The following is a 60,948-nucleotide window of genomic DNA, read 5'->3' on the forward strand; positions in this document are numbered from 1 at the left end:
GCGCAAGATGAGTAATAATTATACTTTATTAAACAAGTAATTCACAAGTAGTCAAGACAACTGTAATTTGATTCCTTAAAAATCCATAACATTATACTTTGGAACGTAAATATATATTATCTTGAACAAAAAAATTAGGTTAACTTTTTTTCCCAATAAACTTATTTTCGTCCGATTAATAGAGTTAGAATTGAGTTAAGGAACCCCAAAATGTCAAAATAACCCTAAGTAAATTTTGTCATAAGAATGTGGACTTTTTTTTTTTTTGGCTAAAACGTAAGAATGTGGACTTGATATGTACGATGGGACAAACTACAGTAATTTGCTCTGATCCGAGACATAAACAAAGACGAGAATAATCAGTGCTGGGGAGGAAGCTCAAGAAAGTCCCGTGTCGACTCGGCGAACCATTAGAGACCCGTCTTCTGTTATACGTAAATTTGGATTTTGCATTTCCTGAATCTCGCCATTCCGATGATCGGGTTCGATTTATGCTCTCAGTTTCTCTATCATGTTGAAGGGGGCTCAGCCTTCTTATCTTAATCTGTAGGTGGTTTGGTATTTGACCCACTAAGGGAATCGCTGATAGAGTACGCTTCATACCTTTTTTCGGCACTCGAATAATTCTCATATTGGTAAAAAACTGTTATGGATCTTTATTAGGTCTGCTGCCGGTGTCGGAAATAGTTTACACATCCACCGTTGAATGGTTGACACGCGGAAGAATTTAGAAACGAAAATATCGACCGCTGTTCTTTACTCGGCTGAGGTTTTCACACGGGTCTTTGGCTGAATGCTCAGCGAGGATAAGATTTTCGTGACCTCAATTCTCTCTTGCTGAATGCAAGTTTTGCTGCAACATACAGGTCGGCTCTCGCTTGTCGATTCGCTCAGCACTATGTTTCGCTGTATTTCAGTAAAACGCTCAGGATCAAGTAGTCAAGCAACTGGTGATAATCATCACCCCTCGATCAGTTACTTTGCTTTTGCATATAGAGAGTAAATGATTGCACTATCAGGAGCATCATATAGCAACGGTTTCGGCAGCAATTCTCTTGCCATACCGGGCGAGATCACAGAAGCCCCTTGATGTCATTCGCGACGCTTTGGGCGTCGAGAGCAGCTCCCAAGAACCCTCTTCTCGACAGTCCCACGCAGTATAAGCCGTTCTTTCCTTTCCACTTGTTTGGACAACTCGGCTTCACGATTCCATCGTCATTCAACAGGCAATCCTCTTCCTGTTATTGGAAAGGGAAATAAAGTGAGAACTGCATGATCTGCTCTATAACTTCTATGTGAACAGTCATAGTCGATCATAGTCTCGGACAATCATTTATATAGTATCGGCACATCTACCGTCCGTCCACTGTACTTAAATCAGCTATATGTGCCAACTACAAGAAAGTTTTAATACTGTTTTGGAAGCCATTGAATTAACATTGAGTACAACCATATCTCTTAACCGAAAATTGGAAAGGAACAAAGAAGGTAAAGCTATCTTCTCGCGTCATGAAGTGAGAAAGAGACGGAACGACAAATTCGAGAGATAGCCGGGTACCTTGACCTTGAGCCACTGTTTCGTCGACCGCTTAAAGCCGGTGGCGAACACAATGGCATCGAACGAATGCGAGTGTCCATTCTCGAACACCACTTCATTGCCTTTTATGCTTTTGACTGCTGGCAAAACCTGCAGAAGAATGTAACATGTCGTCCGAGTTCAAGTAAATCTCGAGCCCCTTAATGACAGATTCACCTTATGTCAATCTTGCAATCAGTGAAACTGTTCAGACGGCTACTGTATTAACTTCAAGACTCATGCACCAGCTTAAAACTTCTCATATCTCCTTGCAAAATCCTTAATGATAAAAATTAAAAGACACGAGTACCTGAATCTCTCCGCATCTGATCTTCTTGCAAGTGCCAACATCGACAAGAGGGTACTTGCCATACTTCATTTTCATGGTGAAAGGGCCCTCCTCGGGTTTCGGGATGCCGAACTTGCTCATGTCCCCGAACCACAGGCGGCTCGTGATCATCGTCAATCTCTCGGCCCAATTGAAAGACAAGTACTTCACCATCACCACCGCCCAGTTCAACATCTCCCTTGTTACAAAATTGACCTGCAAAGTCACGCAAATCGCCCCAAAAACATAAAATAGAGAAGAACAAAAGCCACGAAACCCCTCGATACAAAGAGATTTGATCCACATATGCACCATAAGTACATTAACCTCCTATCTTATCAAGCAAATCCAACGGTAATTTCATGTTCCAACCTCAATATTTCGCCCGAAAGTGTTCCAATATTTTCTATCAAACTCGTTTCCTAAACTAGATTAAATCGCACTCCTTACAGCAAGCGTAAAACTCATTTCTGAGCTTGGAAAGATCTCTCTCTCGCACTCGCACACGCATGTGTGCGCTTGTGTGGTTGCGACCACAACCTCAGTGATCACCATGAACAACCTTATGTGTGGTATATTTCCTCGAACCCATCTTATTTCTCGGTACCAAACGTAGCCTATAAGAAAAAGCTAGAGCGCAATCAATGGAATTATGTTTTTCACTCTCATGAGCTTCATATCGTCTAGACGCATTCTGTTATAAATCAATCATCCCCGTATTAAAAGTATGCGAAAACTCACGCTCAATCTCACAAAAAATGGCGATTTTCCATATAAATCATGCACCATGATCGGTTGCGTATCCGTTGTACACGGAGAACATGTCTATAAAATGTGTTTCTAAACTCCAAATGAGGAAAATCACATAACGTGGGTATTAGTGTATAGCACGGTGTACGTATGCATGCGTGCGTGCTCCGTATATGGAGAAAAGCCGGTAATTAATCACCGGACTCCGGACGACGATGGAGGTGATGGCACCATGGTCGGCTAGATCCAGCGCGATCTCCATGCCCGAATTGCCGGACCCGACCACCAGCACTTTCTTCTTTGCAAACTCCTTTCCGTTCTTGTACTCCGTCGAGTGCATCGCCTTCCCGCCAAAACTCCCCAGCCCCTCCACCTCCGGCACGAACGCGTCGCACCTCTCGCCGGTCGCCACCACCAGGAACCTCGCGCTGTACTCCTCCACCGCCCCCTCACCGCTGGCCGACACGTCCCTGGCCGCCACGCGCCACCGCCCCGAGGCGTCGTCGTAGCGGGCGGACTCAACGGACCGGTTGTAGACTGGGCTGATGTGGAAGTGGGCGACGTAGTGCTGGAGGTACTGGACGAAGAGGGACTTGGGAGGGTACTTGGGCCAGTCGGCGGGGATCGGCACGTGCGGGAGCTGGCAGGTGTGCTTGGGGAGGTGGATGTGGAGGCGGTCGTAGGCGTGGCGCTGCCACAGCGGGGCGAAGCAGTCGGCCCGCTCGAGGAGGAGGAAGGGGATGGAGAGGGAGGAGAGGGCCCCCGCGGCGGCGATGCCAGAGGGGCCGCCACCGACTATGATCACTTCCGCTTCTTCGTTCATGTTTTAGTGGTCGAGAGAGAGAGAGCAGTGAAGAAGAGGATTACGATTGTTAATGGTGAATGTGAGGATGGAGGAGTGCGTCTGGACCCTACTGCTACTTAGGGGTGAGAATGGTCAAGCGGGCGGACCCTGACATGGAATCGGGAACCATCAACTAAGGACCGATTTCGCAAAGTTGAAATTAGGAATCGCTTGTTGTTCCATGGACCCACCAAGTTTTACGCAAATGAAGATGACCGAGAGTGAGAGAGGAAGGCGAAGAACGGTTAGAGGTGTGGCCAAGAGTTGATGGAAGTTGAAAGTCGAGCTTCGGATTAGGGATTTAATGGTTTTCATTTGTCTAAAAATGTTTCATTTCCGTAACAAAAGGGGTTGTATCTCGTATAGAGGTTTGGCATTCACATTCAAATGTATTATTTTCTGATAAGTAATGAACATTGCTTCTATTCTTCGATGACCCGTATGACAAATGTTCACTAAATGTTTTATCGTCTGCCTTTTGCTGTGCAAAACTAGTTTGCTGGGGAGTCTTGTACCTCTATAAATATCTTCTTGTCCTTTGTTTGTTGACATGCGTGACAATGGAATGATTCACGGTCATTTTACAAAAGGGCTAGATCGTGTACGATTGCATGTCTAAATGGTCTGAGAGTGAACATGTTGTCTGTTGGGCCCATAGTGTTACGATGTTGATCAATTTGAAGAGTTTGATTACAAGTTTACTCTAGCTAATCTCTTGGATATTGCATGTAGCACTCCAAACTAACTGCTGTATCTGACATGGTCTGCTCATGCTATAACATTGAAGCCTTTTTGTTATTGAGTTTGTCTGTGAAGTCCATATCTTAAGATTGAAGTACATGTCATCAGGTAACATCTTACGCTCATGGATCATCTGATTTGCTGGGAATACAAATTGATGCAGCAATTAATCCTGGTTGGTGGATCTTTTTCCATTGTGAATGTCTTCATGCATTCTCTAAAGGACAGTTATCCTAATAATAAAACCTTTATTTTACCATAAATCTTGGAACTCATTTTTTGTACCGGCCTCTGCTCATATTTGTGAGAGTGTAGGTAATAGTGGTGGACCTGCATTCAATGATCGAGGAGAGTGCATCGGGGTAGCATTCCAGGTAAATCTATGGCTTCTGGAAAAATTAGCTTAAGAGCTGTGGTGCTCTTATCTTGGCTAAGTCAATATGGAGCTCTTCTTGGATAAACGTTCTTACAAAGCTTTTCTTTTAGGTTTACAGATCCGAAGAGGCTGAAAATATTGGTTATGTGATTCCAACAACAGTCGTGTCTCACTTTTTGAATGACTACGAGCGAAATGGGAAATATACTGGTGAGGATTAAGTGGTCATGAGTGCGTGTTTCATGTTCTGTTGTCTTCTGTTCTTAACCTCGTCTTCATCTGAATAAAATACATAAGCAACCTAAAGGTACCGTAAACATGAAGTTGTAGCTGTATGACTGGGCGAATGGTTTTCAAGCCTGACATAATCAGCAGTGGAAATTTTGGAGCTTAAATCAGCTTGAAAGCTTGTAACATATAATGCACAGTTTGCCACTTTGCTTACTTGTCCAATGATTATCACTAGAAGTTTCTTCCCCTGCAAAGCTTTTAGAAGCTGGTTAAATTTATTGTTGGTAGTACTTAGGCTTCTGTGGCAGCTCTTTGGTAGTATATTAAAGCTCCTTACCTAGAGCTCTATTTTTGATGTAACATAAGTGGAAGTTCTGCCTTCTGATTATTGGGCATAGCTTGTTACTCCTTTCTTGCATGTCTTAAAAACCTTCTTGTTTTGGTGTCATTTTCTCCTCACTATTTTTGTAGCAATTTGAATTTGTCAAATGGCCTGAACCTGTTAAATCGATGGAACAATTTTCTTATTCATGAAGGTTTTCCTTGTCTTGGAGTCTTGCTGCAAAAGTTGGAAAATCCAGCTCTACGTGAATGCTTAAAAGTACAGTCCAACGAGGTACATCTCTCATTTATTTGCAGGAAGGCCTTCTTGGATCAAGTTGTGCAATTATTGATGGATATTGGCATATCTATAGTTGCTGTTAGTTCGTTCATGTATGGTGCAGTGGTCAGATTATATCAGTCAGCATCTTTCATATTTTAGCCAAATCCATCAGAGTGCATGCCCTGCCCCAAAATATGTAGTTACTGGCAATTTAACGTGTCCAATCATCTGTCGCATGAAACACGGATAATTCAGGACCCACCTTGCTTCTTGGCTGATATCACTATGCAATGGAGTGACATGTCCATCATTTTGGGATAAATTCAGCACGATAAAATTTCTTATCCGCCCTGATTATTGATGTTTAAGATGTTAGATTTGTAGCACATGACATTTTGCCCATCTTCTGCTCAATAGTTATTAATTGAATGGTAGCTTTATTTGGATAGATTATGCCTGTAACTTGAAAGCAACCTATATCTGAAGTGAAAGCTAGCTTTGTTTTATAACCCTATTACTTGTAGGCCAATGATGTCCTTATCTGTTTAAATATCGTGCTTTAATTAATTGGCATTTTGTAAATGTTTCTGTAGTTTTATATTGATTTTCATACTAAAATCAGTGGAAATTTATGTGTATAAACTGAAAGACATATTTTTACACATACGGCCTCCCTGTCATGTTTTAATTTTCTGAAACCCATCATCTGGCTCCATCGATATTGTAGCTGTCATTTGTCTTTCATGCCTGTTTTCATAATTTATATATCTTCAAGGGCGTCTGAGACTATAGAAAATATCAGAGTTCTGATTCGCTCTGCCTTTTATTAGCAAATTGCTGCATGTCATGAATAAGAGTAAATGCAGCCTCCTTAGTGCTACTTTCCCCTTCTTTTGTGTTCATGAGGGTTCAAGAGCTTGCATCTGCTGTTAGTGTTGTTACACACCATCCTCATAAGAATCGCACATGTGCAGGGGGTGTTGGTACGAAGAGTGGAACCAACATCTGATGCAAATAATGTTTTAAAAGAGGTATCCTTCTGACTCATGGAGTACTTTTGACACAGTCAACAACTCTTTTATTTATACTATTGATTGCTTTTCTTAACCATCAAAAGTTGGAGCTCTAGGTAAGGAGCTTTACAGGAAATAAATTTTGTTTAGGCAACATAAATGAACCTTCAACTTGGTTTTGGTATCAATAGTTGTGCTTGTAATGTTTCATTCTGTCAATTGTTTCCCCCTTGTCATAAGCATGGATTGCCTAAATAGGTTCATTAAATTGCTATCAACTATGTTTTAAAGGGATAAAGGCTTGCAAATTCACACCATGAACTAGTATGCCAAAGTAAAGGTTAAAGGTGGGAAAATGGTCTTATGTGGCTGGAGTATTCTAAGTAACTCACGTGATCATGTATCTATGCTTTTCCAGGGGGATGTGATTACTAGCTTTGATGATGTTCATGTTGGGTGCGAAGGAACTGTGCCATTCCGATCATCTGAGCGCATTGCTTTCCGCTACCTAATAAGTCAGAAGTAAGGAGCTCATTCTTCTAAGCAGATGTCAAAGGGGAAAGATATTCCCATGAAACTTCATGTTAGTCTAGTACCTACGACAATCAAATGTTGGCTCAATCTTGTTCATTTTAGGGCTTTCCCATGCTTCCCAGCTCTTTGTTTTGTGGTGGAGTTTTGAGTCATCAAAAGACTAGTTATGTCCATCTCTTATGTCATTGAGATGTGAATGAGATGCATTACATAGTGGAGTCATTCACATATAAATCAGTTATAATTACGCAATTTGTGAGATTGCTGCCAATGATTTGTACTTGCTCTGCATAGGCCTTATTATCATAATGTGGTGTATAAGTGTCATCTTGGAATGACGAGACACTTTAGCGTGCATAATGGAAGGTCAAGGAAGCAGGTTTTATCACTGCCACTTGAAACTTTTGACAAAATATATATAGGGAGGAATTTATTTTTCCTTAATAGAAAGAGAAAAGGGTCATATTCTTATGTCCGTCCATTCTTAGTATGCATTTCTTGTAATGCATATATGCTCCTTTTAGGTTTTTCATTGCGTTCTGTCATCACAATCGAAACTATTGTCCTTCATAGAAGCTATAGCCCCAAGATGTCAAGACAGTTCAATACTCGTGCTTTTATTGACGACATGTGATGTTACGCAGATTTGCTGGTGATGTAGCACAGCTTGGCATTATTAGGGCAGGGGGGGTTCATGAAAGTTCCTGTAATTTTGAATCCACGAGTTCATTTGGTAAATTACTATAGACTTTTATCTCTACATAACGTTTTATAGTTTCTGAAACTCTCCTTTGTGACAATCCTGTATGGTTTATGTAGGTTCCCTATCATATCGAAGGGGGTCAGCCTTCTTATCTAATTACAGCCGGTCTGGTCTTTACCCCGCTATCAGAACCACTAATAGAGTATGGTCCAATTTTCCACCGGCCGGAAATTCTTCTAGATATAATGTTCACATTTTGAATTTAATATTATATTGTGATTATGTCTGACAAAATTCTTTTCTTACTGTTTGGACAGTGAAGAGTGTGAAGATTCTATAGGGGTAAGTCATAAGCATTTCTAGTAACACTTTTTACATGGTTGATGATATGACGAATAATATTATCATGTACTGTTCAGAATTATGATTTTTTTTCAGAGCAAAAGTACAGGATATTCTTGTAATTAACCATCTGAAATAAGTTTTACATGTGCTCTTTGTGGCAGCTAAAATTATTAGCAAAGGCTCGCTATTCTTTGGCAAGGTTTAAAGGTGAACAAATTGTGATCCTATCGCAGGTTAGTAGTATCTATATTTATATGATTTCCCTCGAGGCTTTATGAAATTCCAATCAAATCTACTCCGAAAATTAGACATCAACAAACAAAAGAAAAACAATCGTTTTGCTTTCCTTTCCTGTCTTATTCCATCTGGAGAACTATATCTTGCAGTCTCCCAGATCCTTCTCATTCAATCACGACTGTAATTCTTCATCCCTTTTCATATGTATAGGTGCTGGCAAACGAAGTAAACATAGGATATGAAGACATGAGCAATCAACAGGTAATATGGCACTGCACGTATGTTAGCTTTTTTATATTAGTATTTGTCATGTACTCAAGAGGAAGTATTATCAGGTCTTGAAGTTCAACGGCACTCGAATAAAAAACATTCATCACCTCGCCCACCTCATTGACTGTAAGTGATGACATTTGCTCCCTTTCCCTTCTTAATACGACCTTGGTTACTATGACACTCCTAATTTGTTCACTGGTTTTCTTAGCATGTAAAGACAAGTACCTAGTTTTTGAATTTGAAGACAACTATCTGGCTGTCCTGGAGAGAGAAGCAGCTGTGGCGGCCTCGTCCTGCATTCTCAAAGATTATGGGATTCCAGCCGAAAGATCTTCAGATCTTTTAGAACCTTATGTGGATTTGCTAACGGATAATGAAAAAGTAGAGCAAGATTTCGGCGATAGCCCAGTTTCAAGTTTGGAAATCGGGAATGATGGAATTTTGTGGGCATAGTTAACAGACAGTCGAAGTCGGCCTAATTTTTTTTCACCCTTATAGCATCTCTACTAGAGGCAGGGTTGCATCATCGATAAGGATGATATTATTTTTCGAGCCTGTGTGATTCTTGATCAATTTTTTCTTTTATCAGGTAGAGATCGAATTATGAGCGGTTCTACATGTAAATTATCGTAGTCTTTTTTTTTTATTTTAAATTTTGACAACCGAGTAATTCCATATCTCGGGTCGAACAGATCGTGAACAGATCGTAATGAATGAATTTTTTTAATAATACTTGAATTGTTATATGCATATCTTTTTCTGTTACCTTGCTATAGCACTTTTGAATTCACTTTCACCGGTGCGAGTTTATCTAGCCTTATCAAAGTTGACTGATCTTTGAAAGTGTTTACAGTTTGCTTCTTCGCTCCTAGTTTTATCCTTGGTTGATTATTCTCTTTTTGCCTTCAACATTGACAAGGTGAGTGTATGGAAGCAAGTTGGAAGAAGATCATCTACCCGCCATGGTATTTCCATCGATGTCTTAACTATTGATAAACATCGTTTTGATAAAGGAATGTGTGCTACATGTTATCGTAAAAGAAGGGAAAATGACACAAAGAATTTTTTAATTTTGGTTCAATGTGCAATATCGTCTCCCAACTTTTAATTTATTCAATGTATCAAATTGCAGTTGTCTTGCAACGGTTTCGGCAGCAATTCTCTTGCCATACCGGGCGACATCACAGAAGCCCCTTGATGTCGTTCGCAACGCTTTGGGCATCGAGAGCAGCTCCCAAGAACCCTCTTCTCGACAGTCCCACGCAGTATAAGCCATTCTTTCCTTTCCACTTGTTTGGACAACTCGGCTTCACGATTCCATCGTCGTTCAACAGGCAATCCTCTTCCTGTCATCAGGAAGGGAAACAAAGTGAGAACTGCATGATCTGCTCTATAACTTCTATGTGAACAGTCAGTCGATCATAGTCCCGGACAATCATTTACAAAGTATCGGCACATCTACCGTCCGTCCACTGTACTCAAATCAGCTATATGTGCCAACTACAAGAAATTTTTAATACTGTTTTGGAAGCCATCGAATTAACATTGAGTACAACCATATCTCTTAACCAAAAATTGGAAAGGAAGAAAGAAGGTAAAGCTATCTTTTTGCGTCATGAAGTGAACGACAAATTCGAGAGAGAGCCGGGTACCTTGACCTTGAGCCACTGTTTCGTCGGCCGCTTAAAGCCGGTGGCGAACACAATGGCATCGAACGAATGCGAGTGTCCATTCTCGAACACCACTTCGTTGCCTTTTATGCTTTTGACTGCTGGCAAAACCTGCAGAAGAATGTAACATGTCGTCCAAGTTCAAGCAAATCTCAAGCTCCTTAGGTCTTGTTTAGTAACGTTTCTATTCCCAAAATCAATTTCTATTCAAAAATAGCTTTTTCTATTTCTATTCCCTAGACAAGTTTCTAAACAAAAAACACGTTTAGTAACTGCAAAAAATATCTATTCCCGGAGTAGAAAAAGAACAGAAATACGTTTGATAGGACACTAAAAATTTCTACTCCCAATTTTTTTATTTAATTATAAAATTATCTGTGGAAACTTAACAATTCATGTTTGGATAAAATTGGACTAGAAATAGAATATGAATACGTTATGATATAGAATTGGATGACATTAATACAATCATAAAGAAAATTACTCACAAAGCAAATACTGGATGGTGATCGATGAAATTGCAGTTTAGGAGACTTAACAATTCATGTTTGGATAAAATTGGATTAGAAATAGAATAATATAATATATTATGATATAGAATTGAATGACCTTAATATAATTATAAAGAAAATTACTCATTATAGATAAAGCAAATATCGGGTGGTGGTTAAGGAAATTGCATTTTAGGATGTAGGATTTTAGGATTTGGGGTTAGGGGTTAGGGTTTTAGGATTTCGGGTTTGGGGTTTTGGGTTTAGTGTTTCAGGTTTCAGGTTTAAGGGTTTGGGGTTTAGTGGTTTAGGGATTCGGGTTTTAGGTTTTGGATTTAGGGTTTAAGATTTGGGTTTAGCTTTTAGAGTTTCGGGTTTGGGGTTTTGGATTTAGTGTTTCGGGTTTCGGGTTTAAGGATTTGGGGTTTAGTGGTTTAGGGTTTAGGGTTTTAGGGATTCGGGTTTTGGGTATTAGGGTTTAAAGTTTAGGGTTTGGGGTTTATGGTTTAGGGTTTGGGATTTTGCGGTTTAGCGTTTTAGGATTCAGAGTTTGAAATTACGATTTGAGGGTTTAGGTTTTAGGGTTTATGGTTTGGGATTTTAGGGTGTTTTTGGGTTTAGGATTTGGGCTTAGGGTTTCGAGTTTTTAATTTTAGTGTTATGGGTTTTAGGGTTTGGGTATTGAGGTTTAAGGTTTTGGGGTTTAGGGTTTAAAGGTTAAGGCTTAGGGTTTGAGGATTAAGGTTTAGGGTTTCAGGGTTTAGGGTTTAGTATGAGAAGCTGATCTTGTTTCTTTTTTTGTTCCAGAAACATAAAAGAATATGTTTTTTACTTTTTATTTCTGTTCCAAATCTATTTTCTGACCACTTTTATATTCCGGGAAATAAAAAAATTAACTGACGTTACTAAACGGATTTCTATTCTTTTTCTATTTCTGGGAACAAAAGAACATAAAAACAAAGAAACAGAAACGTTACTAAACAGGCCTTAATAACATATTCACCTTATATCAATCTTGCAATCAGTGAAACTGTTCAGACAATAGCTTAAAACTTCTCATATCTCCTTGCAAAATCCTTAATGATAATAATTAAAAGACACGAGTACCTGAATCTCTCCGCATCTGATCTTCTTGCAAGTGCCAACATCGACAAGAGGGTACTTGCCATACTTCATTTTCATGGTGAAAGGGCCCTCCTCGGGTTTCGGGATGCCGAACTTGCTCATGTCCCCGAACCACAGGCGGCTCGCGATCATCGTCAATCTCTCGGCCCAATTGAAGGACAAGTACTTCACCATCACCACCGCCCAGTTCAACATCTCCCTTGTTACAAAATTGACCTGCAAAGTCACGCAAATCGCCCAAAAAACATAAAACAGAGAAGAAGAAAAGCCACGAAACCCCTCCATACAAAGAGATTTGATCCACATATGCACCATAAGTACATTAACCTCTTATCTAATAAAGAAAAGGGAAAAAACCACCAAAAACCCCAAACTTTGCCATCTGTGACACATTTACCCCGAACTTTTTTTTGTGACACCAAAAACCCCGAACTTTGCTTTTTGTGACACATTTACCCCAATGTATTTAGTCAATGGGTATTTTCGTCTTTTTTGCTTTTTTTTTCTTTTTTTTTCCTTTCCGGCGAGGGCCATTCCCTAAAGAAAATCCAACGCCAATTTCATGTTCCAACCTCAATTTTTCGCCCGTAAGTGTTCCGATATTATCTATCAATCTCATTTCCTACACTAGATTAAATCGCACTCCTTACAGCAAGTGTAAAACTCATGTCTGAGCTTGGAAAGATCTCCCCCTCACACTCGCACGCGCATGTGTGCGCTTGTGCGGTTGCAACCACAACCGCAGTGATCACCATGAACAACCTTATGTGTAGTATATTTCCTCTAACCCATCTTATTTCTCGGTACCAAACGTAGCCTATCAGAAAAAGCTAGAGCGCAATCAATGGAATTATGTTTTTCATTCTCATGAGCTTCATATCATCTAGACTCCTTCTACTAGATCAATCGTCCCCGTATTAAAAGTATGCGAAAACTCACGCTCAATCTCACAAAAAATGGCGATTTTCCATATAAATCATGCACCATGATCGGTTGCGTATCCGTTGTACACGGAGAACATGTCTATAAAATGTGTTTCTAAACTCCAAATGAGGAAAATCACATAACGTGGGTATTAGTGTATAGCACGGTGTACGTATGCATGCGTGCGTGCTCCGTATATGGAGAAAAGCCGGTAATTAATCACCGGACTCCGGACGACGATGGAGGTGATGGCACCATGGTCGGCTAAATCCAGCGCGATCTCCATGCCCGAATTGCCCGACCCGACCACCAGCACTTTCTTCTTTGCAAACTCCTTCCCGTTCTTGTACTCCGTCGAGTGCATCGCCTTCCCGCCAAAACTCCCCAGCCCCTCCACCTCCGGCACGAACGCGTCGCAGCTCTCGCCGGTCGCCACCACCAGGAACCTCGCTCTGTACTCCTCCACCGCCCCCTCGCCGCCGGCCGACACGTCCCTGGCCGCCACGCGCCACCGGCCCGAGGCGTCGTCGTAGCGGGCGGACTCGACGGACCGGTTGTAGACCGGGCTGATGCGGAAGTGGGCGACGTAGTGCTGGAGGTACTGGACGAAGAGGGACTTGGGAGGGTACCTGGGCCAGTCGGCGGGGATCGGCACGTGCGGGAGCTGGCAGGTGTGCTTGGGGAGGTGGATGTGGAGGCGGTCGTAGGCGTGGCGCTGCCACAGCGGGGCGAAGCAGTCGGCCCGCTCGAGGAGGAGGAAGGGGATGGAGAGGGAGGAGAGGGCCCCCGCGGCGGCGATGCCGGAGGGGCCGCCACCGACTATGATCACTTCCGCTTCTTCGTTCATGTTTTAGTGGTCGAGAGAGAGAGAGAGCAGTAAAGAAGAGGATTACGATTGTTAATGGTGAATGTGAGGATGGAGGAGTGCGTCTGGACCCTACTGCTACTTAGGGGTGAGAATGGTCAAGCGGGCGGACCCTAACATGGAATCGGGAACCGTCAACTAAGGACCGATTTCGCAAAGTTGAAATTAGGAATCGCTTGTTGTTCCATGGACCCACCAAGTTTTATGCAAATGAAGATGACCGAGAGTGAGAGAGGGAGGCGAAGAACGGTTAGAGGTGTGGCCAAGAGTTGATGGAAGTTGAAAGTCGAGCTTCGGATTAGGGATTTAATGGTTTTCATTTGTCTAAAAATGTTTCTTTTTTTTTTGTTGAAATTTTATATATTACTGATCTAGTCCGGGCTAGAACCGGAAACCGGACCGGTACTCACCGGTTTTAGTAAATTAGAACCGGGAATCGGACCGATCCTCACGAGAACCGCCGGTTCCGAGCCGATCCGGTCCGGTTCCGAGTGATCCGAGCAGTTCTAGGTTCCTTTGCACACCCCTACTACTAATTGGAGTCTCCTCCCTTGTTTGCCTGGGCATGGGACTCATATCATTTTCAATGATTGAAGTTCCATTTCATATGATAATTTTTGGAAAATACATGCAATCCCTTTGGATCCCAAGTTTAATAAGATTTTATAGCTCCATATTAATAGTAAAGAACGTTTGTAGCGAGTTCCGGTTAGTGTAAACTTTGGGGTTGATTGCATCGATCTATGTCGCGAAATATTACTCCATACAGGAGGACCAGAGATTTGTGTGCATAGCCAGGATGGAATAGTCTAGCCAAAAGATTCGAATATCCCATGTTAAAAATGGAACTATATTGAGAAAAGTTTTGCTGTTTGAGTTGCAGTTGAGGCTACCCCATTCTTTCAAATAACCTTCGATCCTAAACAAACCTGCCTCTGCCTCCACCTCCACCACACCACCACCACCACCACCACCACCGCAACTCTGCCTCTCTATCTCCCTCTCCACGGAGCCAATCGACTCTGTCTCCATCGGCGACGGAGCTAAATCATCTTCGACGCAGCCAAATGTGCAGTAGAGAGCAAAATTAGCTGCGTCGACTCGGGCGTACCCGACTCTGGCTTCGCCATTGCCCAACTTTGAATCGAGAGGGAGAGAGAAGAGAGAGAGAGGGAGGGTGGGTGGCCGGACGGTGGTGACGAGAGGCTGAGCAACTCGCGGACTGAGGTCTTTACAACATGAAGATAGGGAAGAGGAGAGACATATCATTGTACGTCAAAAAGTAGCGTTAAAGGGGTAGTCATATGTGCCACGTGGTAGCCGCAGCATCCACGTTGCAGGTTTGCCACCATGAAATCTCTCTTTTGAGTCGTCTTTAGATATATTTGGGTGCATGCTCCGAATACAAAGCAAAGGTTTTATCAGCATCACAATTTTTAAATTAAAGTAAGAATAACACGTTGTGAGCCACAAATTATTAAAAAAATAAACTTAATAATAATTTATAATAGGTTGTGCGAGTATCACCGTCCTCCGTAGCATAATGCTAGCACAACGGTGTGACGGTCAAAGGATAGCCACAAAATTTTCTTGAAATTTCAAAGCAAAATATAGATCTCTATCTCACATTTAGACAAGCATTTTCAACCACTAAGATTTGCCTCAATGGCCATCCTTTCTATTTGGAAAGTGGGAGGTGGGGAGTTCGATTCCCTACCTTCTCAGGAGGCTAGAGATAGGGATGTGTAGTTTCATATGTGGGTTTCAACTCTCATGCCTTGCAAGAGGCTGGGCAAAAGTCTAAAAGTGAGTTGAGAGTTAGAGTAGTACAGACAAAAAAAAAAAGACAAGCATTTTCCATTTATAATTATTTGTTTTCTATTTTTTTGTGATCCAAAACATAATGTTAATTTCACGGTAGATTAAAGACTGTCACTTAATCATTTCTCCAAAGCAAATACCTTTTGAGAAAGAAGCCCAAGAGAGGATGAACTAAGGCTCCGATTGTTTCACGATTTTTCTCATTTTCCGAAGTTTGGATTGTTTAGGAAAATGAGTCAACGGAACATGTTTTCATAGTCAGCTGAAAATTTATACTTAAATTCAGGAAAATAATTTCCTCTTAAAAAATCGGAAATCATTTTCCAAAATATGATTAGATATCGGCACTTATACCATAAACTCTACGTTTGGGTTTGTTCCCGACTCTTGGCAATGGACCCGGGTCCATCAAGATTGGGTCCGGGACCCTGGCACTCGCATTCCAGTCCATTGAGGCCGGGCTCGAGACCCCGATGCCTGCACCCCTTTCCATCAAGGCTGGGCTTGGGTTTATTAAGGCTGGGCCCTGTGTTCCGGTCCCCAAGACCCCGGAGCCCGCGGTCCCCGGCGCCTGAGTCCATCGAGACCAAACCCAGGATTGATGCTTGTGCTCGTGCGTGGGAAGGGTCGGTGTCCATCGAGGCCGAACCCGAGGGCCCTTGCCCGTACGTGCCCAGATAAGGTATGTCTATTTAGGAAAATCAAATTAGGTTTTCCTAATCAAACGGCGGAAAATACTTTTCAGTTCATTTTCAAGTTTTAGCCAAACACCATAAAATATTGTTATTTTCCTGAAAAATATTTTTCGGAAATGTCACATTTTCCGAGAAACAAATAGAGTCAAAATGACGAATATAAAATCTATTAAGCTACAATGGGCTAGTGGTGGCCCCCACCCCCTTGTTGGTCCCAAAAAATTGCTTAAATTTAAGGGTTAATACCATGAAAAACCTCAAACTTGTGTATTTGTGATAAATTTACCAAAAACTAATTTTATAGTCACTAAAACCTCAAACTAGTACACTAGTAACATATTTACTCTTTGTTAGCTTCCGTCAAATTTTACCATGAAATTATTGAGTTAGTTCACATGTGACTGGCAAGTTCACTTGGAAATCCATATTAGTTTGGGGTAAATTTGTCACAAGTGTACCGATTTGAGATTTTTGGTGAAAAAATGAGTTTAGGGTAAATTTATCATAGGTGTACCAAATTAGGGTTTTTCGTTATATTAATCCTAAATTTAATCACAAGTAGGGCTAACTCCCTAAAAAGACCGTAATTATAGGTCCAATCTCAATTTTGCTCCAGAATTTTCCTTTTTATCTCGAAAAAATCCTCAACTTTCGCTCTAGTCTTAATCTGCTCACATGTCCAGAAATCGTCATCGGTCCCTTCAAGATTACAACATCAGGAGGCTGTTGTTGTTCCATATGAATGTGAGGGTATTGATGAAGATGTAGGTTCTGATAACGAATATCTAACTCGCCCGGTGTGGATAATTTTGAAGATCCTAGTGATGATTTTTGGACGTGTGGGAAGATTTAAGATTATAGCGAAAATTTGAGATTCTTTTTAGACAAAAAAAAAGTTCAGCATAGAATTAAAATTTGACCTAAAGTTGACATCATAGGTATAACCTTCGCCCCTCTTTCCCACCTTGATTTCTTGGGTTGCTGGTGGCGCATGGATTTTTTTTTTTTTATCTTAGCAATTGATTATGTGAGCCCTATATGTTCCATGTAGATTTACATGATCAACGACAGTAAAGACTCGATACGATATGCTTGAATTCAAGCAATCATTTCCGACGATGCAGGTGTAGCATATCAATCATTTTTTAAGGTAAGCTGCACCAAACCCTACAATCATTATTGGCCCCGTAGGATTACCATATCAATAGTACGCTCATGGGTGGACGAGAGCCATCCAGCATATGAATTTTCCCGTTCATGTTCATCAAGTAAAGCTCTACCTAGTCTCTACAAATCTTATGCAAACAAGGATCTTTTTAATAGGTGGCCAAAAAGAGATAGTAAATAGTACCACGGTATGTTTACTTACACACATTTTGAAAGTTGTAAATAACATACATTAAAAAAACGATCACATACTTCAGTGGATTTGTTTAAATTTTCAAAGTAAGTCGTGTTCTAAGCGCACCCTTTTTAAAGATTTTTCATTCAAATAACAGCTGCTAAGATAATTACGAAAACCTAATTGAAATCTGCATAGTCGAGACCGAGACGTGATAGACACATATGGCTGATCTTAGGAAAAGTCTAATGTGAAAATAGCATGTCTATCCGTCCAATACATCCGTCAAACTCACGGCGACCGCCAAAGGAGGACCACCCATGCTAAAATATCTTGTTCCGCCATGACCATTCCGACCCCATACAGCCACACATCTCATAGAGAGAGAGAGAGAGAGTACTCGAAAGGAATCGACCGATTATTTTGACCGCCGCCCGCCCGATATACCTGACATCACATTTGCCTTCGGAAATTTAGAACCGCTCGTATTTTATAAGCTTAGTACAACACGTGTCGCTGTCATGTGGTGTATTGCCATCATCGTATGAAATACCTTCTTCTTTACGGTGGCTCTAGTCACATGCAAGAACTTAATGATGAAGGCGCGGCTTGTATGTAGATTAGGCACATGACCCGTGTCAAGTAAAAATATTGTCTTTGCTTGGATCAACCACCGGTACTTTAGCTTGCGTCTTCCCTCATCTGTGAGATGAATGGCGGGATTTTTAAGAGCTTGGAATTTATTTATTGAAGATAGGTTTGTTTCGTCAAAAGAATGGATCGGGACTTGATTGCAACATGGGTCCAACGTTTAAGATTTCTTATGTAATATGAGAAAAGTTTGGAGTATTGTGAGAAAAAAAAAGGAAAAAAAAAAGGGAAAAGTATGAAAAAAGTCATAAACATATTATTGTATTGATATTAATTCAATCATAAACATTTTAATCAGACCAATATAATTCTAAACCTATTTATATTGATACCAATTGAGTTCATCTGGTCAATTTAGGTTAAAAATTATCGACGTGATATCGGTCATCCTATGTGACACGACTGGCACTGACAAGGACATTTTTTTGAAATTTTTAAATATTTTTTTGATTTTTTTCTTTTCGTTTTTTCCTTCTTTTTTTTCTTTCTTTCTTTTCTCTTTTTCTTTTTTCCTTATTTTCCTTCGCCAATTGCCAGCCTCCGTGATGACCGCCAGTGATTGCGAGGGCTGGGCGAAGGCCTCGTAGGTCTCACTTGATCTGGCAAAGAGTGGGGCATGGATTGGGCAAGTGTCCCATTGCCGAATTTGGCGAGGAACAGCCTCATCTAGCCCTCGCCCTTGCCGGCGGCTGTAGGAGCCTGGCGACTGGCGGAGTGAATAAAGAAAAAAAAAGAAGGAAAAGAAGAAAAAAAAAGAAAAATTAATAAAAATTCGAAAAGACAATGTCCATATCAAAGCCGGTCGTATCACGAAGGACGGCCGATGTTCGTGTTAGTAATTTTCAGCTAAATTGGAACCGATACGAAAAAAATTTATGACTAAATTAATTCAATTAAAAATTTAAAATTAAATTAGTATCAATGTAATAATTTTGGGGGTTTTTGTTACTTTTCTCCAAAAAAATGTGAACCGTGGCCCAGGTGTCTTGTCGTGTGCATCGAGGACGGAAAAAGTTCTCTCTTTCGTACTCGTGACATTATGATTGTTCTGTTCTCTTCTGCCCCAAAACAAGAGATAATTAAGAGGTGTTGACTTCACGCATCATCTTGGGAAAAACATTCGATGCGGGTCGTTTACGCAAGACATATTCTGGAATGTAGAGACCACATCCTGAACATGACACAAGCTCCGTTCAACCCACAAACACAAAAAAGCAACATGACAAACACAACTTCGATGAAAAACTGAAGCAGCTATTTCGCGCATCGCTGCGTCATTGTCCCCGTGGATGACAAATTTCAGCAGGCATCGCATGCACGCGATGCTAACACGCGCCGTTTGATCAGACGGTGGATACCCTTCGTCCGACGATATATGTGAGCTAGCTTGCATCCGAATCCGCCATTTGGTAAAACAATGGAAATAGCCATGTCTCTGGTCGTTTTGTATGATGCGTACAACTGCGCATGGCCAAAGGAGCTGAAGGTCCAAGTCATTCTAGAATCGACAAATTCAATAATGGAATCGGTTGCTTCCATTCGTGGCCCGAAAACCAAAAAAGTCAAGTTGTTTTCCTTCGTAAGGCACTAGTTGTAATGGGACAAGGACTGTGCTGTCGCCGATCGGGGGTATGCAGCCACCGGATCCTGGTCCCCAGAAAGGGAAGGAAAATCAGAACGAGAGCGGAGACCATCTGTACAATGGTGGTTGCTTTAAGATTGGTCTACAAAATCGATACACTAATTGACGTGCAAGACCGTAAGGCGTTTAAAATGAAATGGTTCACGCGACATATTCGACACAGAATATTAAGGAGCTGCTTATTTAATTGATACAACGATGTTATAAACCAATGTTCAAATACTTGGCATCTCTGTTGGGCTAGAATCCCATGAAGGTAGACCAACCCCAGAAATTGGGTACCACATCAGAAAACTAGCAGAAAGCTCAAACGTGTTTGCTGCAATACCTTCATCTTTTTCCCAATATAAGTATTTTCATAGTCTGTCATCCGCACGTATTAGTTGCTAACCTAAGAAGCCAGGATTTTCAGCCTCGAGACTCATCAATAGGCTGAAAGAGTGCCGTGTAATGGAGCATTCAGACCCACCTTTACTATATATGCACGGGGTCGCTCCACTGTGTAACGAAGCGTATCAAAATTATGAAATTTCTGGTATTTCAAAGGATTGTCAGCTGACGACCGTCTCTCTCGGCGAGCCCGGGATGTATTGCACGAAGCCCCTCCCTCCAAACACCGGACGCATACAAGCATTATCGAACTTACGCCAGTAATAGTGCACGGTGTGAGTAGGAGTTGTGAAGAGCATGCGTAGACTGCTCGGACGGGTTGTACCGTTTTGGCCGTTCATAGCAACTTCCGGGTCTTGACCGATTTCGAGTAGAGGCAACGTAAGAGATTTCAGTGAGGATGCTTCAGATTCCGCCATGCTACTCAAAGGCTTCCGCAGGGGCAGCAGGAATCTTATTAGAGGTTTGGTCAGCAACCCAAACACCTGCAACAAAAGAGGAGAATAGTCTATACATCAGATTTGTCGCTGTTAATTCATAGTTCTTAAAAAGAGTGTGCGGTCTAAAGTTTTTTACAGAAGCTCAAACTATAGACATACTGATCCTTAAATTGAGGCCCATGCAGGCTTCTTTAGGATCACCTGTGGTAAAGCCGGGTACCCAAACAAGAGATGGCTCTGAATAGATGGGTTTGCACCTCCATCCAGTCCAGAAACCATAAGCCTTAATTTGTGCTAACGTTTCCCACCTTCCAATTAATTTATAATCTAGCTTAATGGCCATTCAGATTTCTTGCTCATGCAATAGAGGCTTAATTTGCGGAATACATGGCCTGTGAACTGAAGCCCCATTGGATTATATGAATATCCCACACAGATTCTAACTTGACGAAATTATACATGTATACGTACTATTGTGCCAGAGTCCGCTAAAATAAACCACTGCCCTTACCACTGTGCTGAAGAGGATTATTGAGATGGTGCTGGTGATCATGATAGCATTTACTCGCAATTGCGTATGACCTGATCTGGTAAACTGTGTGAAAGTTGAAATGTGAGCTTAGCACATTCAACACTCAAATATAGGAATGCAGCTTCAGTGTATCGTGGATAAATCATCTGGATGAGGAATAGGAGATGGACAAAATTTTGTCCAAGAAATCTTAAGAAGACATGAGGAAATACTTATTGACAGGAAGGCAACATGCTCATACTCAGATAGTGCCCAAGAAAACTGAAACGTGGCCCAAAGTCTAGCCTAAGAAGCATATGAGGATGTTAGAAGGGGTTCTCTGTCAAGTTTATGTGACCATAAGACAAAGTAAACTAAAAAAACTCCACAGAGCCACCACAGATATCGAGGATGGTAATATCGTCAACTTTTTAATTTTCTTCCAGATATAGATTTGGCAGTAGCAGTTTGGCAAACATACTTATCTTATAAGTTACAACGGACTACATACAAAAGGGAATGCTACCTAACAAAACTACGTTAGCAGTTACATCAGTAAAGCGCATAATGTTGGGCTACACGTGAAATTGAGATAACAAAAAAATGCAGGAAGATAACCACATTGACTATAGTGACTGTATCCGTATAAATAAAAATCATACAATTGCTCTGTTTCTATGCATGCAGACGGGTGTATTTGATTTTGAAGGGCACAATGCAATTGGCCAACCTTTGCATTGTATCTACGTTAAGACTAGACTGATTGAAAAGGAACTATGGCATCACCCTAACAATATATAGCCAACGTCATTAATAAGTCAAAATTTTCCCAGTGATACCTTATTATAAGCAAGTGCCATTGATACAGCCCCTCGCATGAGCCCAGCCCACCATATTGTCACCTGTTATGGTTTCCATCATTTGTTGGCTCATATGATGGTTAATAAAAGTAATTACTTGGAACTAGAAAAGCCGACCTGTTGCTTAAAACTGATTTTATCATCTGGAGACTTTTTAGTTAAATTGGAAATGAAGGACAGGGGGAACACAAAAGCAGCCCTCCCAAGGACAACTAGGCCAAGCAGTATGGTGCTCACTCCAACTGACGTGCCTGGACTGCACAATTCATCAAAGGAAGAAAAAGACCTCTCGTCAACAAAAGCAACATATAAAGAACCAAAAGAGGACCTTAACCCAGGAGACATCCCAGCAAAAGTAAGAATACTAGTATTAGAGAGTAAAGTGTATACTTGTGAATAATTTTGTGTGATGCACTCGCATCTCACCTATACGCACACCAACAAAATGCGAGCAAGCATAAAAGTGCACCCTTAGAGAGAGGGCAAAGGAGGGAGAGAAGCAGATCGATAAACTAGACAGAGATCCTGCAACAAACTATCGCGGCCAATTCAATAATGTAATTGTTGTAAATATTCGAGCACTACCTCTTGCTTACGGATCTCCACTTTTCGATGTCCAGGGCATCCATGCCAACGTACAAGAAGATGAAAATCTCAGAGATAAATGACATTGTTGCAAAAGCATGCCTGCATAAAATGGAACCCAGAATAGGATCTGCATTATTTTTTTGTCCCGCATTGTTCTTTTTTGTAATTTCATTCATCAAGAAAAATTAGATTGTAGGACAGAGAATAGCATTATTGATTGACAGGAGAGAATTACATACTTGGTTGTTACTCTTGAATTTTCAGTCACATTATGCCAAGTGTAATGTGACATCACAATCCCACAAAAGAATACTGTAAGGATGCCACTTAAAGAGAAAAGCTGCATGAAAATAAAAATTACATCAGTCAAATTCAGTTAATGAAAGCAATTGGACCCCAAACTTGCTACACCTAAGAAGGAATCATATGAACCTTACTTCTGCCATCATATATGAAAGATAAGCCATGAGGATCATCAGAGCAACTTCACGATCAGTAGAATGCCTGAAAATTGAAAGACAGCAACATCAGTTTCATAACAGTTCAAGATGCAAATGAACACGGAAAGACTTGAATTTATATATCTGATTATTGGAAAATAAAATTCTGAGGCACCCTTTTAAAGCAGTGTATTGTGCAATGGCACCTTTGGCAGTTCAGCCTCCATCATATTCGATAGATAATCAATTCAAATTACTCTGAAGATACCAGAGCAGCATCTATGCTACAGCTGGAGCTCAAAGTCTACAATACGTCACTGACAAACTGATTCATTATGTCTTCAGGATGCGACCTATGAGGATGTCTAACCAAACTTTGTTCATTACTATAACATGCTTACTGTTCTTTCTCAGAGGATGTTAAGCCATAGATCTTCTTTTTCTTATAAATCATATTGGCAATCCTCGTCTCCACATAATACCACTTTAGCCAATTAATTTAACAAATCTCAGCTAATAACCTACTGGCAATAATATAAAGTCAGGAAAGAAAACAGGCTACAACTCCATGGTGCTCTGCATCTAGGCAGAAAGCAGACTACACCAAATTACTCCTAGTAAGGGACCACATTCATCTCCATATCCCAGAGGAAATGATTTAGATGGACTTCCATTACATTAAAGAAATCGTATTAGAAAACTTAAGCCTGGCGGATACCTGCCGAAGTAGAGTTTCTTAATGATATATGCACAGAGTAAACCAACCTGCAAGTAAAACCAAACAAGATGTCACCCTATAAAAACTGCATTAGTATCCCAGAAACACAACGCTTGAGACAATGATGCATCATGGATTAATATCTATGGCAAGCACCGAGCACCTAAAACTCCAGACATTATCCCCAAAGTCCTAAAATATGCTCTGAAGATTTCAGAAAGAAATACGGGAATTAGCTAGTGTACTTAAGAGGAAAACTGGATAAATCTGCTACCACTTTGCTTCATCCACTAAGCTGTCCTTCATCTGTGTTTCTCATTACTAAAAGTAACTGAGAAACACTGAGGGAGGACGGGATTGATGTTTAACACAAACAGGAAATTCAAATTGCACAACGGAAAAAAAAATAATGGGAACACAAAAAGATCAAGGATACAATGAACAGAGAGGAGAAACTTACAGCTACACCAAGCAACGTGCTTGTGAAAAATAAATTGAACAGACTGCCAGCAAATCGTGTGGCAATGCCCGAGGTGATATGAGAGAGATCAAATCTTTGGAGTGCGTTGAAGAGGACAACAGAAGTAGCATCATTAACCACGCCTTCTCCAAAAACTAGACTGTATAGTAGAGGCGTCTCATCCTGATTTAGCACCTGGACGTCAAATTGAACGCTTAATTTGAATGTCCGTCTTGTCATCCAAATATAAAACACATTCGCCAACTGAATGCAGCTTTACCTGCAATGTGCAGACAGAGTCTGTGGCAGAGAAAATTGCTCCAAGTGCTACAAGTCAAGGCAAGGAGTAGTTAATATCTGAAAACCATGCAAATGACAGTTGATATGCAACAAATGTTTTTTTTTATGAAGGTAAAACCTATATGGTTTACAGTGAGAGTGACCTGACAATAGCATATATGGATCTACTGAAGGTAAATGAACCAGTCTCTATCTTTCTGTTCTTTTCTCTTTTTTCATGAAAAACCATTCTCAAACCCAAAGTATATGTTCTTCTTAGTAATTACAGATTGCAAAGGATTCAAGAAACCTGGAAATCCCAATATGCATAGTAAAGAAAATAAACCCTTCATCATGCAGAGTGGAACTAAGTTTCTAACCAAACTCTATGACTACATAAGACAGAATGCTCCTGTACTCACATCAAAGATTTGGGCTCTGTCCGGATTGACTTTTACTGTTTATTTTTTTGCTTAATTAAATTCTTTCAGTTCACGCACTTTGACTTTTCCTAAATCTAAAACACTTAAAACTTTCACAACATGCAAATGTTGAAACGTGGATCCATGTAAAGTTTGTTCATAACTTTTTCAAATTAGAATAATACTTTAGATTTGGGGGAACAAAAGGTATTTTTTATTTATTTAAATTGAAGTAAAGAAGCCCTTAACTTCAGGAAGCATGCTTTCTGTCAATCAAAATAAAGAATAAGACATACCAAAACAATCTCCCATCTCCACGAAGCCAACATTCAACATTTTGAACAGCTGCGCAGAACCTGTATTAACAATAGGACAGTTATAGAATCACGCAAAGCAGCATATGCTCTTCCTCTGCTATCTTCTTCTGATTCTTCTTTCTTCTTTTTGGCTGGAAAATCAACTATCATTCTTCTGTTTTTTTAAAAGGCGGATTGCACACATGATACTCGATAGGAATATGACACTTGAAAACTAACCTGAGCCTGTAGTTCCACAAGGCACTAAACTAAACCCAATTCTAAATTCACTGTGGAGCTCTATTTTGTCAACCATTTCTTTTGCCAATATTTTGGCAACAGAGAGGCATTATGCAAGAATTTTGACCCGAAAAGTAAAATAGCCCTCTATGGCTGACGAACTAGCAGCGACTCTTGAGAGATGCTCTAAGACAATAATGGTCTTTCAAAATGAATAGTAACAATGATCTTGTTTCCTAATTACATGGGAAATTAGCCAGGGTGCTAACATTTTCTGTTCCTTTTTTGGGCCAATACCAGTATGCTAAATATAAAACTAGAATAGTTCTCCAGATTTTCTTGACTCTTTCACTGCAACAAAATCATCATGCAGTGCGGTGTACATACCTAAAAACAATTAACAGTGCGCGGATTCTACAAAATCAATGAAATTCAAGAGGTTCCACCTGGACAAAGGAAATTTCTAGCCTAATCTGTAATGAACTAGAAGTTTGCCACATTAGATTCAGGACATACCTAGTGATATGATAAAGAAGGATATCAGAGTACCAACCACCCCAAATAGAGTAATTGTCATGAAATTTCTGAAGAACTGCTTCTTTTTAACTTGAAACCTGGGGAAATGAAAATTGCAAATAAAGCATTGGAAAGAAAGTGAAACTAAATTATATGTTATCCTATCCCAGAATGATGCAAAGTAATTACAAGTACACAAATTATGATGGCTTCTGTAAACAATAGATCAGCATCCAAGACAACAGTAATGTGCATGATGTGCCAAGCAAATATCACACAGACACACCAGAGAGAGAGAGAGAGAGAGAGCATACATCAGTACACCTCGGCAATCTTAGAGGAAAGTAAAACATTTCTTCAAAAAAACAAAATAACTCTTTCAATTTCGAGTTGATCATAATCTATTCAATGCTGCAGCCATTCCATGTCAAAAGTCGGATTGAAGAATTTAAAGTACCAAACAAAATCTACCAGTAAGTATTATACCACTCAACTGAAACAGTCAACCAGACTTTCTAGTTTCTCGTAAAATGTTTGCAAACTGAAATCTAAAAGTTAATAGGCTCCTAAACTTCATGCAAAATGACTGCATTAGCACTCTATCAATATCACAAATGATTGCCCTGGTCGCAAGCTATAAGTATTTACAATTATAAAGTTTACAATTTATTTTTTATCTCAATTCTCTGAAACTGAACCAGTAACATCAGCTTGACGTCCATTTTTATTTTCTTGGTTTCTTTGCGATGTACCTTTCTTCTTGTTTTGGGATTGTCCCACCTTCACTCGTATTCCAAGACTATTACAAGCTATTAGGTAGATGGGATAGATGGTTGTTAGTAACTCTAGTCTCTCAAAAAAAAAAAAAATGCAAACTCCAACTTACCCAGCATTAAAGATGATAGGTGGAAGAAGATATATAAAGAAAAACTCCTCATTGAAGACCAAGATATGCGAGCTCTTTCCTTCTGTGGTGAGCAGAAGAACAATTCCAGTACAAATACCCTGCAAGAAAGCAACCATCCAGAAACCATTTTTTGGTGAAAAAAATGCTCACAGCATCCTTCTTTCATCATAAATCCATTTATTCCGGATCTCATAACGAAGAACTCACAATCGTAAGGGCTGTAATAGACTCGTTAATCCATCTGCTTTTCTCCAGAAGATGTCCAATGATGATACAAGTGCAAAGGAGCAGAACGAACAAAGTGATAGCATCCACAGATACTTGATCGGATTCTGATCGCATCCCTAGATTCATTAGAACGGAGCCCAAGCCGAACCCCATCACGCCACCTCGAATTCAAGTTGTTCCCGAGAAGTCAAACGCTGCCCATAGCAAAGCTGCACAAGTCAGCACACGGCGAAATCGATCGCATCCGAAACCGCCAAAACACAATCAAATCAAAGAGAGGACCTCTAACTACTGACTGCAAACTTAGCCGTAGGCGAAAATACTCTATCGAGTGCTACGCAGTACGACATTGCACTGCAGACCAATCAGCTATCCTAAACCAGCACAGCCGTCCCCAGAACATCGCACACCGTGAACACCGAAATCGACAATCCAACGAAAACTCGAGCGCGGACCCACGAAACTTCCCCGACAAGGAAAAGCACGGACATCATCAAATTTAAACCTTTCTCCCTTGTATTTTCCCTCACCATCCACCTTCCCGCTGCTCAACTCAATCCAGCAACGAAGCATCACGCACATATTAAGACAAGAAAAAGGGAAGGGAAGGAAAGGAATCAGGTGGAAACCCGGGCCTCCGACTTCACCGCGAGGGAGAAGCTTCGCCGATTTTCGTCGTTTCTCGAAGCGGGGAGGAAACTTACAAGCTAAGACATCGCTCCTCGCCGACACAGGAAGGCCACCAACTCTAGAGAGAGAAAGATATACATAGATAGAGAGAGAGAGAGAGAGGATTGCTTACCTTAGAGCGTCGCTCTCAAGCGCGTCGCCATCGACGGCGACGCAGGCTTTCTTTCCGGCGTGTGTACGTACCGCAAGTGCAAACGACGCGGGCGAGCAGCAGCAGGAGAAGAAGAGCCTCGCAGTAGAGAGAGAAAGAAGAGAGAGAGAGAGGGAGGGAGGGAGAGGGAGGAATAAATGAAGGACCGCGAGGAGAGAAATGGGGGGGCAAAAAACGGTCTGTACCCGCGCGCACGATCGGAGCCGTGCGACGCGCGATCCTGGCCGTCCGATGGGGAGAGATCGAGGCTTTCCATGCGGGGGGGTGGGTCGGCGGAAGGAAGGAATCGGGAATCTCTCGCCGGCGCGCACGATCGTCGAGGTGTGGCCGTCCGTACGCAACGGTCCATGCCGATATGTATCCCCGACTTTTCGAATTAGCTTTTGGTTTTTTTTTCTTTTAATCTTATCGTACTACTAATGTCCGTGGGACGGAGAATTTCTCGCGCGGATCCAGGCCCACAGGAACCGAGCCCATCGCCACCGTCGATCGCGGCGGGGAATCTAGCGCGAGCGCCACGTGTCGTCCTCCGAGGGGAGGTGCAAAACGTGGGCTATACTCCACGCAATCAAATCCTAGTTCGGGTGGCATATGTAAAAGTCGGTTGTGCCGCTAATGCTGCTATTGGTTCGGGGGGGCAACATTGCTTCGCTCATCGGCACCTACCTTTCAAATTCTAATTCTAATCCCACTTCATCTTCATCTCACCTAACGGAACGTCGTCTCACCTTCTCCAACTTTTTGGTCTTTGAAAATTTTCGTTTTTACCCCCTTTTTTTTTTTTTTTTTGTCTTTGCTTAAGATACATCTGCATCCCGTAGCATAGGGTAAAATATCGTGACGGTTCAAATGTTCCGGCCATTCACGGTGTCGCCACGGTTTCTGCGTTTTCTTTATAAGTCTACGCAGGATGTTCGGTGTTGTGCGCCAGAGAAGCGTCATGGCACTTGGAAAATCTGATCGTATTTGCGAGCAAAAATTACTTATCGGTTCTACTTAAACTTGTAAGTGCCTAAACGGCCTAGATCAATATGAATTATTTAAAAGAACATATAAAGATTGCTACCTATTCAAACTCATCGGTGAATCGGCCAGTCAAGCTTGGTCGGTATGTGTGGTGATGTTGCTTCGACCCCATCGGGTTCAAATACTCCCGCACATACTCATTTTAAAATTAGCTAGTGCCAAGGATAATGAGTGCTCTCTTGGCACCTAGTAATAGGTTTATTTATTGCAACTGGGGTATAAAAGGACAATGCGATTGTCCTCACGTTTATTGAAAAGACATTTTATCTATGTGGGATTTTCACTGATTATCTCTAAAGTATAATGTTCTATACAATATATGAAAACTTTGGAATCTGGTGTTCGTTTCCTTAAATAACTATCACGCCTTCATATCTAATCTGATCTAAAGTCAAAGTTTAAGAAAAGCGTAAAATGGGAAACAAATTTATCAACGTTCTGCACTGTATTGGCGAAGCATGATCTCTTTTCATAATCATTGTACAATTGAACAAAATAAGTTTGTCTTTTTTGCACACACCGAGTGCATTCTAAATCTATCAAAATGGATCATAAATTCATTTCTTAAATCATATTTAATAGGCTGAGTTATCATTAGGGATGATTGGTTTTAGGATGGAAATGGATCGTTTTCAGGGTGGGCTAATTCCATAAGCCGAGAACCAGGAACCGTACATTGGTTCCCACCTGGGTGGGTCCAAGAAACAGGCTGTGTCCTAGGATGCTGGGAATGGGAGGTGCGTTCGAGTCATGTTCAAGGTTCAACACATTTAAACTCCATGTGAAGTTAACATCGTGTTCAAGGGGAGGTGCATTCGAGTCCATCGTGCTCAAGGAAAACTCCGTGTGAGTATTTCACATATACACAAAAAAGTGTCTTGCTCAAAATTCCAACTCAAGGACCTGAGGGCCGTGATCTGATGCAAATGAGAATCACCTTCCCAAACATAGATTGGCTGTACATGCAAGTTTACAAGCTTCACCACCTGTGAATTTGCCAGAAAGTTTGACAATCATGACACAACAATCACTAAAAGATTTTGCCACAAAGTTCACAAGCTTCACTTCAAATGCATCCATGATATACATTACACATCACACGTGAAAATGCGTTTGCCCCAAGTTCGCAAGAGCGAGCGAGCGAGCAAGCAAGCAAATGAAATTAATCAACCTTTCAACCGAGGATAAATGAACACAAATTTCCTATCCCCTGTAATAAAAAGAGCAAGCAAAATGGCTAAAGAACTCATGAGCCACTGAAATAAATCAACTTCTCAAGCTTTGAATCTAAAACCAAGTCTACAAAGGATCCACAAGCCATATCCAACTTAGAACTTCAATATTTATCCATAAAAGAAAAGACCGCTCAAAGGCTCTAAGTTCTAAGTTCTAACCCCTAAAAACAAAACAACAATAAGTATTGATGATCACTCGACATTAAGTTTTAAATTAGAATTACTAGAATTTGGAACTCAAACAATTAATGGAAAATCCCACCACGTATGTTCGTTTCACTTCAACTTGTAAATTTTAAGTACCTTAAATCTGCGCATTAACGTAATCCATCTAACAAAAAGAAGATATTAAATAAAGTATTTATTCATTAGATATACACAGACTACTGGAGAGGGACTGAGGACTTATAAGAGAGGGAGCGACAAGGGCCGTGAGGGAACGAGACTACGAGAGGAGCGACGAGCGACGTAAGTGGCGAGTGAGGTTGTAACTACAAGTGCGAGCTGCGAGAGAGAGGCGTGAGACTTGAGTGAAGAAACTAGAAAAGGGACAAAAGGTAGTTAGGGTTTTTAACTTACAGGAGAAGGAGCGATGAGAGTCAAGAGCAAGTGAGGCTGCGAGAGGAGCGATGAGCGACGTAAGCGGCGAGCGAGGTTGTAATTACGAGCGTGAGCTGCAAGAGAGAGGCGTGAGACTTGAGTGAAGAAACTAGAAAAAGGACAAAAGGTAATAAGGGTTTTTAACTTAGAGGAGAAGGAGCAACGAGCGTCAAGAGCAAGTGAGGCTGCGAGAGGAGCGATTCGCATCCTGAGCGGCTAGCGAGGCTACGACCTATGAGTGCTGAGAGCGAGCTGTGAGAGAGATGAGTGGAATTAGGGTTTTTTTTTTTTTTAGAGAGAGAGAGTGAGGACTAAGGAGCGTGAGAGCTAGAATTAGGGTTTGGAAAACATAAAATTTAAAATATATATACTAGTCTAGTTCGGGTGGTTCGGGCAATTGGTTCCACACCTAGAATCAGAAATCAGATCGGGAACCGTTCCCGATCCAGTCTAGTTCTCTTGCACACCCTAATTATTATATGGGTTAGTTACATTTAATAAATGAGTCATAAATGAGTTTAGTATGGTAAAACCCAAAATTATATATGTATTAAATGGATTCACAACCTACATGGACCCAAGCCATCTTTATAACTCTCTTTTTACTCTTTCTCGCCCTCATTCAATCTCGCAGTCACTCATTCCGTGTTCTGACCTCAATTTGGATATGAGTTTTCCTAAATTGTGTTAAACATTGAAGTGTTTTAGCAAAATATGAGTCGAGTCGAGTTAGGTCGGGTATGTGTTGGGTATGAGTTGGATAGAGTATTGATCACTAAATTTGTATTGCATAAAAATGGATCAATTTGGGTCGGATCATTTTTTACCTGACTTGACCCATTCGTTTGACGGGTCTAATGTACACCAATATGAGTAATAATAAAACATACAGCATGGTTGACAAATCCATCACATAAATTGAAAACAAATTCAAAGGGAAACAAATTTAAAGCAACTTTAAATACTTTTCGACTAATTTGTCAATTTTATATGATTAATAAGTCGGAGTTGGGATTATATTCTTGCTTATGCTCATGACGTGTCATTTTATTTTGCCTCCGTGATTTAATACATGATATAATTTTGACCAATTTAACTTTTTTAATGCTCGCCACGTGTCACTTTAATTTGTGTCTAAGTAATTATCACGTGGCAAGACACATGATATAATTTCCTCACGTTGCCCACGTTTGACCAGTATGATTGGGTTTATTTATTTGTCATCCTCAAACTTCTATATTTGTCAAAAATGAGATAAAGAGAAGGATTTAATTTATTTGTCAACCAACAATGTAAAAAGTTCTTCACATTGGTAGTGGATGCAATAATAATTCAAAAGAAAAAAAATATATCACATATATTTTCATAGCTATCTCTTTCAACTTTATCTCTTATTCATTTTAAATTTGAAAAAAAATAAAGATAAAATATTTTTAAAACTATAAAGATAAAGTATCCTGAAATACATAATTTATCCATTTTGTCCACTGAATATAATTTACTCCTCACGTAGCATTTTCACTTCACATGTAAGATTGATCCCGTGGCATACGGATTTGTCACAGGGCATGCATTAAGTCTTAAAATTATCGATTTGTTATTCTCAAATAAAATTCCTTTTGATTTAAATCTTGAAAAAATAGACGATAAAATCTGTGAAACTAAATAATTGCTTTTAATATTGTTGCCAAACATTTATCTCTTTCGGCATTTATCTCTTTTTTTTTGCAAAAAAAGTTTGGGGTACATATGTCAAAAAAAAGTTTGGAGTACATGTGTCGCACGGGTATAAGTTTGGAGTTTTTTGTGTCTCAAAAAAGTTTGGAGTAAATGTGTTACAATGAGTATAGTTTAAGGTTTTTGGTGGCTTTTTTCCAACTTTATAATAGAGTATATTTTGAAATGCCTAATTCATCAATTTGATATTAAACAAAAATGAAAATATGAAATACATTTTCATAATTTGAAGCATACCATATTTTAGTAAGCCTATAAATACATAATTATTCACTTAATATAAAATTGAATCGACACTAACGTTTGAAAAATAATGAAAGGCAAAGTTTAACTTACAACTTGAAACATGCAAGAAAGTCTCCCGAGGATTTCTTTCTTTTGAAATAAGTGGATTTTTTCTTTGGAATTCCACTTATATAAAATATAACTTTTGGCTTATAGCTTATATATATCTGATGAAGCTAAAAAAAATTCTAACTTCGACTAATGTGAATTTTCTTTTGTAACGAAATTGAATCATGCAAGAAAGTCTCCTTATTTTATCGTCTCGTACACGAACCATGTCGTTATATTTGCATATTTTTTCATATTTTCTTAAACCCTAAAATAATGTTTTCCATTATTCAATTTGAATATAAAGTGGAATTTGCTTTCTCTTACATATTTTGACCTCTAATCCCATGTAATAATGTCTCGGAGTTTGGACTCTTTTTTACTTTTTCTTGGATAACGACGCAAACAGTCCATGAACTTTGGCCCAATGTGCAATATAATCCCTCAATTTTTAATTTATTCAATGTAATCCATGAACTTTAGCCTAATATTTAATGTGGTCCATGCACTTTTGGTACATGTTCAATGTAGTCCATGAACTTAAATTAATGGAAGGACTATATCGAACATTTTCATATAGTTCAGAGATTAGGGACGACATTAAACAAATTAAAAGGTTAGGACCACATTGAACAAATTAAAAGTTCAGGGACCACATTACACATCGGGCCGAAATTCATCATTTTCCCTACATTTTATACAGTGTCTCGGGGTTTTACAAATTTTTTTATTTTTATCTTTCTTCATATATTCCGTTAAAAAAATAAAAATAAAAAAAATGCATAAAAATCGTCGGTCCTTTTAGGTATCATCTAGCATGCGGAGACGATGGGACCAACGTGTCTCCACAGGTCTCTATCTATAAAACACGAACCGGTCCGAGTCTCGTTTCCTCCGCGGCCTCACCCGACCGACAAACCGGTCCGACCGCGTCAAACCGGACCGGATATCGCGCCCGACCGGGCCCAGCCAAACCCCCGGCACGAACAGCAGCGACACACGATTCGCAGCTTCGCAACAAAAACCTAAAACTCGTGTCGCGCTCGCTCCCTCTCTCTCTCTCTCTCTCTCTCTCCCAGGGACGCAAGAGCATCATCGAGTAGTGTGTCTAAGGAGTAACTGAAAGAGATGGTTCCCATCGCAAGACCCAGAATTCGATTCTTGTCATCTCGGTAATCCGTCGTCCCCTCGGAACGATTCCTTCCGTGAAAATGGGCGTGGGTTCTTGAAAGCGTTTCTTGAAAAATCCCGCATCTGGGTGTCTGGCCAAATCAGTCCCCACCACCCCCACCACCCCCCTTTTCCTTCCCCCCCGCTGTTCCGAGCGAAATGGCGCGGTCTGTTCCCGGGCTCCCTCGTGGCGAATTCGGGGATTGATCCGCGGGGGGCAATTGCGGAGGATCGCGGCGCATTAGGTGATGTGAGCGGAAATCTGGTTTTCTTGTTAGGTCGTACTGGGGTTGTTGATTGAAAGTTGCTGGCTGTTGTTCGAGTTTCTTGGGTGTTTAGATCTAGGCACCGTGTGATGCTGTGCGCCATGGGCTTATCGGTTAGAGCATGTTGCTGATTCTGACACGTGGAGAAGGATAGACGTCCGTGCCCTTGTCGTTTCTATATTCACGTGCTTATCGCTTGGGATAGTTAACGTCACTGGGTCAAGCTTTATTGCTTTTTGGATCTTCTTGGTGCTCTTGCTGGGTGGTCTTTGGATGGTGTGAAGAAATGGAAGTGAGAATGGCGTTTGCTGTGTAGGTGGGGAGGGGGTCGAGATATCAAAATTATATGTCTTTCGACACGGATTGGTCCTTTTAAGAGCTTGTAGATCGCGAGGTACGGATGGCTTCGTTCAAAAGCATTATTCAGGACGTGAAGGACGAGATTGGGAACATCTCTAGGAAAGGGTTCGATCATGTGAAGTTTGGGTACGGGCTGAGATCACGCTCGCATCGGGTTGTTCAGGACAGTTCGGTAGTAGTCGATGCATTAAAGCAGAGTTGTTGGGCGAGCATGCCGCCTGAGCTCTTGAGGGACGTGTTGATGAGGATAGAGGAGTCGGAAAGCACATGGCCTCCGAGGAAAAATGTGGTTGCTTGTGCTGGTGTTTGCCGGAACTGGAGGGAGATAATGAAGGAAATTGTGAAAACACCGGAGGTGTCTGGCAAGTTGACATTCCCAATTTCATTGAAGCAGGTCTGTCATAGTGGTTCTCATATCGCCTTCTTTAACTGTACTATTCGAGATTTCAATTATTCATTCTGTTTGCTTTTGTTTTGCATTGGCTTGGATCTTTACCTCGTGTTCAGCATTACTCGATGTTATGTGTCGTCTCTAGATAGTAGATTTGGGTTGAATGAGCCAGTGGTCCTGATGGAAGCAACACATAACCCCAAGAGGAGAAAATGTAGAAAGAATTTGCTTTTTCATAAAAAAAGGTTGAAATGATGTGTTAACTGTGAGAAGAAAGAATTCCTTCCTTCTGTCTTCTAACTTTTTCTTCCCTATGGCTTCTCCATGTCCTGCATATTGGGCCAGGATTGTGTTTGGACGTTGATTTAAGTCATTTGGATAGCACAGATTTACGGTATCCTCATTTTTTAACTTACTCGGGGACATTGCTGGATTTATTCTCGAGTACCTATGGATGAATTTCACATTGCGAATCATAGTTACTAAATGGAATGGGAGACACCACATCTAATCTAACGTCTCCTTCCTTCAATCTTGCTTTTTTTCCATGTTCATATCACCTGAAGAGGTTTCTGATGGATGGATTCTTTCTTCTTTTTGATGAGGAGAGTTTCCTGCTGTTTATTTGTAATTGAAATTTCAATAATCTATGAAATTTCTTCATTACTCTGGTCTCTAAATGTTTCATAGTTGTAATTGCGATGATTTATTTGCAAAAGTTGTTGACTCTCAAATGTAATCATCAAGCACTTAAATAGATTATTTGTTAGCCAATATATGCCGAGTGGTTTCTTCTATTTCAATATCTTAGGAAGATTAAACGATAAAGTAGTAACTTCTATCAACAGCAAGTTCTTCAAGCTTAACCTTCATAATTATCTCATAAAGTGCATCACGACTACATATTTTGTACAATGCCCTGGTGTTAGATTAGTTATAATGCTGGGAAGGTAATGGTTCTGAGCATTTCTTATCAAGGAAAATGATCGTGGACATGTTTATTGTTATTAACTCATAATCTTTGGCTAAATGTGCAGCCTGGTCCAAGGGACTCCCTTCTTCAGTGTTATATTAAACGCAATCGCAGCAACCAAACATATTATCTATACCTCAGCTTAGATCAAGGTGAGAACAGGAAAAGCTGTTTGTTTTTTTTTTCTTTTTGTCCATAGTACTTTGTTTTGAAACCAGAGCATCCTTTTGCTCTTACTCAGGGCATTGTTAGTTCTGGACCATGGAATTAGCCTTTCAAGTTGGTCTAGGTTTTCTATAAAGTTTTAGCTGTTGGTTGTCTGTATTATGCATACGAGATATTCGAGGATTCTCGTTGTTTCCTCTTTAAGAGAAAATGTGTAAGGCTCTGTGGACGCACTATCTTTGCAGCTTTAAATGAAGATGGCAAATTTCTTCTTGCTGCACGGAAGCTCAGGCGCCCTACCTGCACAGACTACATCATCTCTTTAAATCCAGATGACATGTCCAAAGGGAGTGGCACATACATTGGAAAATTAAGGTACTTACCGAAAGTTTTGCTCATGCTGAATCTGAATGGTCATGCTGCTTATGTTTAACCCCTTGCATTCTTTAACGATAGGTCAAACTTTCTGGGCACAAAGTTCACAGCCTTTGATGCACAGCCTCCAAATGCTGGCTCCAAAGTTATGAAAAGCCGGTCCACCAGGCTGGTGAACTTTAAGCAAGTCTCCCCGAAAGTTCCTGCTGGAAATTACCCTGCAGTGCACATATCTTATGAGTTGAATGTCTTGGGATCGAGGTAGGAAAACTGACTTGTTCCACTTTACTACCGAAAAAACTATTTTTAGAAAGATTAATTCTAGAGTCTCAACTAACTGTTTATTTCTGCATTTTATTTGTTTTGGGTGTGGAAAGCAGGGGACCGAGAAGAATGCAATGTGTCTTGGATGCCATACCTGCCTCTTCGATTGAGCCAGGAGGAGTTGCCCCAACACAGACTGAATTTATGTCCAGCACTCTCGAGACATTTCCCTCATTCTCTTTTTTCAGATCTAAATCTACGCGCGTAGAGAACCTTCAGTCTGGGAGACCAATGTCTGCTTTGAAAGATGGGATGTTGGTATTGAAGAACAAGTCCCCGAGGTGGCATGAGCAACTCCAGTGCTGGTGCCTAAATTTTCATGGACGGGTTACTGTTGCTTCAGTGAAGAACTTCCAGTTGGTGGCTTCTCCAGAACAAGGAGTCGCCGGTCCAGAGCATGAGAACGTTATCCTCCAGTTTGGAAAAGTGGGGAAGGATGTATTCACGATGGATTATCAATATCCTATCTCATCTTTCCAATCATTCGCCATATGTCTCAGCAGTTTCGACACTAGAATCGCTTGTGAATAGTTGAATGCCAGGTACTCATCTCTCCATTGTTATGCAGGCTATTACTGGTTAATTTGATAAGAATGATAAGCAATTTTTTTCCAATTTTTATGTACTTCTGTTCGGCAATTTTAACGTTATAAACTAAGGGTTGTATCAATATTCATCATGTAGATATCGCATTTCTATTGTTCTTTATATTTTCTGAGGTTTTATCTTCATGAGAATGTTACATGTAGGGTGCCTTATCACATCATGGTCAAGCTCTCAAGCTCTATGTTCTTGCATAAGACCCTGAAGTGTACATGCGGTGATTTTGTCTAGTTTCAGTTTTTCAGCATTTCCATCTGGCATTCATTGTGAACAGTTGCTTTTCTTTGGTTAATAGCTACTAGCTTTACATGTATTGATAAATAAAGGCTTACAGGCAAAACCGAACGGTATATACGTTGACTGTTTGCTATCTTATCGTGTTGTTGCTTAAGCTTTTGGGTTCATTTTAACTAACTCCAATATCTATTCTTTCCTCACCGGGAGGTTTTTCTAGGCAAGAGAAAAGGATTTCTTGGAAGGCATAGCGGTTTAACGTGTTTCTGGGGAGCATTCTGATCAAAGGATTTTGCCAGAACTCCGTAGCACCTTTTTTTGTTTTTTTTGAAGTTTACCCCGACTCGTCTGGTTTTCCCATTGATTTTTCATTGTATATATGTGCTTTTGCAGCTGGAGAGACATTTGTGTGTATGAGTTTGTTTTCTTGTGCTTTTGACTAATGTATCCGGAGTCTTTGGTGAATGATTGCTGAGGGATGCCTACTCAGTTTGCTGACAGCTTTGGAAGAAGCCAATGCCGAAAATTAAATTTTCGCGTGCTTACTTGATTAATTATTCTGAAATGAAGAGTTATGATATAAGTCAATATATAGGTTGCGTGAGGCCGGTAAATAATGATATTTGAACCTTCGGGCTTTTGCCTATGAACTCAAAAGATTCAGAGGATGCACTTTGGCGACGGTGACTTGAACTACTCTTCAGAAGCTTTTAGGTCGATAACACACACAAAACCAAACCCGAACCTGTAGTTCTACAAGACACTGAAAAATAACTTAAGCAAATTCTGATTTCACTTGGACCTCTATGTTGTAAACCATTTCCTTTGCTAATATTGTGGCAACAGACTTGCGATGTGCAATAATTTTGACCCCAAAAGTAAAATAGACCTCTGTGGATGATGAACTAGCAGCTACTCTTCAGAGATGCTCTAAGACAACAATGGTCTGTCAGAATGAGTAGTAACGGTGATCTTGTTTCCTAATTACATGGGAAATTAGCCAGTCTGCCCAACATCTTTTGTTCCTTTGTTGGGCCAATACCAGTATGCTATGTGTTCTTAACTCATTCACTGCAACAAAATTATCATACAGTATGGTGCACGTACTTCAAAACAATTAACGGTGTGCGGCCCAAGCTTAGCAGATCCAAAGTCATGCAGACACAACAAATCAATGAAATTCAAGAGGGGTAACTGAATATGGTTACTGGAGCCTGTGTTCCACCAGAACAAAGGATGTAGCCTAATCTGTAATTACTCTACTCTTAATGAACTAGATTCAGGACCTACCTAGTGATATGATGGAGAAGGATATAAGAGTACCGACCCCCCCAAATGGAGAAACTATCATGAAATTTCCGAAGAACTGCTTCTTTTTAACTCTCTTGATTTCGAGTTGATCATGTTCTACACAATGGTTCAGCCATTCCATGTCGAAAGTTGGCTTGGAGAATTTAATGTACCAAACAAAGTCTACCAGTCAGCATCATACCACCCAACTGAAACAGTCAACCAAATAACTTGGTCAGTATCTCATTTTGAGAGGCGGGAATCGAAGTGCGTGTTATGTTCAAATACTCCCGCACCCGCACGCACCCGCACGCACACGCACACGCACACGCACACGCACAGAGTATCGACCAGAGTGAGTTCAGAGCAACTGAAAGATGATTTCCATTACAAGACCCAGAATTCGATTCTTGTCATCTTGGTAATCTGTTGTCCCTCGGGCCGATTCAATCCGTGAAAATGGGCGTGGGTTCTTGACAGCGTTCTTGAAAATCCTCATCTGGGTGTCTGACCAAATCAGTCCCCCCCTTCATTCTGTTCCGCGCCAAACGGTGCAGTCTGTTCCCGACTCTCTCGTGGTGAATTTGGGGGAATATTGATCTGTGGGGGCAATTGCGGAAGATCCATGCAATTTGTAATGCTGTGCGATTTCTTCTCTTTTATACATGGGATTATCAGTTAGAGGATGTTGCTGATTCTTACGCGTGGGGTGGGAGAGACGTGTGTGCACTTATCAGTTCTCTAGATTCACGTGCTTATCGCTTGGGTTGGTTACGTCACTGGTTGGAGCTTTATTGCTTTTTGGATCTTCTTGGAGCTCTTGCTGGGTGGTTTTTGGATGATGGGAAGAAATGGAACTGAGAATGACGTTTGCTGTGTAGGTGGGAGGGGGGGACGAGTTCCCAGAATTCACATGTCTTTATGCACGAAAGGTACGGATGGCTTCGTTCAAAAGCATTATACAGGACGTGAAGGAGGACGAGACTGGGAACATCTCTAGGAAAATGTTCGGTCGTGTGAAGTTTGGGAGCGGGCTGAGGTCACACTCGCATCGGGTTATTCAGGACAGTTCGGTAGTGGTCGATGCATTGAAGCAGAGTTGTTGGGCGAGCGTGCCACCCGAGCTCTTGAGGGACGTGTTGATGAGGATAGAGGCGTCGTAAAGCGCATGGCCTCCGAGGAAAAATGTGGTTGCTTATGCCGGTGTTTGCCGGAACTGGAGAGAGATCATGAAGGAAATTGTGAAAACCCCGGAGGTGTCTGGCAAGTTGACATTCCCAATTTCATTGAAGCAGGTCTTTCATTGCGGTTCTCATATCGCCTTCTTTAACTGTTTGAAAGAACGTAGAAACAATGTGTTAAGTGTGAGAAGAAAGAATTCTTTCCTTCTGTCTTCTAACTTTTCCAAGTGTATCTGCTTTTTTCTTCCCGATGGCTTTCTCATGTCCTGCATATTGGGCCAGGATTGTGTTTGGACGTTGATTTAAGTCATTCAGATAGCACAGATTTACAGTACCCTTTATTCCTTTTAACTTACCTGGGGGCATTGCCTTGATTTATTCTTAAAGTACCTAAGGATGAATTTCACAGTGTGAATTATAGTGACTATATGGAATGGGAAGGAAGGTAACATCATGCTTCAGGACACCACATCTAAAATTCAACAGTCTCCACCCTTCAATCGTGCTCTTTTCCATGTTCATATCACCTAAAAGTGGTTTCTGATGGATTAATTTTTTCTTTCTTTTTGATGAGGAGAGTTTCCTGCAGTTTATTTGTAATTGGAATCTCAACAATCTGATGAAATTTCTTCTTTACTTTTGTCTTATAATCGTTTTATAGTTGTGATTGCAATGACTTATTTGGAAAAGTTATCAACTCTCAAAATGTAATCAGCAAGCACTTAAAATAGATTATTTGTTAGCCAATGTATGCCGAGTGGTTTCTTCTATTTCAATGCCTTGGGCAGATTACATTATATGATAAAGGAGTAATTTATATTGACAGCAAAGTTCTTTTAAGCTTAAGCTTCATCAGTATCTCGTCACGTGCAATGCAACTGCATTGGTTGTACAATGGAGTCCCTTGGTGTTATGTTAATTATAATGCTGGGAAGGTAATGGTTGTGGACATGTTTATTATCATTAAACTCATAATCTCTGGCTAAACGTGCAGCCTGGTCCAAGGGACTCCCTTCTTCAGTGTTATATTAAACGCAATCGCAGCAACCAAACATATTATCTCTACCTCAGCTTAGATCAAGGTGAGAACAGGACAACCTATTTTTTCTCTTCTTTTTGCCCTATATCTTACTTATATTTTCGAAATACCAGAGCATCCTTTTGCTCTTACTCAGGGCATTGTTAGTTCTGGACCATGGAATTATCCTTTCAAGTTGGTCTAGTTTTTCTATAAAGTGTTAGTTGTTGGATGTCTGTATTTGCAGCTTTAAATGAAGATGGCAAATTTCTTCTCGCTGCACGGAAGCTCAGGCGCCCTACCTGCACAGACTACATCATCTCTTTAAATCCAGATGACATGTCCAAAGGGAGTAGCACGTACATTGGAAAATTAAGGTACTTACCGAAAGTTTTGCTCATGCTGAATCTGAATGGTCATGCTGCTTATGTTTAACCCCTTGCATTCTTTAATGATAGGTCAAACTTTCTGGGCACGAAGTTCACAGCCTTTGATGCACAGCCTCCAAATGCTGGCTCCAAAGTCATCAAAAGCCGGTCCTACAGGCTAGTGAACTTCAAGCAAGTCTCCCTGAAAGTTCCTGCTGGAAATTATCCTGCAGTGCACATATCTTATAAGTTGAATGTCTTGCGACGGAGGTAGGAAAACTGACTCGTTCCATTTTACTACGAAAAAAACAAATTTAAGAAGGACTAACTCTAGAGTCTCAACTAATTGTTTCTTTCTGGATTTTATTTGTTTTGGGTGTGGAAATCAGGGGACCAAGAAGAATAAAATGTGTCATGGATGTCATACCTGCCTCTTCGATTGAGCCAGGAGGAGTTGCTCCGACACAGACTGAATTTATGTCCAGTACTCTCGAGACATTTCCCTCGTTCTTTTTTGGCAGATCTAAATTGACACGTGTAGAGAACCTTCAGTCTGGGAGACCATTGTCTGCTTTGAAAGATGGGATGTTGGTATTGAAGAACAAGTCGCCGAGGTGGCACGAGCAACTCCAGTACTGGTGCCTTAATTTCCATGGACGGGTAACTGTTGCTTCAGTGAAGAACTTCCAGTTAGTGGCTTCTCCAGAACAAGGAGTCATTGGTCCAGAGCATGAGAATGTTATCCTCCAGTTTGGAAAAGTGGGGAAGGATGTATTCACAATGGATTATCAGTATCCTATCTCAGCTTTCGAAGCATTTGCCATATGTCTCAGCAGTTTTGACACTAGAATCGCTTGTGCTGCCAGGTACTGATCTCTCCATTGCTACGCAGGCTATTACTGGGTAATTTGATAAGAATGATAAGCAATTCGTTTCCAATTTGTACGAACTTCTGTTCGGCAATTTTAACGTTATAAATTAATGCTTGTATCAATCTTCAGCATTTAGATATCAATTTTTATTGTTCTTTATACTCTGGGGTGTTATCGTCATAAGAATGTGAATGTAGGGCGCCTTATCACATCATGGTCAAGCTCTTGAGCTCTATGTTCTTGCGTAACACCCTGAAGTGTACATGGTTTCAGTCTTCAGCATTTCCATCCTGTATTCATTGAGAATGTTTGCTTTTCTTTGGTTAATAGCTACTAGCTACCTGTATTGATAAATAAAGGCTTACATGAAAAAATGAATGGTATATGTGGTGCCTGTTTGCTGTCTTATCGTGTTGTTGCTCAAGCTTTTGGGTTCATTTGAACTGACTGCAATTTCCATTTTTCCCTTCCCGGGAGGTTTTTTCTAGGCAGGGATTTCATGGAAGGCATAGCGGTTTAACGTGTTTCCGGGGAGCATTCTGATCAAACGATTTTGCGAGAACTTGGTAGCCCTCTTTCTTTTTGAAGTTTACCCCGACTCGTCTGGTTGTCCTATTGATTTTTCATTGTATACATGTGCTTTTGCAGCTGGAGAGACATTGGTGTGTATGAGTATGGTTTCTTGTGCTTTTGACTAATGTATCCCGATTCTTTGGTGAATGACTGCTGAGGGATGCCTACTCAGTTTGCTGACAGCTTTGGAAGAAGCCAATGCCGAAATCGAACTTTTCGTGTGCTTACTTGATTAATTATTCTGAAATGAAGAGTTATGATATAAGTCAATATATAGGTTGCGTGAGGCCGGTAAATAACGATGTTTGAACTTTCGGGATTTTGCCTATGAACTCCAAAAATTCAGAGGATGCACTTTGGCGGTGGTGACTTGAACTGCACTTCAGGTCAACCAGTGAGAAATGCAGAATATTGTTCAGAGCACTTATCATTTTGATCATCCACCTTCCACAGCAAAGAATTCATGGCATGTTTTTCGGTTTGACTGTGAGTTACTTGAGCAGAGTCAGGTGAAATTTATACAAAGCCAAGTTGTAAAAACCTTTTCCCCCTAAAAGGAGCATCTCCTAGGTATGTTTACACTAACCCCTTCCATTGTGAACTTCATACTAATTTTATGTTGGCCTTAGAACTTTCATGAATTAACCCTTAGTGACGGTGAAATTCCTGAACTGTTTATTCTTTTGTCAACAGATTCCTGAACTGAACCGGGCATCTTAGTACTAAGTTTTCGCAGGTCTCTTGACAAATTTGTCCAATTCTCTAATGCACCGATTAGATGACTACTCTGTCAATCTTCCGCATCGTGCAATTCGCATAGAAGGGGAATGTTGAGTCTTAATCATCAGTATCTTGGGAAATTGAAAACGGTTCATAGGCATTCCAAAATAATTAAGTGCGCTAATGTGAAGTACAAACAGAAAGAATGGAAGACAAACAGTTTATGATCGACGATATAGAGTGAAAAGCGGAGAAATACATAGGTAAATTAGCGCGCGCAGCGGTGCTGGATCAAAACATCCCCAGATCAGAAGGGTGGACCTCCAGGACCGGGAGGGCCATATGGTCCGCGCGGCCCGAAGCCGCCGAAGCAATCTTGTAGCAACCAGCAACAGCACAAGCAGTACATGCTGCAAAGGACGGAAGAGTCATTAACAGGAATTCAAGCGTCGTTGCCATCAGTTTTCTAACAAGACTGGTACTGCTAGTCCTATACGATCTTCTTGAACTATGAACTTGTTTGGATTCTACTTTTGTCGAGATAAAGCCAGCAAGATAACACAGGTTTCAATCACATACAATAGTTTCCACCCAAAAATGAAAATATACATCTATAAAAAGCTTCAACTGTACTGGATATGGTAGATCAAGCAAGAGGAAGACAATGCTCACCAAGAAGATAACATGCTGCATATGCCATCAAAGCACCCACCGAAGAAGCCTCCAGGTCCGAAGAAGCCGCCACCGGGTCCCCAGGGACCCCCGAATCCAGGACCCCAAGGCCCTCCTGGTCCGCCGCCCCACGGCCCCCCGGGGCCAGGACCCCACCCGGGTCCACCAAAACCTGGACCTCCGAAACCAGGTCCGCCGAACCCTGGTCCTCCTGGTCCGCCAAACCCTGGTCCTCCTGGTCCGCCGAACCCTGGTCCTCCTGGCCCGCCGGGTCCTCCAGGTCCCATTCTATCGCCTGAGGACAGATGAGGATCAGACACCTGTGGTATGTGGTGCACCGACTGATTACCGGAGAGATTCGCGAGTCGAGCTCAAGCAGGGAACTGTGCAAAGAGGAGATATCAAGATGGGTATGTGCAGATGAAGACAATGAAACGGCTTCAGACAGGGCTCTGAAGGAGTGAGATCTTAATACGTGGGCGGATGAAGGCAGTTTCCTTAGTGTCAAAGCATCTTGCTTTTGTATTTGAATCCTAGTTGCTCCCGAAAATGTCAACCGAACTTCTCAAAGAACAAGAACTACCATTCAAAGCAGGGCAGTTGCCCTCTCCTTGTCCTCACCAACCATTCAAAGCCTTCAACTTCAGTACAGTTAGAACGTGAGTTTGATCGAGATAAGTAACCACTCACAATGACTCTCAAAGGGTCGATCGATAACAATCTTTTCGTTATTCACAGAAACACAAACACAACACGATAAACTTGAAACGGATAGGAATGACCAGTTTTGACCAATCTCTGACAAAAACACTTTGAGATCAGGGTGAAATGAATTCCTAACGACATGACATGGCACGAATGACCGAGCTTAGTATGATTGCATGGCATGATTCGCTAGCCCTTGTTCGGTCTATCTTTCACTGGTATTTGTACCATGAATATCAAGATCTGCAATCACTAGTTGCCCATCTCTTGATAATTAAAGCTGCTCAAATCAATTCACAGCTGTGCTACCTCTATCATGGTCAGTATATTTACTTATAATGTCACAATTTCATATTTAGGGACAGACTGTAGGAGTATTGCCCTTCTGTGATGCCCGCAGGGGCTCTTACACTTTCAGCAAATGCATGAATTCCCTACTTTTGGCAAGTGTACCGATCGATTGCATTTCGAAAATTCGAAAGAGAGTGAACTGAATCTTGACATTATACATGGATTACAAAAAGATTACGATGCCAGAAGAATATGCTATGGACGAACCTTGAGCCTTGTATGCAACTTAAGCGTTGCTTTCAAGAGTCAACAATCTTTCGATTTTACTTGGTTCTGTTGAACTTCCTGTGCTTGTAATCCGTGGTTCAGTCCCCTTTCGGATATGTGCAAATGAACTCGTTAGAGAAACAAGAAGTCCCGCCATGGAAAAACAATCATTTAGAGCCCGAAGGTATGGGGTAACGGTGACATGTGCACAAAAGCATAATGCTTTTCAACTGTCATTAGTTAAGACTCCATACCGAGAAATGTGGAAATTTAATTCCGCCGCGAAAAGCCAGAAACAGAGACAAAGCAAAACCATTGTCCATAATGATTTTCATGCATAAGTACAGTCATTAATGACGAGCTCTGGTGATTATCCAGTATGCATGAGTTAGGGCAGCTATGATAACGAATGTTTTACCGTTCGAACCACTCGAACAGCACCTGACTCCCCCTTGTTAGGCCAAAAAACAGTGGGCACCCAGTTAATCAATGAATCCAGCGAAGCTTCCATTTCATATTATAAGAAAATGTACAAGCTTTCATTTCCTACAGAGATCCAAAAAAATTGACATTTCAGGTTTAACTTTCTGAACAGGCCAGAACTCCAGAAACCCTAGACATATCTACCGTTCAAGAAAAGACCGCTTGTATAGAAACCAAAAAGAAAAGAGAGGGGATGCTGAAATCCCCCTTTGAATGAGCAACCCAAGCACTAATTCGAGCCTTGAATGCTCTGCAGAAGATGCTCGATTCTGTACTTCATAACGGGTTGACCGGACCGTGTCTTCTTGAACATCTTCACTCTTTCTGCCTTCCTCCGAGCCTCGGCTTTCTCCCTCTCTTCTTTCTTTGCTTGTATAATTGCCTCCCTCTCCTTTCTTGCTATCTCTTCCTCCTCACGCTTCTTCTCATACAGCTCCCTCAGACTACTTGAACCTCCCTTCTTGTTCTTCTTATTTCTCTTGTTAGATTCCTCCGTTTCCTTTACGTCCTGCAAAAAACATCAACATTAGGCGCTTAAGCTTGAGTGAATCTCAGTGCACCTAGACGGCAGAAAGGAAAAGAAATTTCTCAAGCCCAATGTGCATAAACTGTAGAGTTCACCTTAAATTTCAGTAAAAGGTTGGGAGTATTACTCCGCAAGCACAAGCTCAAATATCAGAAAAAATGCAAGTGAAAAATAGAAAGTTTAGATGAGATCTATAAACTAAAAAAATCACATGCAAATAAAAGTAAATTTACGCAGAGTCTGGATTAGAAGGGCAAAAAAGTACAGAGTGATTAGGAAACTAAAAGTATTGCATATGGTTATGATCATAGTATGTTATGTTGTTTAGTCCATCTTTCACTATTAACATGAAAGCCTGTTACAACTTGTTGTCTTTTTTCATTAAATAAAGTGATCTTTTCATGCTACTACATCTTTTTTAAGTAGTAAACCATAACATGATTTATTGTATTTATGAAGTAGTACAAGGTCAAAGTAATCATAGAGATATAATTAGATTCCTTTCCATTATTTTCTCTTCTTCAATCAAACACAAAATGGCCGAATCTCTTCATTTCCGTTCTTACTTTCTCCAGCCCAATGTGCATAAAATCGTAGAGTTCACCTTAAATTTCAGGAAAAGGTCGGGAGTATTACTCCGCATGCACAAGCTCAAATATTAGAAAAAATGCAAGCGAAAAATAGAAAGTTTAGATGAGATCTATAAACTAAAACAATCACATGCAAATAGAAGTAAATTAACACTCAATTTGGATTAGAAGGGCATATAAATACAGAGTGATTAGGAACCTAAAAGTATTGTATGTGAATCTGATCATAGAATGTTATATTGTTTAGTCTGCCTCTCATTATTACCATGAATGCCTATTACAACTTGTCTTTTTTCGTTGAATAAAGTGATCTTTTATGCTACTACATCTTCTTTAAATAGTAAACCATAACATGATTTATTGTATTTATGAAGTAATATAAGGACAAAGTAATCATAGAGATATATTTAAATTCCCTTCCATTCTTTTCTCTTCTTCAATCAAACACAAAATGGTCAAATTCCCTTTGTTTCCTTTCTTTCTTTCATAAGAATCCAAACTACAATAAAAATCAAATTCTTTGCCTTCCTTTCTTTTCTCTCCTGTGTCATCATCCGAATCATTTCCATTCCCTCCTAATCACTCAATCCAAACTGAGCAAAATGTGATGAATCGCGCTTTTGACCATCAAGACACTCAGAATCAAATATTTGAGTTGCCATTGCTCATGAAGTTAATGAATCCTCTCAGCTGAGATACTGCAGAAGAAGTCGGTCTTACAGAATCACTCTGAAATGGATCCTCCCTACTCATTCATCAAGGCAGAACCACAAGATATCAAAAAGAGCATTTCAGGTAAAGGTGGAACTATACAACGATAAGAAAAAAAAAGATTTTGATTTACCATGAAAAGGAAACCTGCACAAAACATATACTATACTAAATGTCAACGAGATTGGAAGTCAATTCTCATGGCAGGAAGCAGACATGACAAATAATGACATCATCAAATGCCACAACAAACCTCTGAAGGTTTCACGGCTGAGGGATCATTTTGCTCACTTAGATGCTTTAGGGATTTCTTGTACTTGCTGATGTACTTGGCATTTTTGTAGAACTCCTTTTGCTTTTCTGTTAGCGATGAAATCCATCAGCTCACGAGATTAAGGAAAAAAACATTTCAAAGAAACATGAAGTTGCAGATAATAGCCAACATCTCTAATCATAAAAAAACAGTCTTGCTCTGATTGTACACAAAAAAGACAGGCAAAAGGTTAAGGGGGCAAACCAAAATAAAGATCCTATACTAAACAAGAACAAATAAAGGAAATGCATATATATGTAAAGCAACAAAATTTCCTAAGATTCAAAAGTAGGTCACAGAGAGACAAGTCAATTATCACTGATCCCTTATCAGAGGTCTGAAGTTGCCAAAAGATGTCCACCAGAAGCTGAAGATGTATTAAGTTGGTCATGGGTCACTCCAGTCAACAGATCCTCTAAGCATACTAAAAGGAACATTGATTTCGAGAGAGGTTGGAAGGAAATAAACCCAAGATGCTTGTCAACATCTATAAGAGAAATATTCCTATTAGCCTCCTTTAATGAGCGAAATCCTAGACCAATTGCAATCTCAAAGAATGGTAAAAGCATCCTCCTTGTTCAACGTCTATCACCTTAACCCCTAGAACTTTGGAAAATTTATCTCACAGGCCCTTCCTTCACTTATAACAAGAGGGAACTGCGGGACAAAAGAAGTGCTTCTTCCAAAAGTTTATCCGGAGGGTCAGTAATTGTCTGTGAGAAGCCTTACACTCACCACACTAGAAATAGCCATTGTAAGTACTAAGTAGATCATCTTTTATTGCTTAGATCTTCACAGTCTTAGGTATGACTCAAAAGATTAGAAATGTAGACAGAAACTGGATGCCTTAGCAACCCCCTCTTCATGAAGCAACAGTAAGAAATCAAATGGACATTGAAATCCAGTAACAAAAGCTTGAGTGATCATGACAACCACAAGCTGCGCCGCGCGTGGAGAGAGACAAGAATTCACGCAATTGCGTCATCACAACCAGTAGATCAAATTTGGATCGCCCTCCCACACGGAATAGAAAGACAGAATCCCCGGAAGCTAATCTAGCACCCTAGAAGTCATCAGACCAAAACCATCTCAATAACAAAATCATATCGCAGAGCTATAGTATGGATATCGACCTGGACCTACCAGCTCTAGTGCACCACTCTGCATTTCACTTCGCTGCGCTTAGATTGACCAAGAGTCACAAAATTCTCATTGAATAAGCTCATAGTGACACAGTGAGTAACTCGCTCCCCACCAAAACAACCCTGCTTTTGATTCCTCAAACTACCAAAAAGATTGAAACTTTCCCATTCGCACCTCACACCCAGCAAACCATATGACCACCTCATTCCAAAAAAACCGCAAGAAAACAGACGCACGTACGCAAGCACCCACATCGCCCCCATGCAAACTAAAAACCACCGGAAAAACCATCAAGCACAGAGCGTGCGCGCGCACGTACTGATCAGAGCAGGGTTGTACTGATTCCGATTCGAGGTCGACTTTATGTTCGCAAAGGCTTCGAGGGAGAGGCCGCCGCCGCCGCCTCCCAAACGCATCACGTTCTCCTTCTTCTTCTTCATCGCCGCCGCCTTGCTGTTGTTCCCCGCCGGCTTCGAGGAGCCGCCGAACCTGCCCCACTTCCCATGGGGCGCTTCGTCCTTGTACGCCCGACCCTTCATCGCCGCGGCGGATCACGGCGCGGAACCAACCGGAATTTCGCCTGATGATCGCAAGGTTTTAGGCGAAACGGAGAAGGTAAACTCTGCGAGAGAGCGAGAGAGAGAGAGAGTTCGGAGCCCTAATTCTCCCGGATCTTCCTCTCTCGGGTCACCTTCGGGTTCCGGCCCAATGGGCCTCAATTCTGATGACGTGGCGAAAAATTTGCCGTTCGGAGCTGACGTGGCACACGACATGGATATATCCAAGAAAAAATATTAGGGTAAATGACGTAAATGTTTCATGAACTTTCACTTAATGTGCAATGTGATTCATGAACTTTAAATTTGTTCAATGTGATTCCTGAACTTTAACCCAATATACAATGTCGTCCCCAAACTTTCAAGTTGTTTAATGTGGTTCATGAACTTTCGATATATATTCAATTTAGTCTCTGGACTCTATGAAAATGTTCAATGTTGTCTCTGAAATTGAATTAATAGAAGGATAATATTGAATATTTTCATATAATCTGACTTGAACATGTACCAAAAGATTATGGATCACATTAAACAAATTAAAAGTTCAAGAACTATACTGCATATCGGGTCAAAGTTTAGAGACTATTTGTGTTACTATGCAAAAAAATAAAAAGAAGGCTGAGGGGGATGCTCTGCAGGTACAAACCAAATTAGATCGATTAATCTTATTTGAATTGTTGGAATTAACGTATGCCATTACCCAGTAATTAAAACAATTAATATGCCAAATTTGTTATGAAGATTGCACTTCTCCAATTAATCAACTCTTTGTATTTGGTTACGCATTCGAAATTTGTGTATTATCTGACTATCGGACATGAAGTCGTTCCCGTTCATCGTGCCCGAAAGTTGACGAGAATTTATAAGCACATCGCATATCTAAGATTAGGGACGCAAAGAAATGGACTTAGATTTTTTTTCTTATTACTACTTTGACACAAAAATAGGATGTACCAGACAAGCTTGGCTTTGCTCCTAAGGAATTAGATTGCTCCGATAATGCTCAGATAAACCCATTGAACGATGAGAATTAACAAGCTAGGACATGGAAATTTCTCCCTCTTTTCAGTATAGGGTGGTCGATTTTCGCGCATGTTTAATAGGGGGAAAAATAGAGAAGAAAATGCATGGCATTTTTGCCTTGCATAAAATGACACTTGGATAACATATTTGATTGGGTCCACTTCCAATATTCTTATAGCACTGTTTGTGTTTTGGACAGGGGGTTTGAGATGGAAGAGAAGAAGAAAGGAAAGATGAAGCTGAAGCAATTTGGAATCAATGAAGAGGGATGTCTCCACTCTTGTCGTTTGGAAGCATTGGAAATTGAGATGATTGAAATTGGTGAAGGATATGTTTTCACTCGTTTGGAGAAGTTAAGGAAAGCAGGAAGGAAAGAAAACTACCAGATCAAAAGTTACTAACACGTGTCCTTAAATTCAGTCTCCTAAAATTCCTTCGATGGGTGATTTGGTAACCTCACCGATTTCCCGTGATGTCGCGGTTTTCTGAATTGGAATATCATCATCTTTTCTCATATAGCTATAAAGATCGTATACACGTTAATTGTCTATTTCTGTATTACCCCAGTAGATTTCTTGAGTTATCCGTACGTTACCTTGGGCTAAGCAAAAAAGTGACCATCTTGAAAACGAGTCAATGATGACCCTTCTTGGATTATTTATACAAGCCGAGGCTAAAGTTGCACTAAGAAGAGTTCTAATAACATATTTAGTGGGTCCAAGGAACATGTCGACGTGCATATCATTTCAGACTAGGAATATGCATAATCGGACCCATTTTTTTTGTTAAGTATCTCTCCTTATTTGGGACCTAATCATTTCCTTGGCTTTTATAGAATCGAAAATGAGTTTGATTGTCCATCTGATACTAATAAACGAAAGGCATCCTCGAAACAATTCATCTCATCACTTTTTCCTTGGCCTCTAGAATACGACATTCGTTTCCCCCAATTTTGGTTCTCTACTGAATTTTTCCACCCACTCTCCTGAATCTCGCGCCACCCCTTTTCACAACAGTCTTCATTTTTATAGTAATTCGCAGCCGTCGGCGAGATTTGAACACGTGAATCGTCGTTCTTGAGATGGAAGGTTGAATGGATCGAACCCGCCGTCCGTATGTTCGCTCGACCATCCGAGCAGCCGAACTAAACACGGTCCAATCTTTGACAAACCTGTTAAGGTTGTATGAAAAGCTTAACTAGCTAACAATCAAGACAACCACACCAAGATCGTGACCGATTTGATAAAACCCTTTTCTTGGTTCAAGGGTTTGCACCAGGGGGCGTCGTCTAGCTAGCCAAGCAAAAAATTGATATAATTGTAATAGGTCTAGAACTTTTTTCGGTAAATTTCTCGAGAAGATGGCATTAAATTTGTACGTCCTCTCTCTTGACAGTAAACTGTGTTCACCTTCAATGCCCCTCCAACTTCCCAACTCTCTCTCCCTCGCTCTATTAACTCATCTACTCTCCCTTCTCTCTCTCAAATTTCACACACTCACTGAACCCAAAAAACACGCACAAGGCGCTCCCACAAGACACCAAAATGGAGAGCCAAAGCAAGTGGAGCAAGGGCGGGGCAGTAGCGCCGCGGGGTGACGTCAAGGTGGCGGAGCACCCACCGAAGGCCGCTGTCAGGTGTCCTGATCTGCTGCTGCGCGCCCTAGCGCTGGCGCTCACTCTGGCGGTTGCCATCATGGTCGGCGTCGACAAGGAGTCCAAGACGGTGTCCGTCGTCATCTCCCAGAGCCTCACATTGCACGTCCCCGCCACCGCGAAGTGGCAATACATGTCCGCCTTCGTGTAAGTCCCGCTATCAATCTTTCGCTTGATCTTTTCTCACTCTCCACCACATTTGGCGTGAGTTTATGGCGAAACGCGAATAGATAATAGTTCTTTCGACGAAATATAGAAGAAACGTACAGGACTTAGTTCTGCATGACTCGTGCGTACGGCAAACGAAGTGCATAGATACGATCATGCGACAAGCTTTGTCAAAACAGTATTTTGTTACATGGCATCCTTCTCACATAAAATGTAAAATGTAATCCATAATTTGGGAATTAAATCCCATCATTAACTTTCATAATGAGGGCAAATTTACGTGGTGGCGCTCACAGAAGGGTCAATAACATTCTTCCCAACCAACCTGATAGCGACCAATGCTCCTAAAAGCTGACGCGTCATTACTCTGCGTCCTTCGGTAGTTCAATTTTTACCTCGCGTAGTAATGAATCTTTAACCCGCTCTGCCCTTTTTGCCCTAAGAAGTAATGTATTATGGACATGACCAACCAAACTTATAGCTGCACATATTGTGCATACATGTAGAAACCTAAGGGTAGATTTCATGTTACATGTGCTCGTCTTTTGTAGTGTTTAGCTCCTATATAACTATCATAATAATGGGTGAGGGTCGGTTTACCTATTGAGAATATGAAGGCGGTACGCGTTTATAAGAGCTTAGTTCCCCAAATCATGTCGCATTTCAACTTTGGCTTGTGCCTTAAACCAGCCCCCGACATTAGTACTACATTACTTGGTCTCGTGGTTTACCTAAGATAAAGAGTTTAGCTCCATGAATGCATTAGGGGTGGGCTAAAAGTAGACGACAATTGACATATGTTTCCCGATTCTGATCGTCGAAAAGGAAAAATAATGACGAGCGCTCAATGTAGTTGGGATTATGCCATCCCCATTTCCCTTGCTCAAAAGGGAAATTCCGTGAACAATCTTGGACGAATTCATCCTAGAGTAGCTAGGGTTCAGTCCATTTAATATTTGATGTATGCCACCCTCAACGAACCTTGTTGCGACGCACAATTAAAGCCCAAAGCGAACCAGAAAAGTTTGTCCTCCCTCTCTTGCTGGTGACAACTACCTCTCAAATGTCTCGTTTCGATGCTCGAAGACCGAAGCAAGAGCCCCACATTGTACGTTGACCCAAGAACAAAAAGGGTTCACCGGCACGTCCTCCTGCCTTCAAGAAGGATGAAAAATTGTGAGGGTGGACAATTTTATAGTGGAAACTTGAACTACTGATAAGTTATAACTGTGTATAGACAACCTTTATTAAGTACTTCCCCTATTGTATAAATCTTCAGTATAAGGAGATCGCAAAATATGTACGGACGACGATAAGGTAACAAGTTATGTTGGTAGTTAACGAGACTTGAGTACCATAAGGAGAATGATACTATTTATCTTTTCAAATTGTTAGGGTTTATATGCTCATGTACATATCTCCTTCAATTTGAGCTTCAGGATATTTGGCTATCGAAGTTCAGTATTAGTCTAGATAGTTCATACTCATGCATGTAGACAGATTTTTATTTTGGGATGTTTTCTAGAATTCATGAGTCATATGGTAAAGTATTTGCCACCCTAATAATGCATTCAATCTCCAAATACTGTCTTCAGATACTTCCTGGTGTCGAATATCGTCGCATGCTCATACGCGGCTGCATCCCTCGTGTACATCACCGTTGCCGGGGCCACCCGCAGTGCCAAAGCGTCTCTGGCCATCAATGTGCTTGACACTGTCATGATGGGCCTGCTTCTGTCTGCCAGCGGCGCGTCCGCCGCCATCGGCGTGATCGCCCAGTACGGCAACTCCCACGTGCAGTGGAACAAGGTCTGCCACATGTTCGACAGCTACTGCCACCAGATGGTGGCGGCATTCGCGCTGTGTCTCGTCGGCTCGTTCGTGTTCCTGCTGCTTGCCGTGCTCAACGTCATGGACCTCCACAAGAAGGCATTGTAAGAGATGGAAAACTGAAGTTAACTAGAGACCTAAAGTTATCAATAGTATTTGGTAGGGAAGGTTAATATTTGTGTGGCTAGGGTTTTTGATTTTATCTCATTGGCGAGTGGAAGGTGCATGATGGGTAGGTTTGAAGGGTAAGTATTAAATGCATGGGGCTGTTGTTTGGCTCGTAGTAAAGTTTGAGTTGGCCGTTTAGCTGCAGAAATTCAGTGAGTTGGTGAATCGGGGCTGTGATGAATGTGTTACAGCTATATTACTTCTATAAATTACATTGATTCTGATAACGACTCTCTAGTTTGCTTAAGTACAGTAAGAAAAAGTGCCGATATTGCATGAGATTAGCAGCGAGACGGCCGATGCTGCAACTGAACTCATTTTACACCATCAGTTACTACTTCTCGTGATAAAATATGTCATACATATGAGAAAGACATACGAATGTCGCTCTTCAATTGATATCATGAAGCAAGGCAACCGACCTAGCTCTCGACCCTGCACGGCAACATTAGTTAGGAAGAAGAGAAAAGCAAGTGTATCAGCCTAACATGGAATCGCCAGCACTTCTTTAAAGTCTAACCCAGATTCTTGTGTTGGTATCGTAGTAAAAGATTAAGCATAAGCAAATAAACATTATCGATTGGAAAAAGCTTGCACTTTCGGCCCCTTACGAAAAAGCATAAGTGAAATTTATAGAACATACTTGTGCACTCACCATTTCAAGTAGAAGCCATGGAAAAAAGTTTCAAAACTTTCAGACATTTCGTCTAATACAACTTAGGCTTACAGCAAGCCGAAAACCACGACCAGAAGCCAGAAGTCACAATGAAAAGCAGGTACTCTACAGAGGTTTAAGCTTCGACACCTTTTATACCCCATTTATTCAATGCATTTGGTTTGATGCTTCTTGATGAGTGGAGCTCGAAGTGGTGCACCAAGAAAAAGAGGACGGTCAACAGAATTGGATACGAGGACCTGCAATAGCAAGCATGGGCTACTGGACAAAGGCGTATAAAAGAGAATCCACATATGTACAACACTTTGTTTACTGACTATACAGGGGCCTTACATTATTTTGATTCTGAATTTCAGTACGGGGAGAGCAAGAATGCTCTTGCCAAAAGTAAAACTCTCTTTAATCGATACCGATACCAGCGTACGAAAATCAAACACAAAACTAACATCTACTTCTATGTACATAAGTAAATACTGCCAGAAACATTCATTATGGGATGCACTCATTGATCCCAAAGATGCATATCTTCCAATTCTTGTCCCGATTTGATCCACAGCGACTCACTCAGTATCCATACCTTGGTTGCTTATAATATCTGTTGATTGCCACACAAGTCAGTTTCTTTCACTTGCACAAGTATGTAACTATATAAATCACAGCGCATTCATGACTCAACTATTCAACCTTGTGAGAGTGAGTTGCCAGAAACAACATAAAACCAAGGCAGGAAAGTAAATACTGAAAAAATAAATGGCCAATGGATGATTCAGTAAACAATTGCTATTCGGGTAAATTAACATATAACGTGGACCACAATAAAGCTGAGCAAAGGGTGGGCTTGGCTGGAACTGGTACCAAACCAGAGGAAATGAAATAACTCATAAAGGAAGAATACAATAGTTTAAACTAATGAGAAGACTCTAGCACTATCAGTCATCCACCCACTACTGTGAATCATTCCACCTTTGGGCCACTACAACAATAATATTCTCCAATGAATGTTTCCTTTTGTTCTGCTCAAAAGCCTACACTTACTAGGTTCGCAGCTTTGCATTTAGAACTTCTTCTCCTTTAGAGTACACACTTTATGAGAGAATAAATGCATGCATAAGAGTTTACACAATACAAGGTACTGATTCATGCAATCGGTTCTTGCCTCTTCACTTTCTTCTATGCACCAAGGCAACTAAACCAGTTGTACACCCATAGGAACCTAAACAGATGATAATGATAAGCATGACCGCATTCTGTAATTTTCTCCATATTGCAGACACATTCACTTAGAGATATACTCGCCCCCCTAACTTTTGTAATTACAACTGTAACTCATAATCAAATCCATCGAAACCTCTTTCGAGCACTTTTTGTTAAAGGTATAAAAAGGCTTTCTACCTACAAAATATCCTTATCATATGGAAAACCTGCCATGAAAAGCCATCTCACCAGTTTATCTAACCGAGACAAACAAGCGTAAATATGCTTCCTTTTTCTTGAAAGCTCCACCACAGACCGTTGATCAACCATAATTAGACTTCATACTCACAACTGTTGCTAAATTTTTATTGGCAGAAATAGAGCTACCAGATTGACAGACTTACAGCTGCCTGGAAACCATCTAACATTATGTAGCCTTATATGCTGCGGCGAAGGTTCTTTTCCTCATATTCCTACTCCAGTCCTCAATGCATAATAGCCCTGGGGCTTTTGAAGACCATCTGCAACTCATCCAACTTTGTGCATGGACGTCACCATCTCTTATGTCACTATTAGCTTGACGCTATCTTGCTCTAAATAATGGTTAATCTCCATTCACTTGTCATAGACAAGCATTCTCACAATGTTAATCATTCTACCGAGGTAAGGTATGAACAGACACGCATGAGAAACATCAAAAATTGCAATAGCAATTGAAAACTCCACAGAATATTTTTATAAAGCATGCAAACCAAATTTACAGGAGCCAAAGTGATTACCAGGTCCTGTCCATCTTAGCAAAACGTCCCTTGATTCTAATCCTGCTCTCAGCCCTGGCTTTCCGTGATTCATATCTGATGTGCTTATCATACCTGCATTGCACATTTAGCCAGGAAGTCCATACGCGATTAAAAGATGCAGTTAAAGCATTCAGACAAAGTGAATGCTTCTAATCAACCATAAGGACCTGTTTTATATAGCAAATGAGCTGCAGATTAATATATTTGAGGTTTCATACATTGTAACTATCCATACTTACACACCATATTTTTTCTTGCAGAAATGACAGTTTTTCTACCTCCTTGTTTTTCTCTTCTCCTTGTAGCGTGAGATTGCAGACTCTCTCTCCTGGCTAGTTAATGGAACCAGTGGCAAAGGATTTGAATTGATGGGATTTTCGGATGGTACTTCATGACATTCAGTGGCAGAACTCAGAAAACTGATGTCTGGATATTTGTCTAAAGCTGTAGGACTTTCCTCTCCGTAGCTACCAAAGAATGAAGAACGGTCATAAGCTTGGTTTCTGGCGTCGCCGTCATTAGAAAACCACTGAAAGTCAGTTGCCTGCAACAACAAAAAGTTCATGTCTTCGTCTTGGTCATCATGTATATATGGCTATATCACTAACGAGTTAAGCAGAAGAGCCAGTGTAATCACATACAAAAAAATAAGAATAAAAAACAAAGAAAATTACATGAAGACCTCCCTCAAAATTTCAGGTGGACTTCTATTCAGAGCTAATCTTCAATGTTATAACAACTCTTGGACATTGCAATTCAGCCTCAAAGACAGTCAATTCTGAGTTTTAGCTTGTACAACATGCAAGAGATGCACTTAAGGAACACAGATATCCAGAGTCAACAGGCTCACATGAAATAGCGGGTGAATGCCCATACACAGTACCATGCCCATGATCAAACACCCCCCGCCCCTTTTTCCCTTCTCTCTCTCTCTCTCTCCCTCTCTCTCTCTCTCTCTCTCTCTCTCTCTTCTCTTTTTTTTTTTTTTTTTTTTTTTTTTTTTTTTTCTCTCTCTCTCTCTCTCTCTCTCTCTCTCTCTCTCTCTCTCTCTCTCTCTCTCTCTCTCTCTCTCTCTCTCTCTCTCTCTCTCTCTCTCTACGTATGCAGGTTCATCCCAAAGTGCCTTTTTCTGGTGTAGTATGAAAATAGAATAAGAGAGATAATGTGATGCTCTTGAGTCTTGACCATGAAAGGAGAAAGAAGTACCTCAATTTTGTGAAATCCAACTTGATCTCTATCTTCACATCCAGTGTGAATATTTGCTGGCTGAAGAGCTTGATTCAAAACTGGCAAGTGAAAATCATCCAATGGTTCAATCTCCCCTCCTTCAAAGTTCAAGTTAGATTCTGGTTTAGCAAGTAAGCGGAGCTGGCGTAGCATTTCTTTCTTGTGCTGACCACAGGTTGCATTTCTATTCTGGATAAAAAGTAATCACATAAAAAAGTCAAAATTACTGAGCAGATGGACAAGATGAAAGGGCAATAGATTCAAAACATATCTAATTTCAGAATTCTTTTTATAGCTTTGTTGTTGGGCATAGGCTAAGGAGGCCAGTAATCCTTACAAAATTTGTCAAAATTAAAACTGAAAGTGATTCCACACTTTGAATGTTTGCTTAATGCCGTCAACCTACTTTCTGGTCAGCTTAATAAGTAGAGTTCTGGTGCTTCGGCTGTTGGTTAGCTCTCTCTTTAAAAAATTCCAGAAACTTTGTTGTTGGTTAGCACTCTCATTGAAGTTAATAGTTTCTTTTATGAGATAAACATAAACACTATTGTAATTCAATCTGTTTCACATGATCCGATACAAAATCTTGCATTTCCCCCGTTGAGCTCAACCTATGTGTCAGGAGATGTCCAAAGCTAATAAAGAGTTGATAATAAGATATGCATTGCCCACCCAATTCCCAAATAGCTTAGCTAATGTATTGAAAGTAGTTCATGATAGTTGTTAATAAAGTAATCCTGCATTTAGAAAAGGGAAGAAAGAATCCTCGAAAATGCCATTTACCAAGCAAAATAAGATAAACAGGACAAGAGATATTTAGCCGGAGGAACTGATGTGAAAGAACGAAGACTTCAAACAACAAACATACATCTCTTTAAGGAAAACATACATTTATCAGCAGCTCAAGAAAGTTTGCAGAAAAGAAAAGTGCTGAAACTATATGCTGTTGAAGATTGGCAACCATTCACTATTGGACAAACCCAGCCAACTGATAAAACAAGATAGATGAAACTTCAAGCTCAGAAGCATCATAGACAATCACATTTCTGCATCACAGAGCTTATCTCTCCAGGACATTCCTTTCCATCAAATTCAAACTAATAATTCGACGAGGATTCACAAATTCAAACCCGTTCAATGTTCACTTCCCTGCACAACGTAATAAGACAGCAAGTTGAAATCTTTTACGATTCTCTCACAGAAAACAGGACACCAATCAGCTAGAGCGCTCCAAATTCTCCCTCTCTATCGGAACAACAGAAGTAAAATGCCTTACCTTAGGCAGAGGAGGAACATCCACAGCCCGAAGAGCACACGCATCATCCCTGGGAACGATCAAATCATCGAGACTAACAAAAGCAGGAGTCTCCCAAAGCAAAACATCCGAAAACCCACGACCACCACCACCCCCATGCCCACCCTCATCACCACCCAACGGCGGACCCTTCGACCCCAAATCGTCCACGCCCAAGATGCCCAAAATCTCGCCCACCGAAGGGCACCCGGCGAACCCCTCGACCGGCCTCCGGTTGTGAGCCGCCCCCCCGCCGCCGCTGTGCCGATCCCAGTCGCAGTTCTGGCAGAGGAGGAGCCGCTCGGCCTCGCAGAAGAGGGAGGCGGAGGCGGCGTCGCAGGCGTCGCAGAGGAGGGAGCGGGAGTGCTTGGCGAAGAGCGGGTTGGTGGAGTGGACCTCCCGGTCGCAGGCGAAGCAGAGCCTAGCGGAGTCGGCCCGGCAGTATAGGAGGGCGGTGGACTCGCCGCAGTAGTCGCAGGGGCGCTTCCCCCCGCCGGACTTGGTCATGCCGCCGCCGCCGCCGCCGCCGCCGCCTTCCTTCCTTCCTTCCTCCTCGTCGCGTCTCTCTCTCTCTCGCGCTCTCTCTTCAGTTCAGGCCTCGATCTCCGTCTCCTTCATTTCTGGAGATCTTCTTCTTCAACCTCGTTCCCCTCTTATCTTCTTCTGCTTCTTCTGCTTCTGGGGGGTGTTCCTTCCCCGTCCTCTTCTCTTGCCTTGCCGAGCAAGAACCGTCGGCCAAGGATTTATGATTTGATGTCGACGTTGCAACTTGGGTTTGTTGATTTTTCCCACTCACCCAAAGTACTTGTCCTTTGATCAAAAAAAAAAAGTACTTGTCCAAAAAAACAAAAAAATTTATCCGGTTCGTCAATAAACATGCGACCGCCTTGATAAAAAGATCGAGAAATGAGGATTTTAGTATTTG

The 60,948-nt window shown here is 41.0% G+C and overlaps 7 protein-coding genes, 1 long non-coding RNA gene and 3 pseudogenes across 12 annotated transcripts; 5 read left to right on the forward strand and 6 right to left on the reverse strand.

Annotated features, from left to right (window-relative positions):
- Positions 1-936: 936 nt before the first annotated feature.
- Positions 937-3,556, reverse strand: LOC130138625 (probable indole-3-pyruvate monooxygenase YUCCA10). Of its 2 annotated transcripts, none has more exons than XM_056313241.1 (4): positions 2,854-3,556; positions 1,887-2,120; positions 1,565-1,687; positions 937-1,238 (listed from the first exon to the last, which is right to left on the reverse strand). In XM_056313241.1, exons 1-4 carry the CDS (start codon positions 3,475-3,477, stop codon positions 1,074-1,076), a joined length of 1,146 nt encoding a protein of 381 aa, XP_056169216.1. In that variant the 5' UTR covers positions 3,478-3,556; the 3' UTR covers positions 937-1,073. The 2 variants fall into 2 exon arrangements, with proteins under 2 accessions (XP_056169216.1, XP_056169212.1); XM_056313237.1 differs by having other exon boundaries at positions 1,559-1,687.
- A 277-nt stretch (positions 3,557-3,833) lies between these two features.
- On the forward strand, positions 3,834-9,285 carry LOC130137585 (protease Do-like 2, chloroplastic; the record flags this gene model as incomplete). The annotated part of the gene is given in 15 exon segments (XM_056309208.1): positions 3,834-3,866; positions 4,348-4,414; positions 4,555-4,613; positions 4,726-4,825; positions 5,383-5,462; positions 6,425-6,481; positions 6,882-6,985; positions 7,642-7,681; positions 7,683-7,730; positions 7,817-7,902; positions 8,018-8,042; positions 8,207-8,278; positions 8,493-8,543; positions 8,618-8,678; positions 8,764-9,285. Coding segments are annotated over 15 exon segments (1,128 nt in total), but the record flags the coding sequence as incomplete, so codon positions are not given.
- Positions 9,286-9,651: 366 nt separating this feature from the next.
- LOC115665610 (probable indole-3-pyruvate monooxygenase YUCCA10) lies at positions 9,652-13,678 on the reverse strand (annotated as a pseudogene).
- Positions 13,679-20,096: 6,418 nt separating this feature from the next.
- On the reverse strand, positions 20,097-27,229 carry LOC130134514 (sodium/hydrogen exchanger 1-like). 2 transcript variants are annotated; one of them, XM_056314929.1, is made up of 14 exons: positions 27,056-27,229; positions 26,828-26,946; positions 25,942-26,039; positions 25,186-25,245; positions 24,469-24,515; positions 24,189-24,383; positions 23,729-23,775; positions 23,008-23,074; positions 22,810-22,910; positions 22,568-22,669; positions 22,100-22,238; positions 21,962-22,024; positions 21,123-21,206; positions 20,097-20,656 (listed from the first exon to the last, which is right to left on the reverse strand). In XM_056314929.1, exons 1-14 carry the CDS (start codon positions 27,227-27,229, stop codon positions 20,333-20,335), a joined length of 1,620 nt encoding a protein of 539 aa, XP_056170904.1. In that variant the 3' UTR covers positions 20,097-20,332. The 2 variants fall into 2 exon arrangements, with proteins under 2 accessions (XP_056170904.1, XP_056170907.1); XM_056314932.1 differs by lacking the exon at positions 21,123-21,206.
- Positions 27,230-33,904: 6,675 nt separating this feature from the next.
- On the forward strand, positions 33,905-38,174 carry LOC115682703 (tubby-like F-box protein 3). Of its 2 annotated transcripts, none has more exons than XM_030607005.2 (6): positions 33,905-35,038; positions 36,073-36,160; positions 36,419-36,548; positions 36,630-36,809; positions 36,929-37,414; positions 37,920-38,174. In XM_030607005.2, exons 1-5 carry the CDS (start codon positions 34,685-34,687, stop codon positions 37,401-37,403), a joined length of 1,227 nt encoding a protein of 408 aa, XP_030462865.1. In that variant the 5' UTR covers positions 33,905-34,684; the 3' UTR covers positions 37,404-37,414; positions 37,920-38,174. The 2 variants fall into 2 exon arrangements, with proteins under 2 accessions (XP_030462865.1, XP_030462859.1); XM_030606999.2 differs by having other exon boundaries at positions 33,906-35,038; positions 37,930-38,174.
- Positions 38,175-39,318: 1,144 nt separating this feature from the next.
- On the forward strand, positions 39,319-43,277 carry LOC115682692 (tubby-like F-box protein 3; annotated as a pseudogene).
- A 584-nt stretch (positions 43,278-43,861) lies between these two features.
- LOC130134714 (uncharacterized) lies at positions 43,862-44,690 on the reverse strand (annotated as a pseudogene).
- Positions 44,482-44,795, forward strand: LOC130134715 (uncharacterized). The gene is made up of 2 exons (XR_008814250.1): positions 44,482-44,617; positions 44,684-44,795. It is a non-coding gene; the product is annotated as an uncharacterized LOC130134715 (long non-coding RNA).
- A 1,353-nt stretch (positions 44,796-46,148) lies between these two features.
- Positions 46,149-50,078, reverse strand: LOC115682734 (rRNA-processing protein FYV7). The gene is made up of 3 exons (XM_030607053.2): positions 49,752-50,078; positions 48,230-48,336; positions 46,149-46,657 (listed from the first exon to the last, which is right to left on the reverse strand). Exons 1-3 carry the CDS (start codon positions 49,969-49,971, stop codon positions 46,379-46,381), a joined length of 606 nt encoding a protein of 201 aa, XP_030462913.2. The 5' UTR covers positions 49,972-50,078; the 3' UTR covers positions 46,149-46,378.
- A 2,355-nt stretch (positions 50,079-52,433) lies between these two features.
- Positions 52,434-54,952, forward strand: LOC115682726 (CASP-like protein 1E1). Its single transcript, XM_056316306.1, has 2 exons — positions 52,434-52,813; positions 54,430-54,952. The coding sequence occupies exons 1-2, from the start codon at positions 52,557-52,559 to the stop codon at positions 54,770-54,772; spliced, it is 600 nt and encodes a 199-aa protein (XP_056172281.1). The 5' UTR covers positions 52,434-52,556; the 3' UTR covers positions 54,773-54,952.
- An 80-nt stretch (positions 54,953-55,032) lies between these two features.
- LOC115682720 (zinc finger protein CONSTANS-LIKE 13) lies at positions 55,033-60,709 on the reverse strand. Of its 2 annotated transcripts, XM_056316296.1 has the most exons (6): positions 60,006-60,709; positions 58,709-58,918; positions 57,781-58,046; positions 57,482-57,574; positions 55,638-55,747; positions 55,033-55,267 (listed from the first exon to the last, which is right to left on the reverse strand). In XM_056316296.1, exons 1-6 carry the CDS (start codon positions 60,528-60,530, stop codon positions 55,224-55,226), a joined length of 1,248 nt encoding a protein of 415 aa, XP_056172271.1. In that variant the 5' UTR covers positions 60,531-60,709; the 3' UTR covers positions 55,033-55,223. The 2 variants fall into 2 exon arrangements, with proteins under 2 accessions (XP_056172271.1, XP_030462888.2); XM_030607028.2 differs by lacking the exons at positions 55,033-55,267; positions 55,638-55,747 and adding an exon at positions 55,803-56,103 and having other exon boundaries at positions 60,006-60,707.
- Between the last annotated feature and the right edge of the window lie 239 nt (positions 60,710-60,948).

Source organism: Syzygium oleosum, unplaced genomic scaffold (genome assembly GCF_021117445.2).
Source record: "Syzygium oleosum isolate NSW1041296 unplaced genomic scaffold, Sole_v2.1 Sole_v2.01, whole genome shotgun sequence".
Taxonomy (NCBI): Eukaryota; Viridiplantae; Streptophyta; class Magnoliopsida; order Myrtales; family Myrtaceae; genus Syzygium; species Syzygium oleosum.

Excerpts from the sequence above, each read along its gene's own strand:
- LOC130138625 (XM_056313237.1), bottom strand. The coding sequence starts at position 3,477 with ATGAACGAAGAAGCGGAAGTGATCATAGTCGGTGGCGGCCCCTCTGGC. Across the intron at positions 2,121-2,853 it reads CCATCGTCGTCCGGAGTCCG|GTCAATTTTGTAACAAGGGA; the intron begins GTGATTAATTAC and ends GTGACTTTGCAG. Across the intron at positions 1,688-1,886 it reads TCAGATGCGGAGAGATTCAG|GTTTTGCCAGCAGTCAAAAG; the intron begins GTACTCGTGTCT and ends ATTCTTCTGCAG.
- LOC115682726 (XM_056316306.1), top strand. The coding sequence starts at position 52,557 with ATGGAGAGCCAAAGCAAGTGGAGCAAGGGCGGGGCAGTAGCGCCGCGG. Across the intron at positions 52,814-54,429 it reads CAATACATGTCCGCCTTCGT|ATACTTCCTGGTGTCGAATA; the intron begins GTAAGTCCCGCT and ends TACTGTCTTCAG.
- LOC115682703 (XM_030607005.2), top strand. The coding sequence starts at position 34,685 with ATGGCTTCGTTCAAAAGCATTATTCAGGACGTGAAGGACGAGATTGGG. Across the intron at positions 35,039-36,072 it reads TCCCAATTTCATTGAAGCAG|CCTGGTCCAAGGGACTCCCT; the intron begins GTCTGTCATAGT and ends CTAAATGTGCAG. Across the intron at positions 36,810-36,928 it reads TTGAATGTCTTGGGATCGAG|GGGACCGAGAAGAATGCAAT; the intron begins GTAGGAAAACTG and ends TGTGGAAAGCAG.
- LOC115682720 (XM_056316296.1), bottom strand. The coding sequence starts at position 60,530 with ATGACCAAGTCCGGCGGGGGGAAGCGCCCCTGCGACTACTGCGGCGAG. Across the intron at positions 58,919-60,005 it reads ATGTTCCTCCTCTGCCTAAG|AATAGAAATGCAACCTGTGG; the intron begins GTAAGGCATTTT and ends CTTTTTATCCAG. Across the intron at positions 55,268-55,637 it reads GAATAAATGGGGTATAAAAG|GGTCGAGAGCTAGGTCGGTT; the intron begins GTGTCGAAGCTT and ends GTTGCCGTGCAG.
- LOC115682734 (XM_030607053.2), bottom strand. The coding sequence starts at position 49,971 with ATGAAGGGTCGGGCGTACAAGGACGAAGCGCCCCATGGGAAGTGGGGC. Across the intron at positions 48,337-49,751 it reads GTACAACCCTGCTCTGATCA|AAAAGCAAAAGGAGTTCTAC; the intron begins GTACGTGCGCGC and ends CATCGCTAACAG. Across the intron at positions 46,658-48,229 it reads CAGCCGTGAAACCTTCAGAG|GACGTAAAGGAAACGGAGGA; the intron begins GTTTGTTGTGGC and ends TGTTTTTTGCAG.
- LOC130134514 (XM_056314929.1), bottom strand. The coding sequence starts at position 27,229 with ATGGGGTTCGGCTTGGGCTCCGTTCTAATGAATCTAGGGATGCGATCA. Across the intron at positions 26,947-27,055 it reads CTATTACAGCCCTTACGATT|GGTATTTGTACTGGAATTGT; the intron begins GTGAGTTCTTCG and ends GCTTTCTTGCAG. Across the intron at positions 21,207-21,961 it reads TGGCACTTGCTTATAATAAG|TTTACCAGATCAGGTCATAC; the intron begins GTATCACTGGGA and ends ACTTTCACACAG.